The sequence below is a fragment of the Bubalus kerabau genome, chromosome 13 (assembly GCF_029407905.1).
Source record: "Bubalus kerabau isolate K-KA32 ecotype Philippines breed swamp buffalo chromosome 13, PCC_UOA_SB_1v2, whole genome shotgun sequence".
NCBI lineage: Eukaryota > Metazoa > Chordata > Mammalia > Artiodactyla > Bovidae > Bubalus > Bubalus kerabau.
Window position 1 is genome coordinate 74,224,097 of NC_073636.1, and position 71,365 is coordinate 74,295,461.

Consider the following 71,365-nt stretch of genomic DNA (forward strand, 5'->3'; position numbering starts at 1 on the left):
CCATTCCCAGTCCTTCAACAAGAGTCCCATGGAGTGACCATCTCAGGGGGTTCTCCCCCTTACCCATTTCTCCGGTGCCAAGGGCTCAAGGGCACCCAGGAGAAACTGGTAAGGAGATGAGGGAAAGAAGCTTAGCAGTGGTACCATCCAGAGGATGTCCCAGACACATCCTGATCCCAGAGGGATCTTTGAAGCCTTAAAAAGAGGGATTTGGGGGACTTCCCTGAAGGTCCAGTGGTTAAGACTCCACCCTTCCAAAGCAGGGGGCGTGAGTTTGATCCTTGATTGGGGAACTAAGATTCCACATGCTGTGTGGCACAGCCAAAAAAAAATTTTTTTTTAATTTAATAAAAGCACCAAAAGAGGAGTTTTGTACTCTCATAGAGGTCAAACATTGCCTAGGAGCTGAAGGGAGATCAGAGGAAGTCCCAGGCATTTCTGGTTCTTCCTCTGGACAAAGGGACTGCAATAGCTCAAAGATGTGCCTCAGACTAAGATGTTAGCATGAAACACTAATTGGGGTCCTGGCCATACAGAGACAATCAAAGGTATTGAAGGCACCTGGGCATGGAAGCAACAGTGTTCGATGTAACCAGTACCCACAGCAATGCTCCCATCACAGACATCTTTGGTATGAACCCTGGAAGAGAGAGTAGCTTTGATGGGCCAGGAAGGAGTGCCCAGTGCCCTGCTCTGTCCAGTTGGAAAGGTTGGAAGGCGTCTGGTGGTACAAAGCCACAGCAGAAGGTCCTCCTACAGTGATAAATGTCAACAACAGCCAGTGCAGAAGTGTGTCTAAACATCGTGAGGTCCTGTATAGGAAAGCAATGCATTTACCTCGCAGAAGGGAAAGAGGAAGTCCAAACTCAGATCAAACTTCTTTGATCCAGTTGGCCTCAGTACCCCAGACCCACGGGGAGGGGCTGCCTCCTTTGTGATTTCTGGCAGAGCTTGTGCAAGGCCTCCCTGACATTAACACCACTCTTGCCCCAGGCAAGGATTCCCAACCAGTTACCTGGGACTGCTTTCTCCCAGACGCCTCCAAAGGCCCTGGGCTCATTGTGGGGATGTTTGCGAGGACAATCGAGCCTTACATAAATTTCAAAAGATCCATATGGAAAGAGCTGGAGCGGGAAAACCCCTGCAGAAAGGACTCAACTGTGAAGCGCGTTCATGATGGGAGGAGATCTGACGGATGCTTGGAGTGACCTTCCCTTGTTTTTACCAGATTTCCCAATATCTATTTTTTGGTCAAATTCAGCAGGTTTCTACCCTGCCGCCCACCACCAACTTGTTGGCACAAGACCACGATCTTAGGCAGCCAGCCTCATGGTGAAGGGGCCTTCCGATCCCCTTAGAGAATATTGGAATTTTTCAGAGAAAGTTTTCCAAATGTGACAATAATACTGTAGATACCAGGACATGGATGAGTGTCTCCCAGGACTAGGGAGGGAGAGATTGGAGTGTGGCTGGGAGCTCTTCCTGGCTTCCTTCACTGGTTCCCTCAAGGAATCATTCATTCAACACATACTATGTGTCACTGTGCCAAACCACACAGATGCCATCCTTCTGACGACAATCGGAGTCTACACGTGTCAGTCGCTGACCTTGATGCTGGGATGTACTTTTGGTTGAGTTCCCCTGGAAGCAGACACTAAGGCTGTAATATGAGGACAAATAATTTACGTGGGAAGTGATCCAGGAAGCATTTTTCAGAGAATGGGCTTGTGAGGCGGGGAGTGGAAGGAAGCCATAAAGGGCACAGGGCTGAGGAGTTTACTGTTGTGGGCACCGGGGGCGCGTCCTGTTGGAAAACTCTGGGAGATTTCATAGAGCCTGCCTTGGAATTTCTCACTCTGGATGAGAAAGAGGAAGTATTTATCCTCCAACTCATATCTGTCATTGGCTAAGGGCTGCTCCCTGAAACCCCTCAGGCAGAGAATCACAGGCTTATAGTAGATGCCACTGGCATGCAATGGAGTGGGGAGTGCCCTGGGAATATGGACAGGGCACAGAAGGGGCCGCTGAAAATTTTGGCTGAAATGAACACTTATTATAAAACTACATGTCTTTTTAATTTTATTTTATCTATTTGGCCATGCCCACAGCATGTGGGATCTCAGTTCCCTAACCAGGTATCGAACACATGCCACCTGCACTGGGTCTTAACAAGTGGACCGCCAGGGAATCCCCTAAAGCCACATGTCTTAATCTACTCAGACTGCTATAGCAACGTGAACTGGGTGAATTAAACTACAGAAATTTATCTCTCACTGTTCTGAAGTCTGTGAAGTCCATATTCAAAGCTCTGGAAGATTTCATGTCTGGTGAGGTTCCCCTTCCTGGTTTGTAGATGGCCACCACGTTCTTGCTGTATCCCACCAGAGAGAGAAAGATCATTTCTCTCATTCCTCTTCTTAACTACGGAGAAGGCAATGGCAAGCCACTCCAGTACTCTTGCCTAGAAAATCCCATGGATGGAGGAGCCTGGTAGGCTGCAGTCCATGGGGTCACTACAAGTCGGACGTGACTGAGCGACTTCACTTTTACTTTTCACTTTCACACAATGGAGAAGGCAATGGCAACCCACTCCAGTCTCTTGCCTGGAGAATCCCAGGGACAGCAGAGCCTGGTGGGCTGTCGTCTATGGGGTCGCACAGAGTCGGACACGACTGAAGCGACTTAGCAGCTTAGCAGCCTCTTCTTATAAAGACATTAATCCCCATTATCGAAGGCTCCACCCTCATGACCTAATCACCTCCCAAAGGCCCCGGTTCCTGGTATCACCACATTGGGTGCTGGGGCTTCAACGCGGGGATTCTGAGGGAACACGAACATTCAGACCACAACACTACAGTCATAAGGGCACCGTGGTGTTGACAAAGGGGTACACACCCAGGTCAATGGACAGTGCGGAAGTGAGTTCACGTGCAAGTAGTCAATTGACGGCTGACAAAAGTGCAAAGGGAATTCATCAGACAAAGAATAGCCCTTTCAACAAATGATGCCGGAACAGCTGGACATCCGTAATCAAAAATACGAACCTTGAGCCATACTTCATATCGTTTGCAAGAACTCACTCAAAACGGATCATAGACATAAATGCAAAAATTAAATCTATGGAACCTTTCAGAAAACATAAGGAGAGAACCTCTGTGACCTTAGGTTATGCAGGGATTTCTCAGGTACAAAACCAAAAGCTCGATGAAGAAAATACTAATGGATGCGACATCATCAAAGTTAAAAACTTCTGCTCTTTGAAAAATCACTCTTAAGAAAATGAAGAGACAGGCCACCAAGGACTCCCAATCAGAAAGAACGTCTTACGTTTTAAAGAACCCTATCGTGGGACTTCTCTGGTGATGGAGTGGTTAAGAATCTGCCTTCCAATGGAGGGGACATGGGTTCAGTCCCTGGTTGGAGAACTAAGATCCCACATACCTCGGGGGCAACTAAGCTCCCTCACCATGCCTAGAGAGAGGACTGCGTGCCACACTAAGACCCAACACAGCTAAGTCAATATTTAAAAAAAAAAAAAGAGCCCTATCTTGAGAAGAAGAATGCTGGGTGATTGTACATGGGGATCTGTGTGAGAAAATAGGCTTTCTTTTTAAAATAATTTTCTTTATTTTTGTCAAAGTTATACATTTAGGTAAGAGCTTCCCTAATGGCTCTGATGGTAAAGAATCTGCCTGAAATGTGGGGGACCCAGGTTTGATCCCTGGGTTGGGAAGATCCCCTGGAGAAGGGAATGGCAATCCACTCCAGCATTCTTGCCTGGAAAATCCCATGGACGGAGGAGCCTGGAGGTTACAGGTCGCAGAGTCAGACAGGACTGAGCGACTATCACTCACTCATACATGAAGACAGACTAAGAAGTCACATGCTTTTACAAAGCATGTTGTGAAGAGTATCGGTTGCTTACCATCAGCCTTCCCCTAGAGGAAACCATTTCTAGTTTATCATCTTGGCATTTGTATCTTCATTTCTAAGTAATATTCATTATATTACACCTTGACAAAATAATGCTGCATCTGGACTATTCAGTTATAGATCTAGTCCATTGAATTCCCATGACTGAAAAGGAGATTTTCATCCACCTCCTTGCTCCCTACACCTCTGGCACCCAGGCTCACCCTCCCACCCTGCTCCCTCCCATCAACACTATATGCTTCTTGTGATTTGATCCGGGCTATTGTTTACATTATCATGATTACATAAACATGTTATAGCTGAACTCTGTTGTAAACCAAATGCCTTTTCCTTCTGACATGGCTTTTTTATTTTCTCTGAGGTGAAAAAAATGGTCTGATTTTGTGTTTGCTACATTTCCTATGTCCATTGGGCTTTCCAGGTGGCTCAGTGGTAAAGAATCTGCCTACCAAGCAGGAGACACAGGAGATGAGGGTTCGATTCTGGGATCGGGAAGATCCTCTGCAGGAGGAAATGGCAACCCACTTCAGTAATCCTGCCTGGAAAATTCCATGGACAGAGGAGCCTGGTGGGCTACAGTCCATGAAGCCACAAGAGTTGAACACAATTGAGCACGTATGAGTTGCTGCTGCTGCTGCTAAGTTACTTCAGTCATGTCCGACTCTGTGCGACCTCATAGACGGCAGCCCACCAGGCTCCCCCATCCCTGGGATTCTCCAGGCATGAACACTGGAGTGGGTTGCCATTTCCTTCTCCAATGCATGAAAGTGAAAAGTGAAAGTGAAGTCGCTCAGTCGTGTCTGACTCTTAGCGACCCCATGGACTGCAGCCCACTAGGCTCCTCCGTCCATGGGATTTTTCCAGGCAAGAGTACTGGAGTGGGGTGCCATTGCCTTCTCCGCGTGTGAGTTGAGAGATCATCTGTTCAACCACATTCTCTTCACCAGTCGCGCAATCTCCTCTCCATGTATTCATCAGTGCCAGATGTTCTCTATTAATTTCACCTTTCAGAAGATGAATTTCCTGGAGCCCTCTACCCTCTTCAATCTGGTCTGGTAGTTTCGTTTTTTTCTTTTTTTTTTTTCGTTTTGAAGTAGCAAATGTGCAATGGTTTTATGTTTTCTCCTTATATTTCTTAAAATTTTTGTGTTGAAGTAGAGCTGATATACAATATTATATGTTACAGGCATATTACATAGTGACTGACATTTTAAGGGTTATACTCCATTTATAGTTATAGGACAATATTGGCTCTATCCCCCAGGTTGGGCAATATATCCTTGTAGCTTATTTTATACATAATAGTTTGTACCTTTTAGTTCCCCTGGGTTTCCCAGTGGTGCCAATGGCAAGAATCTGCCTGTCCTTGCAGGAGACGAAAGAGACACAGATTTGATTCCTGGGTGGGGAAGATCCTTTGAACAAGGGCACGGCAACCTGCCGGGGTCCAGCCCCAGCTGATCCAGGGTTCCGGCGTGAGGCACTCCGCCCATGGCAAAGGTCATGAGGAAGGAGGCTCGACATACGCAAAGGCGGGATCGAGCCTCAGGAGTCCCCCTGGAAATCCTCGAGCATCTACCCCCATAACCTGCCTACTTTACTACTTTGTGCTCTCACCTACACCTCTGGCTTTACGGGGGGCTGTCCCCCACCACCTCTTTCGGAGAAGGAGTTAACTTAGAGCTCCAGTTAATAATAATTCCTGGGCGTGATAGGAGTGTTTTAACCTACAAACTCCTCTGAAGGTTCTCTAGCCTGCCTGACAGGCTTGTCCGGCTACATGTGATTGCTCACAGCCTCCCAACTGTGACAGGCACGAGATGCTTTAAACCTTCTAAAAACAGGTTCCTTAGAGAAGTTAGAAAATTATTAGTATAAGTATAATGGGCTGATTAGAAATTGTATTGGTGAAGGGTTTTTTCATTTGTTGCGCCAATGTTTGTTGCTAAGTCTCCATATCCCCTGCCCTTACACACATTAATGAATATATAAAAGAAATAAGTATTAACCTTTGATATCAATCACGTTAGACCTTAGGCTAAGTAAATTCTTTCCTTAACTAAAACCCACTACACCCTCACCCTATAGGAATGTAACTTTATTTGGGTGGCGTCTGTTTTAAGAATAATCACCCCTGGAGAAATAAGTGTCCTGGTTGACTGACCGCTGTCACAAGGAGAGGGTCGTAAATTGTCAGCAGGCCCCCCGGCCAGAAGATGATGTAACACCCCTAAGACCTCTGTATACTTTTGTATGAAGCACCGGACTTTGATAAAAGTCAGGACTGCTGACCCCACGTGACTTTTGCATAACATCTCAGTGTATAAAAGTAGACCATGGAAAATAAAGAATTGGGATCAGTTCCTCGAAAGACTGGTCTCCCCATGTCTCTCTCTCTCTCACTCTGGTTGAGTCTCCATCTGGAGCGCGGAACCCACCATGCTTACTAATTATGCCTGGGCTTCTAAGATCCGACCGGGGAGGCCTCAGTGTCTCCTCTCCTTCGGGAGAACGGAAGGACGCCTGCGGCCTACGTAAGTGGTGCAAACTTCTTGTCTTGAAGTTTTATTGGTCTCCCGCGTAAACCAAGCTACTCAGCCTCTTTTCTCCACTGAATTTTCCTACTGAGCTATCCTCATTCTATTACTCTTTGTATCCTTAATTAAAGTGTAATTAAGCAGTTGTTCCCTGACCCTCGCCTATGCCGTCTCTCCTTCGAATACCCTGGATCAGCTGGGGCTGGACCCCGGCAGGTGGCGCCCGAGACAGGCTATTCCAAGGTAAGCTCCCTGCAATTAGGGTCATCAGCCCTATTGCCTCCCCTTCTCGGAACAACTGGGTCATCAGCCCTCTTGTTCCCCCACGGAGCAGTTTGGGTCATCAGCCCTACTGCTTCTCCCTCGGAACAGTTTTGGGTCATCAGCCTGCTGTTCCCCCCCCACCCTGGAACAATCTGGGTCATCAGCCCTATTGTTCTTCCAATGTTCGGGACGGCTAGGACCCCACTCAAGGGTGCCGCGGACCCCCCTGTAGGATAGACAGGGCGGAGGAGTGGGAAGTGTTGAAAGTGTTGAAGAGTTAGAGAGAAAAAAAGGTTTCTAAAAAGGCTGACAAGAAAGGCCTGATCTTTTGATAGCTGAAAGCAAAATCTTCTATTATACTTAATTTCCTGACATGGGTAACACTGAAACTAAGAATGGCAACTCTTTATACAAGTAATCTTGAAACTGTTAAAGAGGCTACTGTTAATTTAGATACTTGGGTGAAGGTATAAAACAACTAAAAACTTATCCTATAAATATGATTAAAAATGTTTGGACCCCATGAGGCTGTGAGATAACCTATGGGAGAGGCTATCGCGGTGGATGGTAGTGGGTCTCCACCTTCTGCACAGATCATATTTTCTGCCATTGATGAGGAAAAGGAGGGAGACTGTGCTCTACCTCCCGAGGAGTGAGAGGGCTTACAGGACGCTGCGGCCGGGCGCCCTGGTGAGCCCCCTCTCCCTCTACACAAACCTTTAAAAATTTATCCAACAATTTCTGATTTAAGGCGACTACTCCACCTCCGCTTGCACCTCCCAGGGCCTAAGAATTCCCCAGTTTACATCCAAAGCCTCCCAGAGCATTGCCTAGGGTTGAAAAAGATTAAAAGTTTTCTTTTAAACAAAGGAGCTTTTAAAGAATACACAATATACAGAGGCTGCTCCTTGCAAAAAACCCCCTCAGGGGGGCCTCACCCAAGCAAAAAAAAAAAGAGAGAGAGAAAAATAAAAAGAAAAAAGTGAAAAAGAAAAAAGGAAAGAAAATAGAAAAAGATCTAAAGATTAAAAAAAAAAGAACTAAAGAGTGAAAAGGAGAGAGGAACGGAGAAAGAAGGAATCAGGGAACGCAGCAAGATAGAAAAAGGAAAAAAGGAAGTTAGAAAAAGAGATACAGAGAGAAAGAGAGGGGGAGAGAGAGAGAAAGTAAGAAGGAAGAATGGAGAATGAAAGAGGGAAACAAGAAGGAAATGATAGAAAGTAAAAGAGAAGAGAAGAGGAAGGAAAAAAGATAGAGTGAGGGAAGAAAACTTGAGAAAGATTTAGAGAAGAAGGAAAAAAAAATCAGCAGAGGAGAGAGGAGAGGACTTACAGGACACTGTGGCCAGACGCCCTGGCGAGCTACCTCCCCCTCTGCGCAAACTTTAAAAAACTTATCCACCACTTTCTGATTTGGGGCGATAGCCGCCGCCTCCGTTTGCGCCTTCCAGGGCCCAAGAGTTCCCCACTTTGCCCCCAAAGCCTCTCAAAGTGTTGCCTAAGCCTGAAAAAGATAAAAAGCTTTTTAAACAGTGGAGCTTTTAAAACAGACTGCATGCACAATATGCAAAGGTGCTCCTTGGAGAAAACCCCCTCAGGGGGGTCTCACCCAGGCTAAGAGAAAAACGGTAAGGGGATTTAGCAACAATATTAACCCCTGACAAGCCGGTTACTCCAATTCCAATGGGAGTGGCCGGCCCCCTACCTGAGGGCATTGTAGGACTTGTGCTAGGGCGTAGCTCGCTTTCTTTTCAAAAAATTTCGGTGGTGCATGGTGTAGTAGATTCTAATTATATTGAGAAATTAAAGTTTTGACCTCACCACCTACTAAAACTGTGCAAATTAATAAAGGTCAAAGAGTAACACAGTTTTTGCTTTTTACCTTAGTATCAGACAGGAAAAAAACTTGACTTCTCAGGCTAGGAGCCACAGAGTATTTGGATTTAGTGATCTAGCTTTTTGGGTGCAGGAAATTACAGCTCCAAGGCCTTTAAAAGATCTTTTAATTCAAGAAAATAAAATCTCAGGGCTATTAGACACAAGAACAGACATCTCTTAACATTGCTGGAAAAAACTGGCCCAGTTCCTGGCCCACGCATACTACTGAAAATGAGTTGGTGAGATTAGAGAAAATGGTATGCAGGGTGGGAATGCTGTAGAAAAAAAGGTGAGGGAGAGTTTAAAACCTTGAAGAGTAGTGAGTTCCCCATTGCTGGAAGTATTCAAGCAAAGATTAGATGGTTGCTTGTCATCTGAAAAGCTATAGACCAGATTTAGGTTACAAAATGATAAGTGGAAAAGCTTATAAAGATGTTGTACAACACCTCTTTACCTGCTTCTCATATTTAAGTCTGCCAAACTTTTAAAAACTGCCCCTTTGAAGCGGAGAGATTGTTTACTAACTTTAAATGATTTCCAAAAATTATTAGGAGACATTAATTGGATACGCCCACATTTAAAACTGACTACTGCAGATTTAAAGCCTTTGTTTGATTGCTTAAAAAGCGATCCTAATTCCAGTTCTAAGCGAAAGTTGACTAAGACGACAGACGGCTCTTGTTAAAGTAGATGAGACTTTAAATGATCAGTTAATTAGGATTAATATTACCAAAATATGAGATTAAATTATTCTTGCCACAAAACATACACCTACAGGGTGCTTGTGACAAAAAGGCCCGTTGGTTCCATCTATCAGTGACCCCAAGAAAAATAGTTTTATCTTATCCCAGCTGATCCAGGGTATTCGAAGGAGAGACGGCATAGGCGAGGGTCAGGGAACAACTGCTTAATTACACTTTAATTAAGGATACAAAGAGTAATAGAATGAGGATAGCTCAGTAGGAAAATTCAGTGGAGAAAAGAGGCTGAGTAGCTTGGTTTACGCGGGAGACCAATAAAACTTCAAGACAAGAAGTTTGCACCACTTACGTAGGCCGCAGGCGTCCTTCCGTTCTCCCGAAGGAGAGGAGACACTGAGGCCTCCCCGGTCGGATCTTAGAAGCCCAGGCATAATTAGTAAGCATGGTGGGTTCCGCGCTCCAGATGGAGACTCAACCAGAGTGAGAGAGAGAGAGACATGGGGAGACCAGTCTTTCGAGGAACTGATCCCAATTCTTTATTTTCCATGGTCTACTTTTATACACTGAGATGTTATGCAAAAGTCACGTGGGGTCAGCAGTCCTGACTTTTATCAAAGTCCGGTGCTTCATACAAAAGTATACAGAGGTCTTAGGGGTGTTACATCATCTTCTGGCCGGGGGGCCTGCTGACAATTTACGACCCTCTCCTTGTGACAGCGGTCAGTCAACCAGGACACTTATTTCTCCAGGGGTGATTATTCTTAAAACAGACGCCACCCAAATAAAGTTACATTCCTATAGGGTGAGGGTGTAGTGGGTTTTAGTTAAGGAAAGAATTTACTTAGCCTAAGGTCTAACGTGATTGATATCAAAGGTTAATACTTATTTCTTTTATATATTCATTAATGTGTGTAAGGGCAGGGGATATGGAGACTTAGCAACAAACATTGGCGCAACAAATGAAAAAACCCTTCACCAATACAATTTCTAATCAGCCCATTATACTTATACTAATAATTTTCTAACTTCTCTAAGGAACCTGTTTTTAGAAGGTTTAAAGCATCTCGTGCCTGTCACAGTTGGGAGGCTGTGAGCAATCACATGTAGCCGGACAAGCCTGTCAGGCAGGCTAGAGAACCTTCAGAGGAGTTTGTAGGTTAAAACACTCCTATCACGCCCAGGAATTATTATTAACTGGAGCTCTAAGTTAACTCCTTCTCCGAAAGAGGTGGTGGGGGACAGCCCCCCGTAAAGCCAGAGGTGTAGGTGAGAGCACAAAGTAGTAAAGTAGGCAGGCTCTGGTTATGGGGGTAGATGCTCGAGGATTTCCAGGGGGACTCCTGAGGCTCGATCCCGCCTTTGCGTATGTCGAGCCTCCTTCCTCATGACCTTTGCCATGGGCGGAGTGCCTCACGCCGGCCCCCAACAGCAACCCACTCCCATATTCTTGCCTGGAGAATCCTATAGACAGAGGGAGCCTAGCGGGCTACAGAATATAGGGTTGCAAAGAGTCAGACACAACTGAAATGACTTAGCACGCACACTTAGTCCCATACACCTATGTTGTCCCTCCCAGCTTCCTTCACCCCACATAACCTCTACTTTGTTCTATCTGCATTTCTGGCACTCAGCTCTCACTCTGGGATCTTCTGTCACCATCATGAGGAGTACCTTCTTTTCCTCTCCTACATTCTACTTTCTGTATTTCATGCATTTTTTTTTCTTGGTTTCACCTTAACAGGCTTACTTTTGCTCTATCAGTTCAGTTCAGTTCAGTCGTGTCCGACTCTGCGACCCCATGAATCGCAGCACGCCAGGCCTCCCTGTCCATCACCAACTCCTGGAGTTCACTCACACTCACGTCCATTGAGTCAGTGATGCCATCCAGCCATCTCATCTTCTGTCGTTCCCTTCTCCTCCTGCCCCCAATCCCTCCCAGCATCAGAGTCTTTTCCAATGAGTCAACTCTTCGTATGAGGTGGCCAAAGTACTGGAGTTTCAGCTTTAGCATCATTCCCTCCAAAGAAATCCCAGGGCTGATCTCCTTCAGAATGGACTGGTTGGATCTCCTTGCAGTCCAAGGGACTCTCAAGAGTCTTCTCCAACACCATAGTTCAGAAGCATCAATTCTTTGGTGCTCAGCCTTCTTCACAGTCCCACTCTCACCTCCATACATGACCACTGGAAAAACCATAGCCTTGACTAGACAGACCTTTCTTGGCAAAAGAATGTCTCTGCTTTTCAATATGCTATCTAGGTTGGTCATAACTTTTCTTCCAAGGAGTAAGTGTCTTTTAATTTCATGGCTGCAGTCACCATCTGCAGTGATTTTGGAGCCCCTAAAAATAAAGTCTGACACTGTTTCCACTGTTTCCCCATCTATTTCCCATGAAGTGATGGGACCAGATGCCATGATCTTCGTTTTCTGAATGTTGAGCTTTAAGCCAACTTTTTCACTCTCCACTTTCACTTTCATCAAGAGGCTTTTGAGTTCCTCTTCACTTTCTGCCGTAAGGGTGGTGTCATCTGCATATCTGAGGTTATTGATATTTCTGCCGGCAATTTTGCTATTTAGAATTGTTTAAACTTCTCATCATGTAGCCAGTGTACAATAAATGTCCATTATGATCATGCAAGAGCAGTGAGGATGACTCTGGGGTGTGAGAGGATTTTTGGAGCATATGAAATGACACACCTGTTTCAACTGGCTCTTCAACTGACTGCTAAGAAGAGCCCCATCGGTTTATGTCAGGAAACAGGGCTCCAATGTCACTGACTTTGCATCAGTCTCACTTCCATTCTGCTAACAGGTAGTGTGTTCATCCTTCAACTTCCTTCCACTCTTTTCAACTCAAGTTCCCCCTCTGTGATCTAGTCCGTTACTATTATCCCCACTTCACAGCTGGGAAAGCTGAAGCCCAGAGAGGTTTTGCTTGCTGTCCCCTCTCCACTGTCATTCAGCCAAGATTCCCTGTGTGCCGGGCACTGCAAGTACTACATGGTAATATGTCAGGAGAGAACGAGAGAAAATGTCACCTGCCCTTTAGGGAAGGGAGTGACCCTGGGTAATGTGGTAACAAATGTGGCAATCCTCCAGCGTCCTTGTAGGAAAGTCATGGCACTTTGAGAGGCCATGGTTCCGAATTTCTAACAAGTTCCTTTGTAATGTCCTGTTTGGCCCTCTTTGCCCCTCCCCCACTGCTCCCCAATGGAGGGTGATTCAGGGTCCCCTAACGTGTTCCCAAGTGGCTTTCTGACACCACCTGCTCCAAGTCCTTCAATCCCCTTCCTAGTCCTCACGCTCTTGCATAAGGGCAGGAAAGAGCCAGCAACACTCTGGATGGTGTGGTCACTGTCCTCACCTGAATTTCCTGCTGAGGAAACAGCAGCTGAGAGAACTCAGGGCAGTTCCTGTGGGACACACCCATCGGAGTGGGTATAAAGGGTGAGGCTGACACCGGTCACCACCGTCCCACCTGCCCTCAAGATGAAGTCCAGCGGCCTTATCGTCTTCCTGGTGATATTTGCCTTTGGATTCCTGATGCCCTGGGCTGTGGAAGGTGCTCCCAAAGGTGAGTTGAACTCTCTCAGGCCATACCCAGGTACCAAAGTCAGTGACGGCTCAGCGTGGGAATAACCTCTTCTTTTTAGCCCCGGGGGCTGGCCTTGAAGCCCTCTTTCCAATGGCCTATGGCCCTTAATTTCAAGCATGTCTCTGAGGACTTCAACTAAGACAGTTTCTGTGCATCCAGAAATAAGCCCCTGTATTTCTTATTTTTATTTCTCCATAGCTCCTTCTTTACTGTTTTTTTTTTTTCCTCTGTCACATTATTTTGGTCACTATCAGTTTTAATTTTCCAGATTGTTCTCTGTTTCTCTTCATGTGTTTTTGTTGCTGTTGTTAATGGTCACTCTCTTTCTATTTGCTGAGAAGCAAATAGCACTTTCTATTTGCTTCTCAGTTGATCTGTTCTCCTTTGTTTAATCTCGAATGAGTGGCCTCTCTTGCTGTCACTGTCTCTTTCTGCCTCCCAGCCAGCCCTGGGCCAGGAATACGTGACCATGAACTCTGTTCAGCACTCCCCGGAGCTGACTTATACAGACATGCAATAGCTGATTGTGAAATCTTCAAGACTTCTGTGAGGTGGTTGATGTCACATTGGTAGCTTGAAATAAGGAATAGTGGGAATATTTATACCAGGGAAACTGGCAAACTCCACAAAGTCTCCCTCTTGAAAGATCTAGTGGCACACCACCATCTATACCTTCTTTCCCATTGACTCCCTCTTGGTTGAGGGTTTGGCTGCGCTTGGCACTGTCCCACACTGGCCTTGAAACTGGAATCCTAATGGCTCCCTTCATTCCTCTGGGGTCAGCTACTTGGGTTAGGTTTCTGTCCTCCCCTGGTTCCTTCTGCAGGATTGTGATCATGACTCAGCACCAGTTTCTTCTTCCTCCTTTGTTCTTACCCTTCAGAAAAAGGTAAACGTGGAGCCTGTCCTTTCATACGCCCTGCAATGTGCTTAGTATATGAACCCCCTGAATGCCACAGTGACTGGCAGTGTCCGAAGAGGAAGAAATGCTGCCAGGATGTTTGTGGCATCAAATGCATGGATCCTGTAGACACGTCAAAGCCAGGTGAGGAAGTCCAGTCCTGGAAAGGGGGATCAGGGAGGTCTGAGCTTGAGGACATGCTTCTTGGGCAAGTGGAGGGGGCTCGTCTGAACTGAGGTGGAGGATGGGATAGAGTCAGGGTTTCTCCACCCCCTCTACCAGCTCTGTTTTCTCAGGTAGACAGTAGGCCAGTTAGTGAGCCCGTCAGCCAGCAGGTCAGTCAGCTCATGAATCAGTCTGTCCATTAGACACACGTATGTCAGACACTGGTCGGGGTCCCATTGGCGGGAGAGAGTCTTCTTTAGGACATGCACCAGCCTCAGATTGGATCCTGAAGTTGGGGAAGAACCAATTTCCATGTATGAGGTGAAGATGGAGTTGGGAATTTGGGTGATGTCCCACAGGGTGAAGCCTCTGAATTGTGACTTTGTTTTCATCAGTTAAAGTCACTCCTGGGAGGTGTCCAGTGGTCACCGGCCGCTGTGAGAGGCGCAACCCTGTAGACGACTGCCAGAACGACAGCCACTGCCTGAATGGTTTCAAGTGCTGCAGGGGTCCGTGTGGGAATTCATGTGTCCTGCCGGTGAAAGGTGAGAAGATCTAATAAGCTCCACATCCCCCTGGACCTTAATATGCTCTCAACCTAATGGTACCTTTATATGTGAAAGAGGTTGCTTGACATCTTCCAGTACTTCCCCATTCCCCAAGCAGATCCTCTGCCCTTCAATGACCTTCACCCCTTAGAGTTTTCTAGACAAGTCCCAGGAGGCACCTATGACAGGCCGTGCTGGGTCCTAGGAAGGAAAGCTTCTTGGAATAAGGCACGAGGAAGGAGCATGATACAAGAGGCAAAAGTTCTATCTTTGAATATCATCTCTGCCTGTGACTGACTGTGTGACTAGGAGCAACTGACTATTTCATCCTTGACCTCAGTTTCCCCATCTGTAAAATGGACGCAATTATATCCATGGCGATACTAAATGTAAAAGTGATTTTTAAGACTTGAAGTACTGTTTGCATTCAGAGAATGTTGCTGTGGTTATGGCCCCGATTGGCTAAGTTATCTGGAACCACAGGGAACTCTAGTAAGATGCATAGATGTCAATCTAGCCCAATATTCTGATTTTATCAGAGGGCAGCAGAGACAAGCCTGTGAAAAGCCTGGATTTTGTCTTGATTCCTACATCAAAGGCCAGCAGTGTTTCAACTATTCCAGCACAAGGCTCTCTACTTATCCCAGGGGACCTAGGACTTGGTGGTGGAAGGACCATCTTAGTGGGAAGGATATAGGGGTCACTTAAATAATTCCTGTGCTGAGGCTCCACTTTATTTTCTTTCTACAGATTCAACCTTTCCAGGTCAAAAACATTAGGACTTCCTGGTCTGTGTGCTCTGGGGAGTCCCCCTACTCCCCATCCTGCAAGCCTGGAAAACAATGGAAGCACTTCGGTCAAGATGTGGTTTTGAGACCAATACTCCTTTGGGGACAAGATCTGGCCTGTTTTATCTCTGTATCCCCAGCACCCAATGTGTAGCTTGGCACACGACAGGAAATGCCTATTGATCAGTGAATAAATAAATGTACTAGGTTTTCTCCGCATTTCCATCTTCCTTGACTCTTTTGAGCGTGGACTAGGGTATGAGGAGTGAGATGAAGAATAAAATGTCTGAATGTGTGGGGTTTCTCCAAAAACCCATAAAATAGCAATCGGAAGAAGAGAGTGTTTTGGTTCCCAGCAGATACAGGTTTAAATCTTACATTCATAGAGGACAGGTTCTGTAGATTTGGGCAATGACTTTGTCCCACTGACCCTTAGTCTTGTCGTCTGTAACATGGAAACGATAACAGCGGTGACAATTTCATAAAGTGATCAGGATTCGAGGTGATAACATGTGGACGGAAAGCTCACTGCCCATCACATAGTAGATGATCAACAGACCTTAGACTTACCTCAGGGAAGCAAGGTGCAAAGGGTTTAAAAAATGATTACATTTGATGACATCAGGAGCAAAATTGACAAACACAAAAAGTTGAACGATAAATGAGAGCTTAGGAGTAAATACTTGGAATGATTATCACAAACAAAGAAATAGAAAAATATGTGAAGAATTTCTACAGAGCAGTAAGAAAAACAGCCAACCTCTTAGAAAAAAATGAACTATGAATAGCATGGACAATCAAATAAGAGATTATTATAACTGATTGTATACAGATATATAGGAGCTTCAATGTCACCAGTTACAAGAAAAAACCAATTAAAACAACCAGACACCATTTTTTATTGATCAGAATGGCAAGAATGAAAAGTCTACAATATAGGTCTTCCCTGGTGATCCACTGGTTATGTGTCCACCTGCCAACGCAGGGTTTGATCTTTGGTGCAGGAATATCCCATGTGCTGTGGAGCTTAAGTACACTGAAGCCTGTGTACTTAGAGCCTGTGCTCTGCAGCAAGAGAAGCCGCTGCATGAGAACGCGCGCACCACCGAGAGAAGACTGCACCCGCTGCAGCTGGAGAAAGTCCACACACAGCAGTGAAGACCCAGTACAGCCAAAAAAGTAAGATCAACAAATAAATAATCTTTAAGAAAAGGCTACAATATAAACACTCAAAAGACTCTTAATAGTTTGCGGATGGAAATGTGAATTGGTACAACCACTTGGAAGAGTGATCTGGTTATGCCTAATAAAACTAAAAAGTTACATATATCATTTAGCAATTTTCCTTTCAGAAACACAGGAAAGACAAAATATTTGCCAATGGGAATCTAATACATGTATTAGAAAGTTTAGTATAAGATTGTTCTAAAGAGTCAGAAACTGATACCAGTCAAGATGGCCTGCATTTGTGAAATAGTTAAATTTCATACTTTGATATGCTTGCTATGATATAGAAAAATAAAAATAAATTTATCTGAATCACTATTTTGTTGAAGTATTAAATCTTGAAGCTAAATAACCAGTTTCCATAGTCAGCACTATCTGTCTCATTATTAATTCCTCTTCTATGAAAGAAGGCATCATCCTGCATTTGGTGTACATTTTTTGGTATATAATCATAACCAGCTTGATATTTTATGTGCGACTTTTAAAAAACATATTTATTTGTTTATTTGGTTATGGCAGGTCTTAGTTGCAGTCCTGAGATCTTTAATTGAGACATGCAAACTCTTAGCTCTGGCGTGTGGGATCTAGTTCCCTGACCAGGGATCAAACCCAGCCCCATGCATTGGGAGCATGGAGGCAACCACTGGACCACAGGATTGCCACAAACTTCAGTCTGTTAAAATTGCAACATCTGTGAAGCACAATAAAACAAAGTACAACAAAACGAGATACGGTCGTATGAAGAATGAACTGCGATCAGCTACACAACTCGACTCAGTAGTGCCATTTTTACTGAGTTGCCAAACGTCATCCTTGAATACAGATTTCACCAAAATTGTGATATACTTGTATTTCAAGAGTAAAGAGGTTGTAACAGAAACCGCAATTAGAGTTTGCAGGCCAGAAGGGGGCGCTCTCACACCCTCTGACCATAGCCGAGCCCAGCAGGAAGACTTTTCCTCCCTAGCAAAGATTCAGGCAATGAAAAGCCACAGATCTTTTTTCCTGGAGTCCTCCTGACTTCCTTGCTTGTGTGAGTGCATGCTAAGTTGTTCAGTTGTGTCCAACTCTGTGAGTCTATCCTCTGTCCGTGGGATTCTCCAGGCAAGAATACTGGAGTGGGTTGCTGTTTCCTTCTCCTGGAGATCTTCCCGACCCAGGGATGAAACCTGTGTCTCTTACATCTCTTGCATTGGCAGGTGGGTTCTTTACCACTAGCGCCACTTGGGAAGCCCCACTACCACTTCCTTTTCCTCTCTGTAAAAGCATTCTCTTTCCCTTGCTGGCTGGGCAGGGACTTTCACTTGGCCCACCATGGTTGCAAACCCCAAATTGCAATTCTTTGCTGATCCTTAATGTTTTTGCTGGAGAAATAACTGCCTGTTTTTTGTTTTGTTTTGTTTTTTAAGGTCAACACGATCTTCTCCTTTGCTGAAATATCTCTGTCTCTTTCTCTTATTTTCATTCTGTTTCTTATTCTCTATACCTCCTCACTGTCTTTCTCTTTATGCCTCTATTTCTGTCTCTGTCTGGATTCCTTTTAATCTGATTTACCTTCTTTGTCTCTTACTCTTTGTGTGTGTTCCTTACTCTCTCCTCTGTCTGCCTGTCTCTGCCTCTATCTCTCAAGTCTCCATCAAGATGCCTCCATCTGTCTGTCTTTAATCTCCACCCCACCCCCATTTCTGGCATTCTTTGTCTCTGGATGTCTTTGTCTTTCCCTGAAACAGGGGTACATGATCATGAGCTCTACAACTTTCCTCCTGAGCCAGTGACCTTTTCTTGATGGGATAACCCAGCTACTACCCCCTCAACTCCCATTCCCATCACAACTGCCCCCCACAGGTTGGAATCTTTCACCTCCTTATCACATTGGGGAACCCATCCCCTTCTCATGGCATGTGGGAAGGAAGAGAAAGCTGGGTTCTTCCCCTCAAAACCACTCTTTCATGCTAGGGGGCTCAGCCCCCATAATGCCAACGATGGCAGTGCCCAGGCAGAAAAGACACACCCTAGCCTCTGTTGCATCACATATTGGAATTCCACAGGCATCTCAGACTCCAAAGCGAAGGTCTTGCCCAGAAAGAGTAGTTCCCACTGTATGTAGGTGTCCGTTTCCATTGGGGGTTAGTCCGCCGGTGGCCCATCAGTTAGCCTCTCTGTCAGTGCTACATGCCACGAGCTTCGGGCACTGCTAGAGGGCTCCCTGGGGAATCAGTCGCTCTTTCAGGAGGTGCTTGGACCTCAGATATGGGAGATATGGTCCTGAAATATGGGAGAGGTTGATTTCTTTACTAACACTCAGACCTGGGCTGGGATTTTGCAGAGTGCAAGGGGCATCCAGAGGCATCCTATAACCTGCACCTCTGTCTTGTCCAGTTAAGGTGAAGCTTGGGAGATGCCAAGGAGATTCTGGCAAGGATGGGAGACTCTACCTGCTGCACCAATGTGAGCAGGATGGCTAGGGTAATAACCTCAAGGGCCACCAGGGCAGGTGTGGGCACATGTGTGCCCCTTCATGAAAGCTAAAGAGGAGGTCCAGGCTTATTTCAACATCCCAATCCATCTTCCACTTGGTCTAGACCCACAGAAAGGGGCTCTCTGCCTTGATCCCTCTGCCAGGCTTCCTGGCCTTCAGTATCATCCCCATTCCCAGTCCTTCAACAAGAGTCCCACGGAGTGACCATCTCAGGGGGTTCTCCCCCTTACGCATTTCTCCAGTGCCAAGGGCTCAAGGGCACCCAGGAGAAACTGGTAAGGAGATGAGGGAAAGAAGCCTAGCAGTGGTACCATTCAGAGGATGTCCCAGACACAGCCTGACCCCAGAGGGATCTTTGAAGCCTTAAAAAGAGGGATTTGGGGGACTTCCCTGAAGGTCCAGTGGTTAAGACTCCACCCTTCCAAAGCAGGGGGCGTGAGTTTGATCCTTGATTAGGGAACTAAGATTCCATATGCTGCGCAGCACAGCCAAGAAAACAATTTTTTTTAATTTAATAAAAGCACACCAAAAGAGGGGTTTTGTACTCCCATAGAGGTCAAACATTGCCTAGGAGCTGAAGGGAGATCAGTGGAAGTCCTAGGCATTTCTGGTTCTTCCTCTGGACAATAGCTCAAAGATGTGCCTCAGAGTAAGATGTTAGCATGAAACACTAATTGGGGTCCTGGCCATACAGAGACAATCAAAAGTATTGAAGGCACCTGGGCATGGAAGCAACAGTGTTCAATGTAACCACTACCCACGGCAGTGCTCCCATTACAGACATCTTTGGTATGAGCCTTGGAAGAGAGAGTAGCTTAAATGGGTCAGGAGGGAGTGCCCAGTGCCCTGCTCTGTCCAGTTGGGAAGGTTGGAAGGCATCTGGTGGTACAAAGCCACAGCAGAAGGTCCTCCTACAGTGATAAATGTCAACAACAGCCAGTGCAGAAGTGTGTCTAAACATCGTGAGGTCCTGTATAGGAAAGCAATGCATTTACCTCGCAGAAGTGAAGAGGAAGTCCAAACTCAGATCAAACTTCTTCGATCCAGTTGGCCTCAGTACCCCAGACCCACGGGGAGGGGCTGCCTCCTTAGTGATTTCTGGCAGAGCTTGTGCAAGGCCTCCCTGACATTAACACCACTCTTGCCCCAGGCAAGGATTCCCAACCAATTACCTGGGACTGCTTTCTCCCAGATGCCTCCAAAGGCCCTGGGCTCATTGTAGGGATGTTTGCGAGGACAACTGAACCTTACATAAATTTCAAAAGCTCCATGTGGAAAGAGCTGGAGCGGGAAAACCCCTGCAGAAAGGACTCAACTGTGAAGCACGTTCATGATGGGAGGAGATCTGACGGATGCTTGGAGTGACCTTCCCTTGTTTTTACCAGATTTCCCAATATCTATTTTTCGGTCAAATTTTCTACCCTGCCGCCCACCACCAACTTGTTTGCACAAGACCACAATCTCAGGCAGCCAGCCTCATGGTGAAGGGCCCTTCCGATCCCCTTAGAGAATATTGGAATTTTTCAGAGAAAGTTTTCCAAATGTGACAATAATACTGTAGATACCAGGACATGGATGAGTGTCTCCCAGGACTAGGGAGGGAGAGATTGGAGTGTGGCTGGGAGCTCTTCCTGGCTTCCTTCACTGGTTCCCTCAAGGAATCATTCATTCAACACATACTATGTGTCACTGTGCCAAACCACACAGATGCCATCCTTTTGACGACAATCGGAGTTTACACGTGTCAGTCGCTGAGCTCTATGCTGGGATGTACTTTTGGTTTGAGTTCTCCTGGAAGCAGACACTAAGGCAGTAATGTGAGGACAAATAATTTACGTGGGAAGTGATCCAGGAAGCATTTTTCAGAGAATGGGCTTGTGAGGCGGGGAGTGGAAGGAAGCCATAAAGGGCACAGGGCTGAGGAGTTTACTGTTGTGGGCACCGGGGGCGCGTCCTGTTGGAAAACTCTGGGAGATTTCATAGAGCCTGCCTTGGAATTTCTCACTCTGGATGAGAAAGAGGAGGTATTTATCCTCCAACTGGTATCTGTCATTGGCTAAGGGCTGCTCCCTGAAACCCCTCAGGCAGAGAATCACAGGCTTATAGTAGATGCCACTGGCATGCAATGGAGTGGGGAGTGCCCTGGGAATATGGACAGGGCACAGAAGGGGCCGCTGAAAATTTTGGCTGAAATGAACACTTATTATAAAACTACATGTCTTTTTAATTTTATTTTATCTGTTTGGCCATGCCCACAGCATGTGGGATCTCAGTTCCCTAACCAGGTATCGAACACATGCCACCTGCACTGGGTCTTAACAAGTGGACCGCCAGGGAATCCCCTAAAGCCACATGTCTTAATCTACTCAGACTGCTATAGCAACGTGAACTGGGTGAATTAAACTACAGAAATTTATCTCTCACTGTTCTGAAGTCTGTGAAGTCCAAATTCAAAGCTCTGGAAGATTTCGTATCTGGTGAGGTTCCCCTTCCTGGTTTGTAGATGGCCACCACTTTCTTGCTGAATCCTGCCAGAGAGAGAAAGATCATTTCTCTCATTCCTCTTCTTATAAAGACACTAATCCCCATTATTGAAGGCTCCACCCTCATGACCTAATCACCTCCCAAAGGCCCCGGTTCCTGGTATCACCACATTGGGTGCTGGGGCTTCAACGCGGGGATTCTGAGGGAACACGAACATTCAGACCACAACACTACAGTCATAAGGGCACCGTGGTGTTGACAAAGGGGTACACACCCAGGTCAATGGACAGTGCGGAAGTGAGTTCACGTGCAAGTAGTCAATTGACGGCTGACAAAAGTGCAAAGGGAATTCATCAGACAAAGAATAGCCCTTTCAACAAATGATGCCGGAACAGCTGGACATCCGTAATCAAAAATACGAACCTTGAGCCATACTTCATATCGTTGCAAGAACTCACTCAAAACAGATCATAGACATAAATGCAAAAATTAAATCTATGGAACCTTTCAGAAAACATAAGGAGAAAACCTCTGTGACCTTAGGTTATGCAGGGATTTCTCAGGTACAAAACCAAAAGCATAATGAAGAAACCACTAATGGATGCGAAGTCATCAAAGTTAAAACTTCTGCTCCTTGAAAAATCACTCTTAAGAAAATGAAGAGACAGGCCACCAAGGACTCCCAATTCAGAAAGAACGTCTTACGTTTTAAAGAACCCTTCTTGGAGAAGGAAATGGCAACCCACTACAGTATGCTTGCCTGGAGAATCCCTATGGACAGAGGAGCCTGCAGGCTATAGTCCACGGGGTTACAAAGCGTCGGCCCCAATGAGCGACTTAGCACATAGCGCACATCGTGGGACTTCTCTGGTGATGGAGTGGTTAAGAATCTGCCTTCCAATGGAGGGGACATGGGTTCAGTCCCTGGTTGGAGAACTAAGATCCCACATACCTCGGGGGCAACTAAGCTCCCTCACCATGCCTAGAGAGAGGACTGTGTGCCATACTAAGACCCAACACAGCTAAGTCAATATTAAAAAAAAAAAAAAGAGCCCTATCTTGAGAAGAAGAATGCTGGGTGATTGTACATAGGGATCTGTGTGAGAAAATAGGCTTTCTTTTTAAAATAATTTTCTTTATTTTTGTCAAAGTTATACATTTAGGTAAGAGCTTCCCTAATGGCTCAGATGGTAAAGAATCTGCCTGAAATGTGGGATACCCAGGTTTGATCCCTGCGTTGGGAAGATCCCCTGGAGAAGGGAATGCCAATCCACTCCAGCATTCTTGCCTGGAAAATCCCATGGACGGAGGAGCCTGGAGGTTACAGGTCGCAAAGAGTCAGACAGGACTGAGCGACTATCACTCACTCATACATGAAGACAGACTAAGAAGTCACATGCTTTTTACAAAGCATGTTGTGAAGAGTATCGGTTGCTTACCATCAGCCTTCCCCTAGAGGAAACCGTTTCTAGTTTATCATCTTGGCATTTGTATCTTCATTTCTAAGTAATATTCATTATATTACACCTTGACAAAATAATGCTGCATCTGGACTATTCAGTTATAGATCTAGTCCATTGAATTCCCATGACTGAAAAGGAGATTTTCATCCACCTCCTTGCTCCCTACACCTCTGGCACCCAGGCTCACCCTCCCACCCCGCTCCCTCCCATCAACACTATATGCTTCTTGTGATTTGATCCGGGCTATTGTTTACATTATCATGATTACATAAACATGTTATAGCTGAACTCTGTTGTAAACCAAATGCCTTTTCCTTCTGACATGGCTTTTTTATTTTCTCTGAGGTGAAAAAAATGGTCTGATTTTGTGTTTGCTACATTTCCTATGTCCATTGGGCTTTCCAGGTGGCTCAGTGGTAAAGAATCTGCCTACCAAGCAGGAGACACAGGAGATGAGGGTTCGATTCTGGGATCGGGAAGATCCTCTGCAGGAGGAAATGGCAACCCACTTCAGTAATCCTGCCTGGAAAATTCCATGGACAGAGGAGCCTGGTGGGCTACAGTCCATGAAGCCACAAGAGTTGAACACAATTGAGCATGTATGAGTTGCTGCTGCTGCTGCTAAGTTACTTCAGTCATGTCCGACTCTGTGCGACCTCATAGACGGCAGCCCATCAGGCTCCCCCATCCCTGGGATTCTCCAGGCATGAACACTGGAGTGGGTTGCCATTTCCTTCTCCAATGCATGAAAGTGAAAAGTGAAAGTGAAGTCGCTCAGTCGTGTCTGACTCTTAGCGACCCCATGGACTGCAGCCCACTAGGCTCCTCCGTCCATGGGATTTTCCAGGCAAGAGTACTGGAGTGGGGTGCCATTGCCTTCTCCGCGTGTGAGTTGAGAGATCATCTGTTCAACCACATCCTCTTCACCAGTCGCGCAATCTCCTCTCCATGTATTCATCAGTGCCAGATGTTCTCTATTAATTTCACCTTTCAGAAGATGAATTTCCTGGGGCCCTCTGACCCTCTTCAATCTGGTCTGGTAGTTTCGTTTTTTTCTTTTTTTTTTTTTTCGTTTTGAAGTAGCAAATGTGCAATGGTTTTATGTTTTCTCCTTATATTTCTTAAAATTTTTGTGTTGAAGTAGAGTTGATATACAATATTATATGTTACAGGCATATTACATAGTGACTGACATTTTAAGGGTTATACTCCATTTATAGTTATAGGACAATATTGGCTCTATCCCCCAGGTTGGGCAATATATCCTTGTAGCTTATTTTATACATAATAGTTTGTACCTTTTAGTTCCCCTGGGTTTCCCAGTGGTGCTAATGGCAATGAATCTGCCTGCCCTTGCAGGAGACGAAAGAGACACAGATTTGATTCCTGGGTGGGGAAGATCCTTTGAACAAGGGCATGGCAACCCACTCCCATATTCTTGCCTGGAGAATCCTATAGACAGATGGAGCCTAGCGGGCTACAGAATATAGGGTTGCAAAGAGTCAGACACAACTGAAATGACCTAGCACGCACACTTAGTCCCCTACCCCTATATTGTCCCTCCCAGCTTCCTTCTCCCCACATAACCTCTACTTTGTTCTATCTGTATTTCTGGCACTCAGCTCTCACTCTGGGATTTTCTGTCACCATCATCATGAGGACTCTCTTCTTTTCCTCTCCTACATTCTACGTTCTGTATTTCATGCATTTTTTTTCTTGGTTTCATCTTAAGAGGCTTTCTTTTGCTATTTAGAATTGTTTAAACTTCTCATCATGTAGCCAGTGTACAATAAATGTCCATTATGATCATGCAAGAGCAGTGAGGATGACTCTGGGGTGTGAGAGGATTTTTTGAGCATATGAAATGACACACCTGTTTCAACTGGCTCTTCAACTGACTGCTAAGAAAAGCCCCATCGGTTTATCTCAGGAAACAGGGCTCCAACGTGACTGACTTTGCATCAGTCTCACTTCCATTCTGCTAACAGGTAGTGTGTTCATCCTTCAACTTCCTTCCACTCTTTTCAACTCAAGTTCCCCCTCTGTGATCTAGTCTGTTCCTATTATCCCCACTTCACAGCTGGGAAAGCCGAAGCCCAGAGAGGTTTTGCTTGCTGTGCCCTCTCCACTGTCATTCAGCCAAGATTCCCTGTGTGCCGGGCACTGCAAGTACTACATGGTAATACGTCAGGAGAGAACGAGAGAAAATGTCACCTGCCCTTTAGGGAAGGGAGTGACCCTGGGTAATGTGGTAACAAATGTGGCAATCCTCCAGCGTCCCTGTGGGAAAGTCATGGCACTCTGAGAGGCCATGGTTCCGGATTTCTAACAAGTTCCTTTGTAATGTCCTGTTTGGCCCTCTTTGCCCCTCCCCCACTCCTGCCCAAAGGAGGGTGATTCAGGGTCCCCTAACAGGCGGCTGCAACCGGCGCACTAAGCGTGGCCGAGAGGAGCTACCCCACGTCCGATGTCAGGGGCAGAAGCCGGGAGGACCCCTTGCCCGAAGGGCAGCGGCCAAGAGGAGTTACCCCACGTCCGAGGTCAGGGGCAGTGGTCGAAAGTGCCAGAGTGCGGCGGCGCGGGAGCGGCCGAGAGGAGCTACTCTGCGTCGGAGGTCAGGGGCAGCGGCCGGAGGAGCAACCCACGCGCAAGGCCAGGGGCAGCGGCCGGGAGGACCGGCCCCATGTCCAGGAAGCCGTGGCTGCGCGGGCACGGGAGGGCCTAGAGGAGTTATCCCACGTTGAAGGTCAGGAAGGGAGGCGGTGAGGAGATACCCCTCGTCAAAGTTAGGAGCAGCAGCTGCACTTTGCTGGAACAGCCATGAAGAGATACCCACACCCAAGGTAAGAGAAATCCAAGTAAGACGGTAGGTGTTGCAAGAGGGCATCAGAGGGCAGACACACTGAAACCATACTCACAGAAAACTAGTCAATCTAATCACACTAGGACCACAGCCTTGTCTAACTCAATGAAACTAAGCCATGCCCGTGGGGCAACCCAAGATGGGCGGGTCATGGTGGAGAGATCTGACAGAATATGGTCCACTGGAGAAGGGAATGGCAAACCACTTCAGTATTCTTGCCTTGAGAACCCCATGAACAGTATGAAAAGGCAAAATGATAGGATACTGAAAGAGGAACTCCCCAGGTCAGTAGGTGCCCAATATGCTACTGGAGATCAGTGGAGAAATAACTCCAGAAAGAATGAAGGGATGGAGCCAAAGCAAAAACAATACACAGCTGTGGATGTGACTGGTGATAGAAGCAAGGTCCGATGCTGTAAAGAGCAATATTGCATAGGAACGTGGAATGTCAGGTCCATGAATCAAGGCAAATTAGAAGTGGTCAAACAAGAGATGGCAAGAGTGAATGTTGACATTCTAGGAATCAGCGAACTCAAATGGACTGGAATGGGTGAATTTAACTCAGATGACCATTATATATACTATTGCAGGCAGAAATCCCTCAGAAGAAACGGAGTGGCCATCATGGTCAACAGTAGAGTCCGAAATGCAGTACTTGGATGCCATCTCAAAAACGACAGAATGATCTCTGTCCGTTTCCAAGGCAAACCATTCAATATCACAGTAATCCAAGTCTACGCCCCAACCAGTACTGCTGAAGAAGCTGAAGTTGAACAGTTCTAGGAAGACCTACAACACCTTTTAGAACTAACACCCCAAAAAGATGTCCTTTTCATTGTAGGGGACTAGAATGCAAAAGTAGGAAGTCAAGAAACACCTGGAGTAACAGGCAAATTTGGCCTTGGAATACGGAATGAAGCAGGGCAAAGACTAATAGAGTTTTGCCAAGAAAATGCACTGATCATAACAAACACTCTCTTCCAACAACACAAGAGAAGACTCTACACATGGACATCACCAGATGGTCAACACCAAAATCAAATTGATTATATTCTTTGCAGCCAAAGGTGGAGAAGCTCTATACAGTCAGCAAAAACAAGACCAGGAGCTGACTCTGGCTCAGATCATGAACTTCTTATTGCCAAATTCAGACTTAAATTGAAGAAAGTAGAAAAACCACTAGACCATTCAGGTATGACCTAAATCAAATCCCTTATGATTATACAGTGGGAGTGAGAAATAGATTTCAGGGCCTAGATCTGATAGATAGAGTGCCTGATGAACTATGGAATGAGGTTCGTGACATTGTACAGGAGACAGGGATCAAGACCATCCCCATGGAAAAGAAATGCAAAAAAGCAAAATGGCTGTCTGGGGAGGCCTTACAAATAGCTGTGAAAAAAGAGAAGCAAAAAGCAAAGGAGAAAAGGAAAGATATAAACATCTGAATGCAGAGTTCCAAAGAATAGCAAGAAGAGATAAGAAAGCCTTCCTCAGAGATCAAGGCAAAGAAACAGAGGAAAACAACAGAATGGGAAAGACTAGAGATCTCTTCAAGAAAATTAGAGATACCAAGGGAATATTTCATGCAAAGATGGGCTCAATAAAGGACAGAAATGGACCTAACAGAAGCAGAAGATATTAAGAAGAGGTGGCAAGAATACACAGAAGAACTGTACAAAAAAATCCTCACGACCCAGATAATCACGATGGTGTGATCACTGACCTAGAGCCAGACATCCTGGAATATGAAGTCAAGTGGGCCTTAGAAAGCATCACTACGAACAAAGCTAGTGGAGGTGATGGAATTCCAGTTGAGCTCTTTCAAATCCTGAAAGATGATGCTGTGAAAGTGCTGCACTCAATATGCCAGCAAATTTGGAAAACTCAGCAGTGGCCGCAGGACTGGAAAAGGGCAGTTTTCATTCCAATCCCAAAGAAAGGCAATGCCAAAGAATGCTCAAACTACTGCACAATTGCACTCATCTCACACGCTAGTAAAGTAATGCTCAAAATTCTCCAAGCCAGGCTTCAGCAATATGTGAACCATGAACTTCCTGATGTTCAAGCTGGTTTTAGAAAAGGCAGAGGAACCAGCGATCAAATTGCCAACATCCGCTGGATCATGGAAAGAGCAAGAGAGTTCCAGAAAAACATCTATTTCTGCTTTATTGACTATGCCAAAGCCTTTGACTGTGTGGATCACAATAAACTGTGGAAAATTCTGAAAGAGATGGGAATACCAGACCACCTGACCTGCCTCTTGAGAAATTTGTATGCAGGTCAGGAAGCAACAGTTAGAACTGGACATGGAACAACAGACTGGTTCCAAATAGGAAAAGGAGTACGTCAAGGCAGTATATTGTCACCCTGCTTATTTAACTTCTTAGCAGAGTACATCATGAGAAACGCTGGACTGGATAAACACAAGCTGGAATCAAGATTGCCGGGAGAAATACCAATAACCTCAGATATGCAGATGACACCACCCTTATAGCAGAAAGTGAAGAAAACTAAAAAGCCTCTTGATGAAAGTGAAAGTGGAGAGTGAAAACGTTGGCTTAAAGCTCAACATTCAGAAAACGAAGATCATGGCATCCGGTCCCACCACTTCATGGTAAATAGATGGGGAAACAGTGGAAACAGTGTCAGACTTTATTTTTTGGGGCTCCAAAATCACTGCAGATGGTGACTGCAGCCATGAAATTGAAAGACGCTTACTCCTTGGAAGGAAAGTTATGACCAACCTAGATAGCATATTGAAAAGCAGAGACATTACTTTGCCAACAAAGGTTCGTCTAGTCAAGGCTATGGTTTTTCCTGTGGTCATGTATGGATGTGAGAGTTGGACTGTGAAGAAGGCTGAGCCCCGAAGAATTGATGCTTTTGAACTGTGGTGTTGGAGAAGACTCTTGAGAGTCCCTTGGACTGCAAGGAGATCCAACCAGTCCATTCTGAAGGAGATCAGCCCTGGGATTTCTTTGGAAGGAATGATGCTGAAGCTGAAACTCCAGTACTTTGGCCACCTCATGCAAAGAGTTGACTCATTGGAAAAGACTCTGATGCTGGGAGGGATTGGGGGCAGGAGGAGAAGGGGACGACAGAGGATGAGATGGCTGGATGGCATCACTGACTCGATGGACATGAGTCTGGGTGAACTCCGGGAGTTGGTGATGGACAGGGAGGCCTGGCGTGCTGCGATTAATGGGGTCGTGAGGAGTCGGACACGACTGAGCGACTGAACTGAACTGAACTGAACTGAACGTGTTCCCAAGTGGCTTTCTGACACCACCCCCTCTAAGTCCTTCAATCCCCTTCCTAGTCCTCACGCTCTTGCCTAAGGGCAGGAAATAGACAGCAACACTCTGGATGGCGTGGTCACTGTCCTCACCTGAATTTCCTGCTGAGGAAACAGCAGCTGAGAGAACTCAGGGCAGTTTCTGTGGGACACACCCATCGGAGTGGGTATAAAGGGTGAGGCTGACACCGGTCACCACCATCCCACCTGCCCTCAAGATGAAGTCCAGCGGCCTTATCGTCTTCCTGGTGATATTTGCCTTTGGATTCCTGATGCCCTGGGCTGTGGAAGGTACTCCCAAAGGTGAGTTGAACTCTCTCAGGCCATACCCAGGTACCAAAGTCAGTGACGGCTCAGCGTGGGAATAACCTCTTCTTTTTAGCCCCGGGGGCTGGCCTTGAAGCCCTCTTTCCAATGGCCTATGGCCCTTAATTTCAAGCATGTCTCTGAGGACTTCAACTAAGAGAGTTTTTGTGCATCCAGAAATAAGCCCCTGTATTTCTTATTTTTATTTCTCCATAGCTCCTTCTTTACTGTTTTTTTTTCCTCTGTCATATTATTTTGGTCACTATCTGTTTTAATTTTCCAAATTGTTCTCTGTTTCTCTTCATGTGTTTTTGTTGCTGTTGTTAATGGTCACTCTATTTCTTTCTATTTGCTGAGAAGCAAATAGCACTTTCTATTTGCTTCTCAGTTGATCTGTTCTCCTTTGTTTAATCTCGAATGAGTGGCCTCTCTTGCTGTCACTGTCTCTTTCTGCCTCCCAGCCAGCCCTGGGCCAGGAATACGTGACCATGAACTCTGTTCAGCACTCCCCGGAGCTGACTTATACAGACATGCAATAGCTGATTGTGAAATCTTCAAGACTTCTGTGAGGTGGTTGATGTCACATTGGTAGCTTGAAATAAGGAATAGTGGGAATATTTATACCAGGGAAACTGGCAAACTCCACAAAGTCTCCCTCTTGAAAGATCTAGTGGCACACCACCATCTATACCTTCTTTCCCATTGACTCCCTCTTGGCTGAGGGTTTGGCTGTGCTTGGCACTGTCCCACACCGGCCTTGAAACTGGAATCCTAATGGCTCCCTTCATTCCTCTGGGGTCAGCTACTTGGGTTAGGTTTCTGTCCTCCCCTGGTTCCTTCTGCAGGATTGTGATCATGACTCAGCGCCAGCTTCTTCTTCCTCCTTTGTTCTTACCCTTCAGGAAAAGGTAAACCTGGAGTCTGTCCTTTCGTACGCCCTGCAATGTGCTTAGTATATGAACCCCCTGAATGCCAGAGTGACTGGCAGTGTCCGAAGAGGAAGAAATGCTGCCAGGGTCTTTGTGGCATCAAATGCATGGATCCTGTAGACACGTCAAAGCCAGGTGAGGAAGTCCAGTCGTGGAAAGGGGAATCAGGGAGGTCTGAGCTTGAGGACATGCTTCTTGGGCAAGTGGAGGGGGCTCGTCTGAACTGAGGTGGAGGATGGGATAGAGTCAGGGTTTCTCCACCCCCTCTACCAGCTCTGTTTTCTCAGGTAGACAGTAGGTCAGTTGCTGAGCCCGTCAGCCAGCGGGTCAGTCAGCTCATGAATCAGTCTGTCCATTAGACACACGTATGTCAGACACTGGTTGGGGTCCCGTTGGCGGGAGAGAGTCTTCTTTAGGACATGCACCAGCCTCAGATTGGATCCTGAAGTTGGGGAAGAACAAATTTCCATGTATGGGGTGAAGATGGAGTTGGGAATTTGGGTGATGTCCCACAGGGTGAAGGCTCTGAGTTGTGACTTTGTTTTCATCAGTTAAAGTCACTCCTGGGAAGTGTCCAGTGGTCAGCGGCCACTGTGAGATGCACAAGCCTGTAGACGACTGCCAGAACGACAGCCACTGCCTGAATGGTTTCAAGTGCTGCAGGGGTCCGTGTGGGAATTCATGTGTCCTGCCGGTGAAAGGTGAGAAGATCTAACAAGCTCCACATCCCCCTGGACCTTAATATGCTCTCAACCTAATGGTACCTTTGTATGTGAAAGAGGTTGCTTGACATCTTCCAGTACTTCCCCATTCCCCAAGCAGATCCTCTGCCCTTCAATGACCTTCACCCCTTAGAGTTTTCTAGACAAGTCCCAGGAGGCACCTATGACAGGCCGTGCTGGATCCTAGGAAGGAAAGCTTCTTGGAATAAGGCAGGAGGAAGGAGCATGATACAAGAGGCAAAAGTTCTTTTTGAATATCATCTTTGCTCTGACTGATGTGTGACTACGAGCAACTATTTCATCGTCGACCTCAGTTTCCCTATCTGTAAAATGGACGCAATTATATCCATGGCGATACTAAATGTAAAAGTGATTTTTAAGACTTGAAGTACTGTTTGCATTCAGAGAATGTTGCTGTGGTTATGGCCCCGGTTGGCTAAGTTATCTGGAACCACAGGGAACTCTAGTAAGATGCATAGATGTCAATCTAGCCCAATATTCTGATTTTATCAGAGGGCAGCAGAGACAAGCCTGTGAAAAGCCTGGATTTTGTCTTGATTTCTACATCAAAGGCCAGCAGTGTTTCAACTATTCCAGCACAAGGCTCTCTACTTATCCCAGGGGACCTAGGACTTGGTGGTGGAAGGACCATCTTAGTGGGAAGGATATAGGGGTCACTTAAATAATTCCTGTGCTGAGGCTCCACTTTATTTTCTTTCTACAGATTCAACCTTTCCAGGTCAAAAACATTAGGACTTCCTGGTCTGTGTGCTCTGGGGAGTCCCCCTACTCCCCATCCTGCAAGCCTGGAAAACAATGGAAGCACTTCGGTCAAGATGTGGTTTTGAGACCAATACTCCTTTGGGGACAAGATCTGGCCTGTTTTATCTCTGTATCCCCAGCACCCAATGTGTAGCTTGGCACACGACAGGAAATGCCTATTGATCAGTGAATAAATAAATGTACTAGGTTTTCTCCGCATTTCCATCTTCCTTGACTCTTTTGAGTGCGGACTAGGGTATGAGGAGTGAGATGAAGAATAAAATGTCTGAATGTGTGGGGTTTCTCCAAAAACCCATAAAATAGCAATCGGAAGAAGAGAGTGTTTTGGTTCCCAGCAGATACAGGTTTAAATCTTACATTCACAGAGGACAGGTTCTGTAGATTTGGGCAATGACTTTGTCCCACTGACCTTCAGTCTTGTCGTCTGTAACATGGAAACGATAACAGCAATGACAATTTCATAAAGTGATCAGGATTCGAGGTGATAACTTGTGGAAGGAAAGCTCACTGCCCATCACATAGTAGATGATCAACAAACCTTAGACTTACCTCAGGGCAAGCAAGGTGCAAAGGGTTTAAAAAATGATTACGTTTGATGACATCAGGAGCAGAATTGACAAACACAAAAAGTTGAAAGATAAATGAGAGCTTAGAAGTAAATACTTGGAATGATTATCACAAACAAAGAAATAGAAAAATATGTAAAGAGTTTCTACAGAGCAGTAAGAAAAACAGCTAACCTCTTAGAAAAAAATGAACTATGAATAGCATGGACAATCAAATAAGAGATTATTATAACTGATTGTATACAGATATATAGGAGCTTCAATGTCACCAGTTTCAAGAAAAAACCAATTAAAACAACCAGACACCATTTTTTATTGATCAGAATGGCAAGAATGAAAAGTCTACATTATAGGTCTTCCCTGGTGATCCACTGGTTATGCGTCCACCTGCCAACGCAGGGTTTGATCTTTGATGCAGGAATATCCCACGTGCTGTGGAGCTTAAGTACACTGAAGCCTGTGTACTTAGAGCTTGTGCTCTGCAGCAAGAGAAGCCGCTGCATGAGAACGCGCGCACCACCGAGAGAAGACTGCACCCGCTGCAGCTGGAGAAAGTCCACACACAGCAGTGAAGACCCAGTACTGCCAGAAAAGTAAGATCAACAAATAAATACTCTTTAAGAAAATATAAACACTCAGAGACTCTTAATAGTTTGCGGATGGAAATGTGAACTGGTACAACCACTTGGAAGAGTGATTTGGTTATGGCTAATAAAACTAAAAAGTTACATATATCATTTAGCAATTTTCCTTTCAGAAACACAGGAAAGACAAAATATTTGCCAATGGGAATCTAATACACGTATTAGAATGTTTAGTATAAGATTGTTCCAAAAAAAAAAAAAAAGATTGTTCCAAACAGTCAGAAACTGATACCAGTCAAGATGGCCTGCATTTGTGAAATAGTTAAATTTCATACTTTGATATGCTTGCTATGCTATAGAAAAATAAAAATAAATTTATATGAATCAGTATGGAGACGTATCACAGAAAACTTATTAGGAAAATAAGATTGGTGATACAATGTATAGAATGAAATATTCATATATATTTTAAAATTACACATAAAGGGACTTCCCTGGTGGTCCAGTGGTTGCCTCCATGCTCCCAATGCATGGGGCTGGGTTTGATCCCTGGTCAGGGAACTAGATCCCGCACACCACAGCTAAGAGTTTGCATGTCTCAATTAAAGATCTCAGGACTGCAACTAAGACCTGCCATAACCAAATAAACAAATAAATATGTTTTTTAAAAGTTGCACATAAAATATCAAGCTGGTTATGATTATATACCAAAGAATGTACACCAAATGCAGGATGATGCCTTCTTTCGTAGAAGAGGAATTAAAAATGAGACAGATAGTGCTGACTATGGAAACTGGTTTTTTATCTTCAAGATTTAATACTTCAACAAAATTTTGCCATTTTTAGCAACATGGATGGACCTTTGCCAACCAAAGGTCAGTCTAGTCAAGGCAATGGTTTTTCCAGTAGTCATGTATGAATGTGAGAGTTTTAGTGTAAAGAAAGCTGAGCATGGAAAAATTGATGCTTTTGAAGTGTGGTGTTGGAGAAGACTCTTGAGAGTCCCTTGGACTGCAAGGAGATCCAGCCACTCCATTCTGAAGGAGATCAGCCCTGGGTGTTCATTGGAAGGTCTGATGTTGAAGCTGAAACTCCAATACTTTGGCCACCTGATGCGAAGAGCTGTCTCACTGCAAAAGCCCCTGATGCTGGGAAAGATTGGGGGCAGGAGGAGAAGGGGACAACAGAGGATGAGATGGCTGGATGGCATCACCGACTCAATGGACATGAGTTTGGGTAGGCTCCGGGAGTTGGTGTTGGACAGGAAGGCCTGGCATGCTGTGATTCATGGGGTGGCAAATAGTCGTACACGACTGAGCGACTGAACTGAACTGAACTGGATGGACCTAGAGACTGTGATACTGAGTGACATAAGTCAGATAGAGTAATACAAATACATATGATATCACTTATATTTGGAATCTAAAAAAAATAGTGCAAATGAGCCCATGTACAAAACAGAAATTGGATCACAGATGTAGAAAACAAGCTTGTGGTTACCAAGGGAGAAAGCAGGGGAGGGATAAACTGGGAGACTGAGATTGACATATACACACTACTGTATATAAAATAGGTAGGAAATAAGAAACTACTGTATGGCACAAAGTACTCTGTTCAATCCTCCAATCACCTATATGGAAATAGAAGCTAAAAGGAGTGGATATCTGTGTATGCGTAACTGACTCACTTTGCTGTACGGCAGAAACGAACACAACATTGTAGATCACCCATTCTCCAATTAAAAAATTAATTAAAAAGATTTACTACTTGAAAATAAAATGAATATATGTTGCCACCACTCTAGGCACTTCAAGTATCCAATGTTAGGACAAAACAAATCTTTCTCAAAAAAAAAAAAAAAAGCTTTTTTGTTTCCCTTCCAAAAGTCACACCTAACACCTAACATGGAGAGTAAGAAACAGAAACTCAAAAACCATCTTGTGTGAAACTAGAAATCATTTGTATCCAGTGGCTACAAAATGGGACTTGAAATAAAACTTTCAAATTGGAGAAAGGTGAAAGCTAAGGGTTTGCAGCAGGAGATATTTATGAGAAGCCCTGTAGAATGCTTCAAAGGCTCTAAAATTAAGAGTAGGAAAGAGAGGGAGATTTTTTCAATAGTGGAGAGGGTGCTATTTTAATACCTGTACAAATTGTAAAGTAATTATCCTTGAGTTAAATAAATTTTAAAATGAAACTATAAAATTCTTAGGATAAAACATAGAGGTAAATTTTGGCAAATAATTCTTAGGACATCCAAAGCGTAAACACTGAAAGAAAAAAGAGATAAATTTAACTTCATTAAAATTTAAAACTTTGGTGCTTCAAAAGATAGCATCAATAAAGTGAAATATACTCCACACAGAATGGGAGAAAATGTGTACAAATTATGTATCTGATAATAATTCTTATAACTTAATAATTTAAAAAAACTTACAAGAAAAAAAAGTCTGTAAAAAGAACAATTAGATTCCCAGGTCTAGGTCTATGTATGCCTGGAACTCAGGCGTCTCCTAAAGAAGTTGGAGGCTTTGGTTTCTGCAGAAATTGAAAGGTAGGAACCCTGTGGTCAGCCATTCCTGGCATGGGGAAGGACGTGAGACACTGCTCTGAAAAGGGGAGGAAGCAAAAAACTTCTGTGAATAGTGAGATCTCCCAGCGGTCTTCCACTCTGGCTAGAACTTACTGTCAACAAGCTTATCTAAAATCAAATATTTGGACCACAGGGCTAATTTTTTCTGCCTTACTGTTTTAAAAGAATGTCTGCCCTTCCAATCCTCCTGGTCAGTTTTCAATCTGCCCTTCACTGACTGACAGAATTTTGTGCTCAAATCACTAGTCCCTTGGTTTCTTCCTATTTTAAGAAGGCTGGAGGGTGGGCAGATTTTCTTTCATTCCAACTCTTTTCACATAGCTCTCCTTTCAGGGAAGTTAGCTCGAGGGGTATCTCTTTCTTTGAACCAAAACAAGTTTTGACTCAGTTTCTCAAGGAAAAGGCAATGTGGATGTTGAGAAAACAGTGAATGAATAAATGTACCAATAAATGTACTAGGTTTCGGGAACAGAGGTTGATTCCCAGCTTGCTGCTGACTCAGTCTGTGACACTGGTCATGTTCCTTGACTCCTTGTATAAAAAAGGGATGAGCCCCTTGAACTTTAAGGCTCCTCTTTGTTCTGCTATTTTATGATTTAATGATTCATAGACGCACCTTGGAGGGAAAGTCCCAGTGGGATGGGCCCCCTCATCAAGTTTGATGAACTCCCTGTGACGACAAGTTCCCTTCTTCACCTCTCAGCCTCATCTCAGGCCCATCTTCTCTGGCTCCTGTGGTCAGCTTCCAGGGCATCTGCTTACCTGGTGCTTGTGACTTAGGAACGTCCCAGTGAGTCCAATAACCCTGCCTCGGTGTAGAGATGGGAAAACCTAGACCCCAAGAAAAGATATGCCTAAGATTATAGAGTAAGTCGCTGGTGGATCTCAGTATCTTTATCTCCAAGCCTCCTATTCTTTTTCTTTATTTCAAGGTTTTTGATTTTTTTTCCCCAGATTATTTAGTGGATACTATAGTGGGCTGTCAGATCCCCTTGGGATGAAGACACTCATTCTCTCTGTTGCTGGGGTGTTGCTGACGCTCACAGATGAGTCCCTCCCTGGGAATTTCCCTGGGCCATAATGAGCTGTTTCATCCAAAGTTACACCCCATTCCCAGGGATAATCTGTATCCACTGACTGGTTGATATTGGGGTACAAAGGCCTAGCTCCACAGTTTGATTCGGGGCACCTCTGAAGGACCCTCCCCCCAAACCCACTCAGAGCTCTCCAGGAGATTGGCCGAGCCTTTGTTGCCATGCATCACAATTCCACTTCTCCCTGGCCCTGCTTCTCTCTTACTTCTCACAGAGTCTGCTTCTCGGTATACTCCCAGGAAACCTCTTGCACATAAGCATCTGCCCCTGAGACCATTTACCAGGAAACCTGACCTAAGGAAGATTAGGCAAAATGATCATTGTGACATTCTGGAAAAGGCAAAACTATGGAGACAGTAAAAAGATCAGTGGTTGCCAGAGATTGGGAAAGGGGAGATAAATAGGTGACCACAGAGGATTTTTAGGGCATGGAGAATCCTCTGTATGATATTATAATAACTGATATATGTCCTTATGCTGCTGCTGCTGCTAAGTCACTTCAGTCTTGTCTGACTCTGTGCAACCCCATAGACGGCAGCCCACCAGGCTCCCCCGTCCCTGGGATTCTCCAGGCAAGAACACTGGAGTGGGTTGCCATTTCCTTCTCCAATGCATGAAAGTGAAAAATGAAAGTGAAGTCACTCAGTTGTGTCCGACCCCCAGCGACCCCATGGACTGCAGCCTACCAAGCTCCTCTGTCCATGGGATTTTCCAGGCAAGAGTACTGGAGTGGGGTGCCATCGCCTTCTCATTTGTGCAAACCCATAGACTGTGTAACACCAAGAGAGAGGCTTACTGTAAATGATGGACTTTGGGTGATTGTGACGTGTTGATGTAGGTTCACTGATCGTAACCACTCTGATGAGGGATGTTGATAATAAGGGAGGCTATACATGTGTATAGGGGCATGGAGTATATGGGAAATCTCTGTATATTCTTTTTAATATTTACTTGTTTATTTTTGACTGCACTGGGTCTTTGTTGCTGCCCACGGGCTTTCTCTAGTTGCAGCGAGCGGGTGCTACTCTCCAACTGTGGCTTCTCTTGTTGTAGATCAGGAGCTCTGGGCACTCAGACTGCAGTAGCCGTGGTGCTTGGCCTTAGTAGCCACACAGCATGTGAGATCGTCCCAGACCAGGGATCAAAGCAGTGTCCCCTGAATTACAAGGTTGACTCCTAACCACTGGATCACCAGGGGAACCTGGTACCTTCTTAATTTTGCTATGAACCTGAAAGTACTCTAAAAATGTTAAGTCTTTAAAAAAAAAAAAGAATTAGGGAAGCAAAAGGAATTTCTAGACACAAATATTTTTAAATTCATTGATGAGAGTTTCATTTTTAAAAAGTGATCATTGTCAAAAAACTGGAGAAGTACCACTGCTTCTTCAGCATGTGTGTAACCCAGGAGTTTATTTCCTTTCAGGGCTTGGCTTCTTCTCCCTGCTGCAAGATGATACATGGGCTGGACTGTATTTCCCTGAGCCTGAGGTCCTCAGTCTGGAATAACCCACGCTGGAGTTAAGGGAAGGATACAGCGGGATGATCTGGTGAGGTCTTTAGCATTCCATGTTTCCCAAAATTATCCAGAGTGGGCACTGACCCGACACAGTTTACCTGCTGTCAGTTACAGATGAGCTTTATTTGTGCGCATGTCCAGTGGATACTGGGTGGATGAGAGGAGGGGCTGAAGGATAAACACTTGTCAGTTGTGTAGTCTAAATCTACACAAAGAGAAACATTTTCCTAAAGCTGCCTGTAATTTGCAAAGCCATCCTCCCCACCAAGCATTGACCTTATTTCACAAAGCAGCCCTTTTGTTCCTTTGGAACTGAGACTCTTCGCAATCTATGGGGAATAAGAAACAGTTTATAGAGAAGACAAGCCAAGGCTTTCACAGGACCACGTGCCCAGGCTTCTTGTCTGAGGTCTCAGGCAGGTCTCTTGCCTCCTCCCCACCCTTCATCTGGAAGGAAGGTGTGACTTGCTTTGTTTCCAGCGCATTTTTTCCCTTGACTGTGATTCCACTGTGTATTTCATGTCCTCTTTTCTGGTCTATGTTACAAAACAATTTCCCAATGTCGTACAACTTCATCAATATCTTGACCTTCATCAGAGTGGAGCCACATCTGTCAGCTCTTGGGTACACCGTGCACTTGGCTTGGAAAGTCCACTCAGGAAATAATTATAGAGCTGACCTCAGTTAATGACCACATTGTTGTCCTCTTCAGGGCTTTGTGATCATTTCTGTAACTCCACTGGAAAAACCAGTTGTGTCCAGTTCTTGGTTTCTATTAAAGATTATGTGTATGTGTAAATCCTTCTGCATGAGTCATGTTTTCTTTAATTCTGATTTCTCTGAGGTCAGATACCTAGAGGTGGAATATACCAAGTCAAAGTGTTTGGATATTTTTTAAGGCTTTCAACACCAATCATCCCTACTCTCTGTTTTCCCTAAGGCCCTCAAGAAACTCAAATGAGGCAGAGGATACAAGTGAGGGTGTTAAGAATTTTACAGTGTGGGCACTTCCCCGGTGGTCCAGTGATTGAGACTCCATGTTTCCACTGCAGGGAGTGCTGGTTTGATACTTGGTCAGGGAACTAAGATTCCACATGCCTTGCAGTGTGGCCAAAATAAATAATAATTTAAAGACCTGGGAACCTATATACGGGTACTCTCCAGTTAAAAAAAAAAAGAATTTACAGGGTACCTGGCCTATAATCAGCCCTCAGGAAGTGCTCTTCTCTTTTGAAAAAGAATCACAACACACATATAGAAAGACACACAAGTGTGCCCATAAACATAAAGATGTAATCCAATGCATCCAGCCTCTGAGTACTGACGCTTTCTCCTAAATAAAACATAAGCTCTCCTGGGCAGCTGCAAACAGGTATGCCAGGCTTATCAAACTTGACTGTGTGTAAGAACCATAAAACACATATTTTGATTTAATAAATCTAGGATGGGGCCAGAGATGCTATACTTCTCGAGCTCCCGAATAAGTGCACTGCTGGTCTGTGGACCACACTTTGAGTCACAAGCAGGTATGTCACAAAGACACAACAGGCTTGTAGAGACACACATGCAGGCATAACTGAAAACCTTCATGAATTTCATGGGCACATGAACTTGTGATTTCTCAAAAAGCACTAGGTAATAGGAGATGGATCTCTAGGGGCATGGACCTATGCTTCATGGGAAAATTTGATCTGTTAGCATCTGCCCAGAACCTAAGAAAAGCTATGATCTGGGAGTGTGAGGGTAGGGCAGCCTGGACATTCTCTCTCTGAAATGAGTGCTGCTCCCATGAAATGGGGCTTGGGGTCCTCAACTGTCCAATCTAGACCTTTCGGGTACCTGGAAGCCTTCACTTCCCCAGGACCATGCCTCTAAATAGCAGCAACCTCCGTCATCTGCCCCCAGCTTCCTAGAGGCCCCAGGGTCATAAAAGCAGGGAGCAATCGGTGAACCTGTGGTTCCCCTTTTCCTTTTCCTAAAAGTATCTTTTGTTAAACAGAATTTTAAATGTTATTGTAGTCAAACTTACCAATCTCTTTATGATTAGTATTTTTGTGTCCTCTTTAAAGAATCTTTCTCTATACTGAGGTCATGAAAATATTATCCTGTATCACATTCTAAAAGTTTTACAGTTTTGCCTGTTATATTGTCTACTTGGAACTGTTTGCATGCTATGAAAGGTTGTGATCAAATTTCTTTTCTTTTTCCTTCTTTTCTGAAAATATGCATAGAGAGGTGGCCATTTGCCCAGTGCCATTTATTGAAAACACTCTCTTTTCCCTACTGGTTTGCCAGTCAACCTGAGACATAAATCAAGTTCCTGCATGTGAAGGGGACTGTTTGGGGGCTCTTTATTCTAATTGGTTTGTGTGAGCTTCGAATTTATTGCTTCTCAGCTCCATATCTATCCTTGATTGCTGGCTTGTAATATGGGAACATTCTCCCTTGTTAGCCAACATGAGGGCTTCCCTGGTAACTCAGCTGGTTACCAGAATCCGCCTGCAATGCAGGAGACCCTGGTTTGATTCCTGGGCCAGGAAGATCCCCTGGAGAAGGGATAGGCTACCCACTCCAGTATTCTTGGGCTTCCCTGGTGGCTCAGCAGTAAAGAAACTGCCTGCAATTAGGGGAACTTGGATTCGATCCCTGGGTTGGGAAGATCCCCTGGAGGAGGGCATGGCAACCAACTCCAGTATTCTGGCCTGGAAAATCCCCATGGACAGAAGAGCCTGGTGGGCTACAGTCCATGGGGTCGCAGAGAGTTGGATACGACTGAGCAACTAAGCACAGCACAGCTGACGTGATGTTAATCTTTATCAGTAGTGGGCGCAGGACAGACACAGGAGGGAGGAGAAAGGGGCTCCTTTTCCTGATTCTGATGTGCATTCCTTTTTCTTGCTCTGGTACCACTACCCTGGTGTGTGATGCCCACCAGTGGAGCTCACCCAGCAGGTATGTTCAGTGGAACCCCGCCTAGCCAGCTCCCAGAAGAGTTCCCAGGACAATCCAGCAGGCTGCTGCTTCCTGGTCGAGGTTTCCCAGTTAGTTCAATAGCACCCCCAGCAGGCAGCTGCCGGGAGCATCCCTCCCGCTCCCCCAGCCGGCCTCTGCCCTCGGACTGTGGACCAGCTCTGGTTTGGGAAAACTCAGCCAACCAACTTCTCTGCCAACCAATGGACTGCCACCACATCCTCTCTGATAAGTCTGAATCTTAACCTTGGAGAGGATTCACTCTCCAGCAAGTTTGTTCTTTCCTTGACTACTTACTCTCCCTCAGTCCTAGAGATTTCTTTTTTCCCTTTTTAGTTGTAAGTTTCATATTAAACCTGCCTGGCTCACATTGCTGAGTTTTTGTCTGTTGTATACTGTTGGTCTGTGAGTCTATCCTTTGCCAATATCACAATATTTTATTTACTTCAATTTATGCTAAATTGTAATAATTTGTAGAATAAGTTTTACTGCTTTCTTCCTTTTTTTAATGGCCACACTGCATGGCATGTGGGATCTTTGTTCCCTGAACAGAGATCAAACTGAAGTCCCCTGCTTTGGAAGGCAAATTCTTAACCACTGGACCACCAGAGATGTCCCGGTCTTGTTCTTATATTCTTCATTTAGGTTTTTGTTATTCTTGTCTCTTTGCTTTTCCAAATACATTTCTTCAATAGCTTCTGCAAGATACACACACATGTAAACAAACAAAGCAACAATAACCTATGGGAATTTTTATTCATGATGGTACTGAATCTATAAATATATCAGGGGAAAGTACATCTTTATGATATTCAGTTCAGTTCAGTTCAGTCGCTCAGTCGTGTCCGACTATTTGTGACCCCATGAATTGCAGCACACCAGGCCTCCCTGTCCATCACCAACTCCCAGAGTTTACTCAAACTCATGTCCATCGAGTCGGTGATACCATCCAGCCATCTCATCCTCTGTTGTCCCCTTCTCCTCCTGCCCCCAATCCCTCCCAGCATCAGGGTCTTTTCCAGTGAGTCAACTCTTTGCATGAGATGGCCAAAGTACTGGAGTTTCAGCTTCAGCATCATTCCTTCCAAAAAACACCCAGGGATGATCTCCTTTAGAATGGACTGGTTGGATCTCCTTGCAGTCCAAGGGACTCTCAAGAGTCTTCTCAAACACCACAGTTCAAAAGCACCAATTCTTTGGTGCTCAGCCTTCTTCACAGTCCAACTCTCACATCCATACATGACCACAGGAAAAACCATAGCCTTGACTAGACGGACCTTTGTTGGCAAAGTAATGTCTCTGCTTTTGAATATGCTATCTAGGTTGGTCATAACTTTCCTTCCAAGGAGTAAGCGTCTTTCAATTTCATGGCTGCAATCACCATCTGCAGTGATTTTGGAGCCCCCCAAAAATAAAGTCTGACACTGTTTCCACTGTTTCCCCATCTATTTCCCATGAAGTGATGGGACCAGATGCCATAATCTTTGTTTCCTGAATGTTGAGCTTTAGGCCAACTTTTTCACTCTCCTCTTTCACTTTCATCAAGAGGCTCTTTAGTTCCTCTTCACTTTCTACCATAAGGGTGGTGTCATCTGCATATCTGAGGTTATTGGTATTTCTCCCAGCAATCTTGATTCCAGCTTGTGCTTCCTCCAGCCCAGCGTTTCTCATGATGTACTCTGCATATAAGTTAAATAAGCAGGGTGACAATATACAGCTTTGACATACTCCTTTTCCTATTTGGGACCAGTCTGTTGTTCCATGTCCAGTTCTAACTGTTGCTTCCTGACCTGCATATAGGTTTCTCAAGAGGCAGGTCAGGTGGTCTGGTATTCCCATCTCTTTCAGAATTTTCCAGTTTATTGTGATCCACACAGTCAAAGGCTTTGGCATAATCCTTAAGGTTTACAATTTATGAATATGGTATCTCTTTCTTTCTTTTTAGGTATTCTTTAATTACTCTTGAAAAATGTAATCGTTTTCTCCATAAAGATTTTGCACATCTTTTCTTAATCTTTGTTGATTTTTTATGTGACTGTAAAAAGTTCATCTTTAATTGTTTCTGGGATATAGAAATATAATTAGTTGTTTACTGCTGAGTGCTGATCTGCCAGAATCAGAGACCAACATCCATGCCCAGTACAGAACCATTCCCTGGGGTGATGGGCCAGCTACCTGGTGGCAGGTTGATTACATTGGGTCACTTGCATCATGGAAGGGACATCAGGGAATAGACACTCTGGATATGAATTTGCCTGCCCTGTATGCAATGTTCCCCTGTATGCAAAACTACCAGACATGTACTTACAGAATGCCTAATCCACCTTGCCTCACAATAACGCTCTGATCAAAGAACTCACTTCACAGCAAAAGAAGTATGGCAATGGGCCCATGCTCATGGAATTCAGCATCATTCTAAAACAACTGACTTTTTAGAACACTGAAACAGCCTTTTGAAGACTCAGCTGGAGTGCCAGCCAGATGACAATACCTTGCAGGGCTGGGGCAAGGTTCTCTCGAAGTCTGTCCATGCTCTCAATCAGTGTCCGATATATCTTGCTGTTTCTTCCATAATTAGGATTCATGGGTTCAGAAATCAAGAGGTAGAGATGGAGGGGCACCTCCCACTATGACCACTAGGGAGCCACTAGCAAACCTTACCTTTTCGACCCCTTGACTTTGTGTACTGTTGGCCTGGAGGTGTTGGTTCTGGAGGGAGGAACATTTCCACTAGGTGACACAGCAGTGATCCCATTGAACTGAAAAAAGCAAAAATAAACATGGGACCTAATTAAAATTAAAAGCTTCTGCACAACAAAGGAAACTGTAAGCAAGGTGAAAAAACAGCCTTCAGAATGGGAGAAAATAATAGCAAATGAAGCAACTGACAAAGAACTAATCTCAAAAATATACAAGCAACTCCTACAGCTCAATTCCAGAAAAATAAACAACCCAATCAAAAAATGGGCCAAAGAACTAAACAGACATTTCTCCAAAGAAGACATACAGATGGCTAACAAACACATGAAAAGATGCTCAACATCACTCATTATCAGAGAAATGCAAATCAAAACCACAATGAGGTACCATTTCACGCCAGTCAGAATGGCTGCTATCCAAAAATCTACAAGCAATAAATGCTGGAGAGGATGTGGAAAAAAGGGAACCCTCTTACACTGTTGGTGGGAATGCAAACTAGTACAGCCACTATGGAGAATAGTGTGGAGATTCCTTAAAAAACTGAAAATAGAACTGCCTTATGACCCAGCAATCCCACTACTGGGCATACACACCGAGGAAACCAGAATTGAGAGAGACACGTGTACCTGTGTTCATCACAGCACTGTTTATAATAGCCAGGACATGGAAGCAACCTAGATGTCCATCAGCAGATGAATGGATAAGAAAGCTGTGGTACATATACACAATGGAGTATTCAGTTCAGTTTAGTTCAGTCACTCAGTCGTGTCCGACTCTTTGCGACCCCATGAATTGCAGCACACCAGGCCTCCCTGTCCATCACCAACTCCCAGGTTCACTCAGACCCACGTCCATCGAGTCAGTGATGCCATCCAGCCATCTCATCCTCTGTCGTCCCCTTCTCCTCCTGCCCCCAATCCCTCCCAGCAACAGAGTCTTTTCCAGTGAGTCAACTCTTCGCATGAGGTGGCCAAAGTACTGGAGTTTCAGCTTTAGCATCGTTCCTTCCAAAGAAATCCCAGGGCTGATCTCCTTCAAAATGGACTGGTTGGATCTCCTCAGCCATTAAAAAGAATACATTTGAATCAGTTCTAATGAGGTGGATGAAACTGGAGCCTATTATACAGAGTGAAGTAAGCCAGAAAGAAAAACACCAATACAGTACACTAACGCATATATATGGAATTTAGAAAGATGGTAACGATAACCCTGTATGTGAGACAGCAAAAGAGACACAAATGTATAGAACAGTCTTTTGGACTCGGTAGGAGAGGGAGAGGATGGGATGATTTGGGAGAATGGGAGTGAAACATGTATAATATCATATGTGAAACGAATCGCCAGTCCAGGTTCAATGCATGATACAGGAAGCTTGGGGCTGGTGCACTGGGATGACCCAGAGGGATGGTATGGGGAGGGAGGTGGGAGGGGGGTTCAGGATGGGGAACATGTGTACACCTGTGGCGGATTCATGTTGATGTATGGCAAAACCAATACAATATTGTAAAGTAATTAGCCTCTAATTAAAATAAATAAATTTATATTAAAAAATAAAGTTTCATTTTATACTGGAAAAAAAATAAAATAAAACTACCATCCGGGTGCAGCCAAATTAAATAAATAAAATAGGACTTCCCTGGTGGTGCAGTGGTTAAGAATCCCCCTGCCGGTGTAGGGGATATGGGTTTGATTCCCGGGCTGGGAGGATTCCACATACTGCAGAGCAACTAAGCCCATGTACTGCAACTACTGAGTCCACACTCCAGAGCATGTGAGATGCAGCTACTGGAGCCCCTGGCCCAGAGCCTGTGCTCCGCAACAAGAGAAGCCAGCGCAATGAGAAGCCCATGTACCGCAATGAAGAGTAGCCCCAGCTCGCTGCAACCAGGGAAAGGCCTGACAGCAATGAAGACCCAGTGCAACCAAAAATTTAAAAAATAATAATAAATAAAATAAAACTACCATCTGACTACTTTGGGTTTCTCATGTCTCTAAAACAACAGGTAAAGAAGAGGGTTATGGTGTTGGCTGGAGTGGCTGGTCATGACTATCAGGGAAAATTGGACTACTGCTCCACATTGAAGGTGTGGAAGCATATGTCTGGAATACAGGAGATCCCATAGAGACTTGGTAGTAGTATATATTTCACTCTGCAATTAAGTCATTGATTTATGAAGACAAAGGGCTACAGAAGGACAGTGGAAGAAAGTACCTGTAAATACCGGCTCCAACGATGTGAACAGTTACAGGTGTGAGGCCTGTCATAGTCTTGACATTTCCTCCTTATTTCGCTATGAACCCATGTGTGCGTATTTTCTTTCTTTTTTTTGTCTCGTTACCTTATCATGTAACATAAGATGACTTGATGGTAGTATTTATGTATTGTTAATTTTAACATCAGAGTGTTTAAGTTACTGGATATGAAGGAGGAAAGTAAATATCACTCAAGGGCTTTACTTCCTCTTTTGGGAATGGAGTTAATGTGTTTTGGGTTCTATACAGGATAATTGTATCCTCTCTGGCAGGATTATGACCCTGTCATTATTTTACTTGAAGATTAAGTATGGTTTAAGGAGATCTGTTTGGATGCTCAGTCGACTTGTAATGGTTAATTTTATGTGTCGACTTGACTGGCCATGAATGCACAGGTTAAGTATTATTTCTAGGTGTGTCTGCGGGGTTGTATCCAGATGAGATTGGCATTTGCATCTGTGCACTCAGTAAAGTGAATTGCTCTCCTCAGTGTGTGGGGCCTCATCCAAACTTTTGAGGGCCCAGTAGGACAAAAGGTGAAGGGAGGAGGAATTTATACCTTTTTCCTGCCTCTCTGCATGAGATGGGAGAAGGCAATGGCACCCCACTCCAGTACTCTTGCCTGGAAAATCCCATGGATGGAGGAGCCTGGTGGGCTGCAGCCCATGGGGTCGCTAAGAGTTGGACACGACTGAGTAACTTCACTTTCACTTTTCACTTTCATGCATTGGAGAAGGAAATGCATGGGGAGCATGGACAGGGGAGCCTGGTGGGCTGCCGTCTATGGGGTCGCACAGAGTCGGACATGACTGAGGTGACTTAGCAGCAGCAGCAGCTGCATGAGATGGGACATCTCACCTCTTTGTCTCCTGCCCTTGGAGTAAAATTTACACCATCAGCTCTTAGGTCTTCAGACCTAAACTGCATTATACCACTGATTTTCTTGGGTCTTCATTTTACAGATGGCAGATTATGGGACTTAGCCTCCATAACTGCATGAGCTAACTTGTCATAACAATAAATAAATACACACACACATATTGCTATAAAAAAAAAAAAAATATATATATATATATTTATCTCCTATTGGTCCTACCTGTTCTATTTCTCTTAGGGTAGAATCCTAATGTTGTTTAGTTGTGCAGTCATGTCCAACTCTTTTGTGACCCCGTGAACTGTAACCTTCCAGGCTCCTTTCTCCAGGTGGATTCTTTACCACTGAGCCACCTGGGAAGCTAGAAGCCTAATACTCTATGTTAAAAATTACTATTAAACCCCGTGAAAGTTGTCAGTGTGAACTTAAAAACAAAAATTGGTACTGATGAATCTATTTGCAGGACAGCAATGGAGACACAGGCATAAACAACAGACTTGCGGACACAGAGAGGAAAAGAGGAGGGAGGAATTGAGAGAGTAACGTTGAAACCTATACATTCAGTTCAGTTCAGTCGCTCTGACTCTTTGCGACCCCATGAACCGCAGCATGCCAGGCCTCCCTGTCCATCACCAACTACCGGAGTCCACCCAAACTCATGTCCATTGAGTCGGTGATGCCATCCAACCATTTCATCCTCTGTTGTCCCCTTCTCCTCCTGCCCTCAATCTTTCCCAGCATCAGGGTCTTTTCCAATGAGTTGGTTCTTTGCATCAGGTGGCCAAAGTATTGGAGTTTCAGCTTCAGTATCAGTCCTTGCAGTGAACACCCAGGACTGATCTCGTTAAGAATGGACTGGTTGGATCTCCTTGCAGTCCAAGGGACTCTCAAGAGTCTTCTCCAACACCACAGTTCAGAAGCATCAGTTCTTCAGCACTCAGCTTTCTTCACAGTCCAACTCTCGCATCCATACATGACTACTGGAAAAACCATAGCCTTGACTAGACAAACGTTTGTTGACAAAGTAATGTCTCTGCTTTTTAATATGCTGTCTAGGTTGTTCATAACTTTCCTTCCAAGGAGTAAGTGTCTTTTACTTTCATGGTTGCAGCATCTTTTAATTTCACCATCTGCAGTGATTTTGGAGCCCCCCAAAATAAAGTTAGTCACTGTTTCCCCATCTATTTGCCATGAAGTGATGGGATCGAATGCCTATACATTACGAACTATGCCTATACATAACTAATACGTACAATTACTAGCTATGCCTATACATAACTAACCTGTACATTACTGTGTGTAAAATAGATAGCCAGTGGGAATTTGCTGTATGAGGCAGGGAACTCAAACATGGTGGTCTGTGACAACCTAGAGGGGTGGGATGTGGTGGGAGGTTCACGAGGGAGGGGTAATAATATTTTGATATGTGGTATGGCTATCCTCCATTCTTGTACTTTTTAAAAATGTTCTTGGCTCTTCTGCAACCTTTATACTAATATGTGAACTGTAGGATAACTTTGCCAAGTTGTTTTTAAAGATCATATTGGGGTTTTTATTGCAGTTTTATTGAATTTGTAAATGCATTTTTAAAAAGGTGCAATCTTTACCTGATTGAGTCTTTCCAAACACAAACATTAATTCTCCATTTATTCAGTTCTTATTTTAGACCTTCAAATAAAATTCTTTTGTTTTCTTTTTAATCCATGATATTCTGACATAATTTGTAGATTTGTTCCTAGGATTATTGTAGAGTTTGCTTCTTGGGATTATTTATGTCTACTTTTATTATTTCTGACTGCTTTTGGGTAATGTGGAGAAATGCCATAGAATTTTGTATAAACTTTATACCCCACAATTCCAGTGAAATTAAACTTCATCCATTATATTGAAAGTCTTAAATTGTTATGTAGGAAATGATACTGTCTGCCAATAATAACAATAAGCTTCTCTCATCCTTACCCATTTTATTCCTTTATCTCATTGCATATTTTTGTATATCTCATACACTGTTGAAAAATAGTGGTGACTCATTCTATTTATGACTTTAATGACAATACCTCTGAAAATTCAACTTAATGTAGGTTTTGTTTCAAAGTTTTGTTTTTTCCTTTTTTTGGATTAATTTCTATCCTTTCCTTTTTTTTTTTTTTTAAATATTTTGACTGTGCCATGCAGCATGTGGGATATTAGTTACTCGACCAGGGATTGAGCCTATGCCCCTTACACTGGAAGCTCAGTCTTAACCACTGGACCGCCAAGGGGAATCCCCATTTCCATTCTTAATTTTATTGAAGAATTCACATTTCAGTTTTAGGAGAGCTGTTTAAAACTTACTGAATTTTGTTAAGCATTTTGTTTAAGATGTTTCCATCTTTGTTCAGAGCAGACAAAATTGGCATATAATTATTTTTTCTTCTACAGGTCAGAGTATTTGGTTGTAGTATCAAATTTTTACTAACCTCAGCAAATTTGTCATTTATAACTACATAACAAATTGTCCCAAAACAGCATCTTAAAACCATTAACATCATCTCACAGTCTGAGAATTAAGGTTTATTGAAATCCTCATGTGTTTTCTTGAAAGCAATAGATAGAAGTCATGAATATATGCTGACATGGTTGAAATTAAGAAATCTTCATAGATAGCCAAGGAAAGTATGTGTAACCCTTCCCTAAAAGGTCATATAATTAAGGTACATCCATCCATTTTGTAAACCATAAATAATTAGTCTGTTTTGTAAACTATAAAAATCACATTTCTCAGATCATATTATCAAAAGAACAAGAAAGTCTGAATTCTTGTAATTCATATTTTGATCAAGGATTATACAGTGGATTTTTGGAAGGCTTTATTTAGACTTTGTGTGTTTTAATAAATTAATGTTTTAATAAAACCGACTGGTTATGTGTAAGTGATGAAGTGTTATCCCACCACCAACATTAACATAAACCAGCACTGTCGTCTCCCACCTTGTTTAATGTTGTGGATAACCGATGCTAACAATAAAACATTTGGTAACAGAAAAAAAAATCCAGGAACAGCTTGGCCGGATGGTTCTGATCTGGGGTCTCTCACAGGTTATAATCAAGATGTTTGCTGGGACAAGACTAGACGGAGACTGAAAAATCCACTTCCAAGTCGCTCACATGGTGGTGGACCTTGGTTCCACAGAGGCTGTTGACCAGAGACATTAGTTCTACTGGGGCCACTCCACAGATGGCTGAATGTCCTCACGGCGTGCCAGCTGAGTTCTGCCTGAGTAGATGACTGAGGAGAGCACAGCCTCCCAAAATGGAAACTAATCTCTTTTAATGATCTAATCTCATAAGGACAAAATGATCTATCACTCTGCAATGCTTTATTGGTCACACAGACCAACTGTGCAAAAATGTGGGAGGGGACCACATTAGGGTGTGAATACCAAGAGGTGAGGATCATTGGAAGTCAACTTGGAGGGTGGCTAAAATGAATAAAATGAAATATATGAAATTAACATGAAATGAATGACTCATAAAATATGAATTCAGTGCCTCTTCTCCTTTCCCCTCATCTCTGAAATGGTGAATTTAATACATGCAATTGTTGCTCTTAGCATATTGGTTCAAGTTGTATGGACTATTTTCTTCGACCTGTGACATTTTTCAGGAGAGGATTGAATTACAATTTTGTTTTGTCTTTTTAAAAAAATCATTATCTAACTAAGTTCTCTGTTTACTTTAGAATTCATAGAGCACAGAAAAATATGGAGCAAATTTCCTTACTTGGCCCTAGCTCTAGGAATTTCAGCTCTTATTACTTTCCGCTCCACTGAGTGGAGAACAATATCACCCTCCTGTGTTTCTGGCCAAGAACATATCCTCCACGTGACCTACCGTGACAATATTCCTATTATTGGGAAAGGCAGTCTCAAGCATGCATCCCCCACTGCAGAAGAAGGGGTCTTCGACCTGAAATATGATACTTGCTTACCAAGAGATAGAGAGTCCACACAGCCTGTGCCAGACTTACTGCATGTGTAGAAATACCTTCCCCTGTTTCAACCTCAACACATGCTCCTTCATTTTGTGTGTGTGTGCCCTTGGGCATCTGGTCAACGCCACAGCTGCATCTGTCCTCAGCAAGTAAAGAACGGGGTGGAGTCCCTTTACCATTACATGAGAGGAGTGCATGTAGGTAAATTGCCCAGCGTCAGCTGCCAGGAAAGACTCCCTGGCCATGGGAGATCAAAGCCCACTGTGGATGTATCTTATGGGGTTGAAGCATTGTTTCACCCAATGCTTGATTATGTTTTTGCTTTCCTTGGAGATTCTGATATCAATATATTGGGTTGGCAAAAAAATTTGGGTTTTGTCTTGCAGGATGTTATGGAAAGATGCGAACAAAATGTTTTGGTCAACCCAATACAATGGACAGACAGAAGTGTTTGGAGTCCTCCCGCAGGACTGATAATCAGTTCATGTTGTTCTGCTCAACACTTACTTTAAGACAGAAGCAGCCGTGTCTTGGGAGAGAGAAGAAATGAAAGAGGCTCAAGATCACCGCAGAAGGCAAGTATCCACCATTTTTTGAGAGCCTGCAGTGGCCCCTTAACATTGCTATTCATTTTGCATTGCATATACCAGTGCTCCATACACAGTGAGAAACTGATTTTTATCACCACTTTGCAAGTTAAGAGATTAAGATGTTAGAGATAAAGTTGTTTGTCCCAAATCACAGAGCTGAGTCTTTTCAGAACTATGATGTGAACTATGATGTGACTAGCTCCTAAGCCTCTTTTGTCCGCTCCATATCTGTAGGAGGGAAGCCTCTTATCCAGATATTTCCTTATCACTACCCACCCACCTTATCCTCCCCAATGTATCACAGAAGCAGTATGTACAGAGAGAAACATGCTCGTTTTTTTATTGATAAGTCAACAGGCATTTGTTGGCTTCTTCTGCAAAGAAGATATTGGTGTTAGAACCAAGTCTTGCCAAGGAGTGATCCAAGACTGGGCGTAGAAATGGAATTCCCACACCACACAGAGTAGGAATCCAGAGACTCTCCCAAATGGCAGCAATCAGGCTGGGAGAGAAAATGAGATCAGGGCTTCAATATTGGAACCACCCGAGTCATCTTCACATTCTCCCCTCCAAGAAATCCCTTGAGACAGAGAAAATAGCAAGATGCTGATAGATTGGAATGAGTCTTGGTGTCAGGAGGCTGAGTACAAGCCTCTATTTTACTAGAAAACTCTATAAATCAGAGCCTTGAGCTGGATTATCCTCAAAATCCACTGATCCCTTGGGCTTTGACCCTAAACAACATCCTGGAAATAACCTTAATAACACATACTGAACAGTACTTTTGACAATGCACTTTCAAGTTCATTATATCCATTTTACATATAAGGAAGCTGAGACTGAGAGTTACTTGCCCAGGACCCTTACTCAGAAGGGCTGGGATAGAATCAAAGCCATGAGCCATCCTATGGAAATTCTTGCCCTGAAGCCTGGGAGAGAGGGCTCTTGAAGACCACGGAGTCTGGCAGAAACTCTGCTTGGGGTTGGGATCAGGAGTCCCCTGTTCATATGCTGGGAACTTCAGAGGGGTGAGACAGAGAGAGTTGGAGGGAGGGAGGTCAGTCTGCCCCAGCCCCTCCTTACCTTTCACAGGGGAAATGCAGACTTTCCCACACAAAGCCTTGCAGCACTTTAATGTACCTACGCACTGGTTGTCTGTCTCACAGTGATTGAGGGGTTTAAGCATCAGACATTGGCCATGGACCAATGGACACGTCCCAGGCTTCTTCTTAACTGGAGAGAGTAGAGTCATGGGTTAGAAGGCTTAGGCCTTCCACATCACCCCCCCTACTTCTGGGCCGCAGCCCCTGCCCTAGCCTGAGCAGAGAGAATCCCCCTGTGTCCATGACCTCCACGTCCGTCCTGAGGCCAGGAAGTACCCCCTGAACACAGGATCTGTTTCTCCTCTGACATCAAACCCTCAGTCAACGCAGGAGGCCAGTTGTCCAGTGCTGAGTGGTGGGGTGGCTGCCTACTGCCTGGCTATCTGAATGACCAGATGACCATTACCTGCAAAACTGACCTTTTGGCAGACTAGCTGCTTTACCAGCCAAGTGGGTAACTTCCTGTCTGGGGCTGGATGACTTCCTGACAAACTTGGCTGAACAATTCTTGGCAAGGAGGAGGCCTGGCAGGACCCACCCCCGTCTCCCCAAGGCTGTGTCCTTCGTTCCACTCCTCCCCACCAGCTCTTCAACCTTCTCACCTGGGTTTGTGACATTGACAGGGTCCAGGCATTCGGTTCCGCAAGTGTTGAGGCAACATTTCTTCTTGTGTGGACACTGCCAGTCACTACTGCACTTGGGTTTCTCATCTCCAAAGCACTGGGTAGTTTTTCTAGGAGGGCAGGCCCCAGCTTTCAAAGCTTTTGAAGAGAAGTTCAAGAGTTTGGAGGGGGCTGGGTGTTGAGTAGGCCATCACAGCTCCTGGACAAAGCACCGCTCTCCAGCAGTGATCCTCGCCCAGGTGACTGTCCACAAAGTCCGAAGGGAAGCCCCGTCTGGACAAGCTTGATGAAATCACACACATGGTCAGGAGAAAGGCACAGGGCTCCCAGCCAAGGTTTCTGGCCTCAGACAAAAGCAAAGGCTACACATAGGGAGTAAGCAAGGCTGAGGATAATGGAGATGGAGGGAACTAAACAGAGATAAATGGAACTGACTGGGCAGGAGGAGAGCTAGAGCCTGAGGCAGGAAAACAGATTAATGGAAAGAATCAGCAAGAGTCAGACTGATGCCTGGAGTACCAGAGACTAGGAAATAAGGCAGGGAGAGAGAGGAATAAGAACAGCAATGGAGTGAGACCTGGGCTGACAAATGGCAGAGTAAAAGAAGAATTTTCAGATGCTCAGAAGCCCTCACAGAGACCCTGGAGCCCAGGTGGACATGAATACACTCCCAGGGACATCTCCTGAAGCTAAGCTCAGAGTTCACAGTCTAGAGAAGGGTACCTTCCCACACCACCTCTGACGTTGCAGCCAAGATGGTACCAAGGTATCTCCAACTCACCATTTTCAGCACCTTCCACAGCCCAAAGTGCCAGAGTTCCCAGGGCAAGAAGCATAAAGGGGAAGAGGCCACTGAGCTTCATGGTGAGGGCAGGGGTGATGCTGATGGCCAGACCTCCCAATTTATACCTTCACTAGTGGGTGTGGCCTCACCAGCATTTCTTTGGCCCCTCCCAGCTTCCATGGCATAAACAGGAAGTCAGAGACCAGGAAGCTTGATACTAGAGAGACAGTGGCTCATTCCTATCCCGGGCAAGATGGCAAGGTCACTGAAATAACTGCCAGGGAAAAAACAGAGGAGAGGCTGGCCTGGGATATGTCGGCAGGCTTATGAGAAAACTATCTCAGGTGTCCATCTGAACCCTGAACATTGTGGGGGCGCCACGTCCCTTAGCCTTGTTAGTGGAGATGGGGTTAAAAGGTCAACTGCAAGGATGCTATTTAGTCCTGGATTCTTAGGTAAGATGTTGGGAAATGCACCGCTAGTTCTCCCACTCTTGGACTCCCAGGGAATTGTGAAACTCTCTACTGATTGCCTTCTCAAATTTCAGATAACAATGAGACAAGCTGGGATCTGGGAACTGGGACCCGTTTCTCAGTGCTTGCACCTGGACTAACGGCTCCTAGAGCAACAGAATACAAAGTATCCATAAGGGACTAAAAATAACTGTCCACATGAGCAGTTGGGGCAAATTATGAACAATAAGATACAAAAAGCCCAAAAACCCAACTGCCACTTCTGAGATGTGAAGTGGAGCAAAAACAGGGTACTACACATGCACTCTGCACACAGCAGGGCCAAGGAGGTGGGCAGATCACTCAAGCCACCCCTCCAGCCCCCTGGACTCATCCCCAACCTCACTCCACACAAAGGACCAGCTCACCAGTCCCCCAAGCAAGTGAGCAAGAAAAACCGTTACTTGTTTTCGCTCTCTGATGTCCCAATAAAGACTTGCCTGAATTAAGAAATCTTACCGGACCTCTTCTCGATTTCCATCAATTAAAAGATTCCAAGAAGCCAGGTGGGTCACAACAAATCCTTCAGCTAACAGATATTGATCTCTGCGCCCCTCCCCCTGCCCCAGTATTTATACCCTTATGTCTCCAGTGCCTATTCCATGTCTGGACATGGAAGGTGCTCATAAATAGTGGTCACATAAAAGATACAGAAGAAAGAGCTCTGCCTTCAACAAATCTCTTTGGAGCTCAGTTTTCCTGACTGAAATGGGACAATTCTAACCAATCAGGCTTCTCAGAGAGCTGTGAGGTTATGGGTGTGGAAGGACTCTGAAAAGAATAAATGAATTGTTTCCCTTATGACTGAACAGAACTGAATCTGAGCTAAAGGGGCAAAGCAGCTCACCAGTCACTATAATCAACATTTATAGTGTGTAATTTGAGATGTTAGAGGAATGCTTCCTACCCCTACAAATTTCATGCCATAACAAAAAATGGGCTTTTCTCTAGTTGCAGCAAGTGCGTGCTACTGTCTGTGGTGGATGGGCTTCTCATTGCAGTGACTTCTCTTGCTGTGGAGCACCAGCTCTGGGGTGCACGGCCTTCGATAGCTGAGGTACGTGGGCTCAGGAGTTTTGGCTGCTGGGCTCTAGAGCACAGGCTCAGTAGCTGCGGTGCATGGGCTTAGTTGCTCTATTGCATGTGGGAAAATCCCTGATCTGGGAAAATCCCTGATCATTGACATCATCGAACCCATCAGACATCAGACATCATTGAACCCATGTCTCCTGCATTGGTAGGTAGATTCTTTAGCACTGAGCCACCAAGGAAGCCCTGAATAGATGACTTCTAATTATCAAAGGAGTGATCATTCTCTCTAGAACCCAAGCCAAATTTGTCTCACTGCAAAATCCAAACTCTCGCCCCATTATCATGCAACTTCTTGATGCTTGGAAGTTCCCCATTCACTCTTCAAAGTAGAGGTTTATGGAAATTCAGAGACACAAGAGTCTTGCATTGCCAAGCTCCACATGAACTAATTTGTAAAATATCCTCCAGCTAGACAGGCAGTTGATCCCTGTATGCAGAAGTCACTCAATGATTTAAATTTTGGGGGACTTCCCTGGTAGTCCAGTGGTTAAGAATCCATCTTCCAATGCAGGGGATGAAGACCCAGTGCAGTTTAAAGAAAAATGGTGGGAAAAGAAAAAAGAAAATAAAAATGCCCCAGAGAACTACTATGTGGGGGCTTTCACTCCTAGCTGGCGCACTCAGTAGGGCAAGTGAGAGATAGAATGTCTGACTTCCATCAGTGGGTGATACCACAGTCGGGTCAAACAGCCTGGCTTAGGTTCTGGACTCTGGTTCTCACTTACACCACCCTGGGGACGATTTGATTCTTCTTACTCCGGGATAAGAATGACAGAATTGGCCAGACTTCCCACTCTCTGTTTCTTCCTATTTTCCTCAATGTCACACTCAAGAGAGTATCTGCCGTTTTCTAAATATTTGCCTCATAAAGAGTGAAAGAGAGGAACTTCCCTGGTGGTCCAGGGGTTAAGAAAATGAGCTGCTACTGCAACGGGCGAGGGTTCGATTCCTTATGAATTAAGACTCATAAGATGCACAGCATGGCCAAAAAGAAAGAGTGAAAGAGGAAATGCTCCAGCTCGAGTTCTCTATCTGTGATTGATTATAAAAAGCCAACTCCATTCTCATCAGAAGAGCTCTGTGATCAATTAGCAACGTCTGCATGGACACTATATGAGGATTACGGCATTGTCTGATCATTTCTGTCCTTTGTACGTGTGGTTCTAAGTTTTTAAATCATAGAGTGTTGGGAATTCCCTGGTGGTTTGGTGGTTATGACTCTGTGCTCTTGCTGCAGGGACTGAGGGTTTGATTACGGTTTGCAGAAATAAGATTCTGGAAACCATACAGAATGGCATATATATATATATATATATATATGACTGTTAAGATTAAAAGGGATTCAAAGGTCAGGTCAGCAAGCTGTAGCCTAGAGACTCAATCCAGACAACTGCTTATTTTTCTCAATGAATTTTTGTTGGAACACAGACACACATTCATCTATGCATTGACTGAGGATACTTTCTCACTACAGTGGGAGGGTTGTATAGTTGTGGCAGAGACTCAAATTCGTCTTTAGACAAAGCCAATATTTACTCTCAGTCCTTCACAGAAGATGTTTGCTGCCTCCTGATCCGGACCCAACCTCCCACTGGGAGCAGGAGACTGAGGCCCTCAAGAGAAGGTACAAGCCTGGAGCTGCATAATGAGTGAATTACATGACACCAGATTGAGCATTTCTAAAACTGGTTACTCCCATACTAGTCCCCAGAACCTATTTGGTAATGATAATGGGTGGACACTCGTCCTTCCAAGCCTGATCTCAACCCAAGATTGATTCACTGAGCCTACCTCTCACACCCTCTATAGTCTTCTATAAATACTGTAGACTCATTCATTCATTCAGTTCATTCACACAAAAATCATTTAATGAATTCTTACTGTGTGCCAGGCTCTCAGGCTGCAATCAAGAAGATACACACAGTCGATACCATGTGGTTGCTAAGAACTTAAACTTCACGACATTATAAATCAATTATACTTCAAGAAAATAAATATTTAAAAGTATAAATCAACTATACTTCAATAGAATAAATAAATTAAAAAATTATAAATCAACTATACTTCAATAAAATATAAATTTTTAAAAAAAGAACCTTGGGACTTCCTTGGTGGTCTAGTGGTAAAGATGCCACTCTTCCAGTGCAGGGGGCACAGGTTCAATCCTTGGTTGGGGAACTAAGATCTGACATGCCACAGATTAAAAAAAAAATTAAGTTAAAAAAAAAAGAGCCTAAGCTTAAGGTCTGAGATATCTAGTTAGGAAGAAAATCATTGACCCTCTCTGAGGCTGTTTCCTCTGCTCTGAGATGGGAGTGTTTGTTTCTCCTGTCGTGTAATTGTGGTAAGGAATATTTGACAAGCACTCAGCACAGAGTCCAGTCCACTCAGCGTGGTGGACATTTTTCTTATGACATTCAGGTACACTGGATGTGAGGTCCTTGGGTCCTTCGGTCTTGGGTGCTTCTTGCTCAGCCCCATTAAATGCCTGACTGAGCCTTTGAAACAGAGTTGTTCTTAGGATGTGTGTGCAGGCGGGGGGTGCCCTCTATCTTTGTAAACAATTTGCTTTTTAAATATATTACAAAATTCACAGGCCCATGTGAGGTATCATGGTTTATCCACGAAGGTTTGAAATAATTGTAAAGAGGGAATTCCTTGGTGGCCAGTTGTTAAGACTCCATGCTTCCAATGTAAGGGGTGCAGGTTCAATCCCTGGTCAGGGAACTAAGATCCCACAAGCCATACAGTATGGCCTAAATAAATAAATAAAAATACTTAACAAAACAAAACAGAGGTTTCTTGAAGGAGAAGGATGAAATTTAGAAACGTAAGCCTGAAATTTAGAAACTCTGCCTGACTTTTCAACCTGCTGTCCTGCAGAATTCAAGCGCAAGAATGCAACATTCTTACCCAAAATTTCAGCCTGCCCTATGAATTTCATACTTAACAAAAGCCAGGAATGCAAGAGCCAATATTAAAAACAAAGATACTGTCTTGTTTTCTCTCACTCTTTAATCCTCTCACTGTTTATCCATCTATCTATGTATCTATCATATAGGTATCATGTATATATATGTGTATGAAAGTGAAAGTGTCAGTCGCTCAGTCGTGTCGGACCCTGTGACCCCATGGACTGTAGCCCCCCAGGCTCCTCTGTCCATGAAATTCTCCAGGCAAGAATACTGGAATGGGTAGCCATTTCCTTTTCCAGAGGATCTTCCTGATCCAGGGATAGAACCCAGGTCTCCTGTATTACAGGTGGACTTTTTACTGCCTGAGCCACCAGGGAAGCCCATATATATATATATATATATATAGATATATATATATGGAAGCCCATATATAAATATAGATACCTGGTGGCTCAGATGGTAAAGAATCTACCTGCTATGTGGGAGACCTGGGTTCGATCCCTGAGTTTGGAAGATCGCCGGCAGGAGGGCATGACAACCCACCCCAGTATTCTTGCCTGGAGAATCCCCATGGACAGAGGAGCCTGGCAGGCTACAGTGCAAGGGGTCCCAAAGAGTCGGGCACGACTGAGCGACTAAGCACATCTCAGCACATGGGCATAGATACAGATATATAGATATATAGGTATCATATAGAAAGGTTCTCTTTCTCTCGAGAACCTTAATCAATATACCTTTCCATCCTCTGCAGTTCCCAATACTATTTATTTACTTATTGCCCATGAGGCTGTATCATCCACTACGCCAGCCCTCAATACGAGTGTCCAATGACTGTCTCAAAGGTGGTTCCTTTTTGATCACAAATGCAGCTGGCAGGAAGGTGGTCTGGCAGCTGGTGGCTACTGTCCATGCTGAATAGTGGGACGGGACCCAGAGCACCCATGGGACTCTGCACTCTCCCTGTGAGTATCCTCATGCCTATGGGAAGCAAAATCAAATGACAAGTTAAAAATATCAACGGAATTCCCTGGTGGTCCAGTGGTTAGGATTCCGTGCTTTCCCTGCTGGGACCCAGGGTTCAAACCCTGATTGGAGAACTACTATCCTGTAGAGCGCATAGTGTGGCCAAAAAAAAAAAAAACCCAAAAACCCAAACCTTGACAGATTGCAAAAGAAGGGGAAGAAGTTTGCTTGGGTTTTTGTTTTTTAGTATCTTTAACAGCACTTTTTTCCTGACTTTTCTTTCTTTTTTTTTTTTTTTTTGCCACATGGCACGTGGGATCTTAGTTCCTTGACCAGGGATCGAACATCACCCCTCAGTACTGGAAGCTCAGAGTCTTAACTCCTGAACCACCAGGGAAGTTTTACTTTTTTCCTGGTTTTGAAGAGAGGCCCCCACACTTCCACTTTGCCTGGAGCCCTCTAACACTGCGTGCCCTTGGGGTCAGGACACTGCAGCTCTGTGAGCCTCAGTCTCCCCAGCTGTATAATGAGAAGGTTGAACTAGGAGGTGAAGGACTTGTCTAGAATTGATGTTGCCATGACCCTACATCCTGGCACAGACTGAGGACACAGCTGGTGGGCTCTCCTGTTTTCAGAGGCACTCTTGGCCATGCTCACAGGCTGGCCTCTTAAGACCTAGGGTAGGAAGAGGGGCCAGGAGGGACCAGTGACTGTTCCTTCTTAAGACTGTGAGACTCACGGCCATACCTGTCTGACTGTCTCTCCCTCTTTCTCTCTCAAACACCATCTGCCCTGCCATTCACTGGTGTTGGGGGAGAGGAGAGCAGCGGGTCTCTGACATCCTTTATGTTAGATGCTCTTCTCTGTGCCTCAGTTTACCTACCTCTTTGCCAATTGATTTGTTTGTCTCCACACTACACTATGTCTTCCCTGGTGGCTCAGCTGGTAAAGAATCTGCCTGCAATTTGGGAGTCCTGGGTTCAATCCCTGGGTTGGGAAGATCCCCTGGAGAAGGGAATGGCTACTCACTCCAGTATTCTTGCCTGGAGAATTCCATGGATAGAGCCTGGCAGGCTATAGTCCTTGGGGTCGCAAAGAGTCAGACATGACTGAGCGACTAACACACACTACACTATGGTTTCTTTGAGAGAGAAAAACGTGTCATTGAAAGATCACAGACTTTGGAATTACATGGACCTGGTTTCAAATCCTGACTCTCCCACTTAATAAATGCCCCTTTGCATAATTATAGTTAATCAGGACTGAGCATTTGCCATGTTCCAGACTCAGTGCTGAGCCCACTGCATGATTTATCACTTTTAAATATCATGACAATATGTGAAGTAGGTGTAACAATCATCCAATTTTCTAAATAGGCTCAGAGTCCGCCTTGAATACAAGGTACAGAAAGAGGGAGTACTCCAGGTGCAGCTGATCGGGGAATGCCTGACCCGATGCTACTTGCCCAGATCTGAAAGCACCCAAGTGGCACCCTGAGTCCAAAGCTGAGGTCAGAGGAGAGAACCCCTGTGAGGATCACCTCTATAGCTTGTGCAATTCGTGTGCCCAATGTACAGACGGTAAATGAGCCCCAGAGAGAAATATCAATTAGCACGAGCTCTGTTTGATGTCATCTTTTAAAAAGCATAGGGAAATCCCTGGCAGTCCAGTGGTTAGTACTCAGTGCTTTTTACAGCTGTGGCCCAGGTTCAATTCAGAACTAAAGTGCTAAGACCCTGCAATCCATGAATGCGGCCAAAAAAAAAAAAAAAATAAGGAAATAATATATATATTTTAATTTTGATGGAGTCAGTTTTACCCATCTCTGCCTCTATGGATTGTACCGTTTATGTCAAATTCTCCTTACACAATCCCTTCCATTTTCTTTAAATCTTTTTATGAATTTTATCTTCCACATTTAAGTCATTAATTCATTTGGAATTTATTTTTCATGGAAAGTTTGAAGTAGGGATCTTGTTTCCGTTTTTTCCTAATATGGAATGCATATCATTGATCCCCTATTAATTTATAAACTACATCTATTTTGTCCCAAGTTTTCATATATAGATAGATATATTTCTGGGCTCTAGTTTTACTCAATTTGTCTATTATCAAATCCGTCTTCCTTAATGCTCTTTTAAAATATATACATATATATTTTTGGCTGTGCCAAGTCTTACTTGCGGCATGCAGCATCTTTGATCTTCCTTGAGGGATGTAGGTTCTTTTTAGTTGCAGCACATGTGATCTAGTTCCCAGACCAGAGACCCAAGCCAGGGCCCCTGCATTGGGAGTGCGAGTTTTAGCCACTGGACCACCAGGGAAGTCCCTGGTGCTCTGTTAATGAACATCTATGTTTTAAAAATCTTGGTGCTTTGTTTCCCACAGAAACACCAGTGTTTTCTGTTTTACTTACTCAGAATTGTTTTGGCTATTATTGCCTTTTTACTCTACCACGTACATTTTAGGGTCAATTTCTCAAGATCTTAAAAAAATGGCATCACAGCTATATATTACTGAGAGGAGCCAAAATATTTACCATGTTATGTCTTTATATATATATATATATATATATATATATATATATATATATATAATGAGCATCACTCTATTCAAGTCCTCTTCAAATCAATAAAGATTGTTTTTCATAAAACTCTTACAAACTTTTCCTTGATTTATTTTTAGTAATAAATTTCATGACTACTGTGAATAGGATTTTCCCTCTTTTTAATTCATTTGATAGTTTTTGGTATGTAAGCATGCAATTAGTCTTTTGTATATTGACTTTCGTCATTGCAAACTCAATATGTTTTCTCATGAATTTTAATAGTTTACCCATGACTCTCTAGGATTTCATCTGAAGACATTCATATCATCTGTAAGCACTGATCATTCTATCTTTTCCTTTCCCACTCCTGTACCTCTTTATTTTTATGTCCAATTCTACTGCATTGGCCTACAGTCAGTAGTTTGATATTGAATCAGAGTAGTGGTTGAGGGAAAGTGAGTGAAGGTGGCTTAGTCGTGCTTCACTCTGGCAACTCCAGGCCAGGATACTGGAGTGGGCAGCCTTTCCCTTCTCCAGGAGATCTTCCCAACCCAGGGGTTGAACCCAGGTCCAGATAGATAGAGGGAACCAGGGTTCGATCCCTGGGTTGGGAAGATTTTCTGAGAAGGGAATAGCAATCCACTCCAGTATTCTTGCCTGGAGAATCCCATGGACAGAGAAGCCTGGTGGGCTACAGTTCATGGGGTCGCAAAGAGTCGGACACGACTGAGCGACTAATACACACAGTGATAGAGGGAATCCTGGCCTTTACCGTCTTTAAGGGTGCTGCTTTTAGAGTTTCATCATTGAGTAAAATACTTGCTGTAAGTATTTGTAAATAATCTTTATCAGGTGAAGAATGTTCACTTTGGTTGCTAGTATACTGTGTGTCTTTTTTTATCATTAATGATCATAGAAAAATATGGAATAATTTTAATGAATCAATTTAAAGATTCATTTGGACTTTTTTCTGTAAACTTTTAATTTATTTAATCACATTGATAATTTCCTGTTCTTGAACTGACCTTAAACTCCTGGGATGTACCCTAATTATTTACAGTTTTAGCATACTGAGAAATTCTATACCCTAACATGTATTATACTTGTCACTTTGAAATAATGTCAGGTGTATAGAAAAAAATTGGAAGAATAATACAAAGAGCTGTCATTTTTCTTTCACCCAGATCCACTAAATGTTCACCTTTTGCCACATTTACCATTCTCTTTCTTCCATGTGTGAGAGAGATAATGCTTTATTCTGACCATTGAGAGTACGTTGTACACATCACGCTCCTTTATACACGAGTACTTCATTTATATTTCCTATAAATAGCTTGATTACATTTTTAGAGCAGCCTAATGGAACATTTAAATACTGGGGTACATACTATTCTGCTATAGATTTTACTTTACATAACATTTCTATAACTTTTCTATAACATTTCTGTAACTATAGTTAGATGTGATGTTTTTGATTTCATATGTGTAGCAAAGTTATATTAGATATTAATTTCATTTCAGATTAGTAAAGGGGTTATAACAAAAGATTTGTTACAAAAAAAAACAAACAAACCGGACACCAGAATCTATAGGATTGAAAACCACTTATCCATATAATCGCCACAGGGCCTCTGACTGGGATGCAAGTTTGGACTTGACTTTAGGCAACAGTACATCCATTTCCAGCCCTCCCAGAGGTCCAGCAAACTGGGAGAATCCCAGCAAACCGTGTCAGAGATGGAGAGCAGAGGCTAGAGCAGAATCTATGGATTGACTCCCTCAACATCCATTTCACCCTTGTTCCTGTATCTCTCTTATTGCCACGAGGCCAGAAGTTTAAAAGGTATATTTCTTTTTTTTTAAGATTTTTTTGACATGGACCATTTTAAAAGTTTTTATTGAATTTGTTACAATGTTGCTTCTGCTTTTTCCTGTTCTTGGTTTTATGTCCACTTGGCATGTGGGATCTTAATTCCCCAACAAGGGATCAAACCCACAATCTCTGAATTGGAAGGTGAAGTCAACCACTGGACCACCAGGGAAGTCCCAAAAGTTACACTTCTGAGCCCAACCCTCCACCCTCAAAGCTGGGGTTCTGGGTGTAATTTGAGTTTCACAATCTGATGCGCTCTCTAAAGTTTCCAACCAGAGCTTCGGAGGGAAGCAGGACACACGGCACAGATCATGGCAGAACTGCGGCCAAGGCAACGTGACTTGAGGGAGAAAATTCATCCAGAAACTCAGTGTATAGCCTCCTTCTCCAGACTGTCAATGGCTTCCCTGGCGGCTCAGATGGCGAAGAGTCTGCTTGCAATGCGGGAGACATGGGTTCGATCCCTGGGTGAGGAAGATCCCCTGGAGAAGGAAATGGGTACCCATTCCAGTATTCTTGCCTGGCGAATTCCATGAACAGCGGACCCTGGTGGGCTACAGTCCACGGGGTCACAAAGAGCTGGATGTGACTGAGCGACTAACATTTTCATTTTCACTTTTCTTTAACTAGAAGACCTTATCAGTGGGAGCAGAGTGGAGAGGGGACCCTGAGGTTAGGACATTGCTGGTCTCCTCCTATCTTACCATATATCAATGCACCATATTGGCTTAATTTGAAATGTTGCGGCACAGTTTCCTTGCACAAAATTGTTAAAATGATGGAAGAAAGTGTTGAAGTTGGAAATGCCAGGTAGATGTTCCCCCTAAGGGGTGAATGGGCAGGTGATCTCTTACCCATGGCCCAGGGCACCAGAGGTTGTGTTCACAGTGGGTTTTGCATAAGTTCAGCCTCCTCTGATCGTCTGCAATGGGGTTATATGGGAAATGCACACCGTTGCAATTGTGTGGGAGTCTGAGCATCTCATACTGGCCTCCAGATACATCTAAGCTTTCATCAGAACAGGGAAGCACAGGCCATAGGTCATCTTCATCATTATGCTTCTCCCCAGCTACTCCTGGAGGTGCAGTTGAGCCCGAGGATTGCCTTCAGGGATGAGCAATCCAGCTGTTGGCCAGTATTGGATTTCCCCTGTCAATACAGCCTGTAACTTAGCTTCTGGTCTGTTGCTGTTGTTCAGTCGCTCAGTTGTGTCTGACTCTTTGCGACCCCATGGACTGCAGCACACCAGGCTTCCCTGTCCATCATCTCCCAGAGCTTGCTCAAAGTCACATCCATTGAGTCAGGATGCCATCCAGTCATCTCATCCTCTGTCATCCCCTTCTCCTCCTGCCTTCAATCTTTCCCAAAATCAGGGTCTTTTCTAACATTTCCAGTAAATGTGGTGCACTTGTAACCTTCTGGAAGGCAGCTGAATTGCCAGTGAAAGGGCTCCCCAGCACTCTTCCCAACCCTTCACCAATCCCTCTTTCCTCCAAGACCTCTGCCTTTGGGCAGCTGGTACTAGGTCAAGGGATAGCCTCCCACTTTCACCCCAAACTTTCTCCCCATTACTGATAGAGTGGAAAGAGCCCCCGACATAGACATGCTCCTGGAATGGTTTTGGGAACATCTCTTCCCATCTCTGGCCTCAGTTGCCTTATTTGTGAAATGGAACTGGTGATACCAGCCTCAGAGTGTTGCCACAGGAATTACATGGGGTTGTATAGGATAAAGAACCCATCATCATCCCTGGAACACATGACAGTCTCTGTACAGATGTGTGACCTTGGCTGTCTGAAATCCCACCATGAATGGCATTCCCTTTGGGTCAACCTTGCTCCCTTCCTTCCGGGCTTCTTTTGAAGTGCGGGTGGCTCTGGGAGGGGGACATAAAAGGCACTGGTCCCTCAAAGCATCAGAGGCTGTGCAGGTATTTCCTCCCTCACAGAACTCCAGTCCAACACTGGGAAAGGAGGGGTCTGGGCATGAGGGGTCCTGGCTGGCTGCCCAAACGCACCCACCTTCCCAAAATCATCTGCCATTTCCTCCCTAGCCCACTGAGCTCTTTCTCTGTTATCCTCGATGTTTGGCCAATCCTCCCTGGATCAAGGTGGCTCCGTGGTAAAGAATCCGCCAGCCAATGCAAGACACTTAAGAGATGGGGGTTCAATCCCTGGGCTGGGAAGGACTCCTGGAGAAAGAAATGGCAACCCACTCCATTATTCTTGCCTAGAGAACCCCATGGACAGAGGAGCCTGGTGGGTTACAGTCCACGGGGTCACAAAGAGTCGAACACAGCTGAGCGACTGAGCACGCATGCACGCACGTCCTTGATCAAGCAGGCAAAGGATCACACCTGCCGCAGTGTGGGACTGTGGATAAGGCCACTCTCTACCCAAACTATGTGCCTATGGGGGTGGGGAGAGTTGGAGATGAGGTTATAAGGACTGGAAAATAGGTTCTAAGAAGCACGCTATTGTGTCTGTCTATGGAATATAAAATAGCTGTAAATTGCCCAGATAACATCCACTAAAGGGTGCGGAAATGAAACATGAGACATACATAGAGTGGAGCACAATGCAGCCCTTACAAAGAACGGACCAATACAGTATACTAACGCATATATATGGAATTTAGAAAGGTGGTAACAATAACCCTGTGTACGAGACAGCAAAAGAGACACTGATGTATAGAACAGTCTTATGGACTCTGTGAGAGAGGGAGAGGGTGGGAAGATTTGGGAGAATGGCATTGAAACATGTAAAATATCATGTATGAAACGAGTTGCCAGTCCAGGTTCGATGCACGATACTGGATGCTTGGGGCTGGTGCACTGGGACGACCCAGAGGGATGGAATGGGGAGGGAGGAGGGAGGAGGGTTCAGGATGGGGAACACGTGTATACCTGTGGCGGATTCATTTTGATATTTGGCCAAACTAATACAATTATGTAAAGTTTAAAAATAAAATAAAATTAAAAAAAAATAAAATTAAACAAAACAAAACAAAACAAAAACGGACCAGGGCATGCACAAAGGTCTTGGATGCAAGCAACAGATACACCGAGTCTGGATCACTAAGCAGGAAGGGCTTTATTGGAAGGATTTGGGGAAGACCTTTTCACAACGCTAGTGGGGGCACTATTTGCACTATGATCCCTGTATATGCCTCCCTCCCACCAAGACTTGAAATTGTGCAACTTGGAGGCCTTGCCAGGATATCAGGTAGTTCACTGAAATGAAAATCAGAAATCAGGCTCCTCTGTCCCTGGAATTCTCCAGGCAAGGATACCGGAGAGGGTTGCCATTTCTTTCTCCAGGGGATCTTTCTGACCGGGTATCCAACCCTCGTCTCCTGCATTGGCAGGCAGGTTCTTTTCCACTGAGCCACCTGGAAGTCCAAGGGCTCTGGGACCCAACTCAGAATCAGAGCTCCAGGCACCATCTAGTGGCCACTGCAGAGACTGCATGAGAAATACAGGCGAGAAGGAAAAAACAACCCACAGAAGGCGGTCCTGGCCAGCGCCAAGGAGGGGGCTGAGGCTTTGCCTCATTGCCACCTCCATCCTTGACGTCTCCGTTCCAATCAGGACACACAACCCCGCCGCCTAGATTACTCCCTGGCTCAGCTGCGGTTCTCTCACTGTGATCTTGGGCAGACAGACAACTCGGCCTTCTAGGCCCAGATTCAGTTCAGTTCAGTCGCTCAGTCGTGTCCGACTCTATGCGACCCCATGGACTGTAGTAGGCCAGGCTTCCCTGTCCATCACCAACTCCCGGAGTTTACTCAAACTCATGTCTATTGCATCGGTGATGCCATCCAGCCATCTCATCCTCTGTTGTCCCCTTCTCCTCCCACCTTCAATCTTTCCCAGCATCAGGGTCTTTTCCAATGAGTCAGTTCTTCTCATCAGGTGGCCCAAGTATTGGAGTTTCAGCTTCAGCATCAGTCCTTCCAATGAACACTCGGGACTGATTTCCTTCAGGATGGACTGGTTGGATTTCCTTGCAGTCCAAGGGACTCTCAAGAGTCTTCTCCAACACCACAGTTCAAAAGCATCAATTCTTTGGTGCTTAGCTTTCTTTATAGTCCAGCTCTCACATGCATACATGACTACTGGAAAAACCACAGCTTTGACTAACGTACCTTTATTGGTAAAGTAATGTCTCTGCTTTTTAATATGCTTCTAGGTTGGTCATAGCTTTTCTTCCAAGGAGCAAGCGTCTTTTAATTTCATGGCTGCAGTCACCATCTGCAGTGATTTTGGAGTCCAAAAAAATAAAGTCTCACTGTTTCCACTGTTTCCCCACCTATTTGTTGAGAAGTGATGGGACCAGATGCCATGACTTAGTTTTCTGCATATTGAGCTTTAAGCCAACTTTTTCACTCTCCTCTTTCACTTTCCTCAAGAGGCTCTTTAGTTCCTTTTTGCTTTCTGCCATAAGGGTGGTGTCATTTGCGTATCTGAGGTTATTGATATTTCTCCCGGCATTCTTGATTGCAGCTTGTGCTTCATCCAGCCTGGCATTTCGCATGATGTATTCTGCCTGTAACTTAAATAAGCAGGGTGACAATATACAGCCTTGACATACTCCTTTCCTGATTTGGAACCAGTCTGTTGTACCATGTCCAGTTCTAACTGTTGCTTCTTGACCTGCATACAGATTTCTCAGGAGGCAGGTCAGGTGGTCTAGTATTCCCATCTCTTGAAGAATTTTCCACAGTTTGTTGTGATCCACACAGTCAAAGGCTTTGGGATAGTCAATAAAGCAGAAGTGGATGTTTTTCTGGAACTCTTGCTTTTTTGATGATCCAGTGGATGTTGGCGACTTGATCTCTGGTTCCTCTGCCTTTTTCTAAATCCAGCTTGAACATATGGAAGTTCACAGTTCATGTACTGTTGAAGCCTGGCTTGGAGAATTTTGAGCATTACTTTACTAGCATGTGAGATGAGTGCAATTGCGCGGTAGTTTGAGCATTCTTTGGCGTTGCCTTTCTTTGGGATTGGAATGAAAGCTGACCTTTTCCAGTCCTGTAGCCACTGCTGAGTCATCCAAATTTGCTGGCATATTGAGTGCAGCACTTTCACAGCATCATCTTTCAGGATTTGAAATAACTCAACTAGAATTCCATCACCTCCACTAGCTTTGTTTGTAGTAATGCTTCCTAAGGCCCACTTGACTTTGCACTCCAGGATGTCTGGCTCTAGGTGAGTGATCGATCATACCATTGTGGTTATCTGGGTCATGAAGATCTTTTTTGTATAGTTCTGTGTATTCTTGCCACCTCTTCTTAATATCTTCTGCTTCTGTTAGGTCCCTACCATTTCTGTCCCTTATTGTGCTAATCTTTGCATGAAATGTTCCCTTGGTATCTCTGATTTTCTTGAAGAGATCTCTAGTCTTTCCCAATCTATTGTTTCCCTCTAGTTCTTTGCACTGATTGCTGACGAAGGCTTTCTTATCTCCCCTTGCTATTCTTTGGAATTCTGCATTCAAATGGGTATATCTTTCCTTTTCTCCTTTGTCTTTAGCTTCTCTTCTTTTCTCAGCTATTTGTAAGGCCTCCTCAGACAGCCATTTTGCCTTTTTACATTTCTTTTTCTTGGGGATGGTCTTGATCACTGCCTCCTGTACAATGTCATGAACCTTCGTCCATAGTTCTTTAGGCACTCTGTCTATCAGATCTAATCCCTTGAATCTATTTGTCACTTCCACTGTATAATCATAAGGGATTTGATTTAGGTCATACCTGAATGGTCTAGTGGTTTTCCCTACTTTCTTTAATTTAAGTCTGAATTTGGCAATAAGGAGTTCATGATCTGAGCCACAGTCAGCTCCCAGTCTTGTTTTTGCTGACTGTATAGAGCTTCTCCATCTTTTGCTGCAAAGAATATAATCAATCTGATTTCAGTATTGACCACCTGGTGATGTCTATGTGTAGAGTCTTCTCTTGTGTTGTTGGAAGAGGGTGTTTGCTATGACCAGTGCTTTCTCTTGTCAAAACTCTGTTAGCCTTTGACCTGCTTTGTTTTGTACTCCAAGGCCAAATTTGCCTGTTACTCCAGGTGTTTCTTGACTTCCTAGTTTTGCATGCCAGTCCCCTATAATGAAGAAGACATCTTTTTTTGGATATTAGTTCTAGAAGGTATTGTAGGTCTTCATAGAACCGTTCAACTTCAGCTTCTTCAGCATTACTGGTTGGGGCATAGACTTGGATTACTGTGATATTGAATGGTTTGCCTTGGAAACGAACAGAGATCATTGTGTTGTTTTTGAGATTGCATCCAAGTACTGCATTTCGGACTCTTTTGTTGACTGTGATGGCTACTCCATTTCTTCTAAGGGATTCTTGTCCATAGTAGTAGATATAATGGCCATCTGAATTAAATTCACCCATTCCAGTCCATTTTAGTTCACTGATTCCTAAAATGTCAATGTTCACTCTTGCCATCTCCTGTTTGACCACTTCTCCTGCCATAAAACAAAGAGGTTGGGCAGGGCACAGGCTAGGCACTGTATTTAGCACTTTTGCTCATTTGACCCTTATGACCAAGTAAGATCTCAATCATCTTGTCGCCCCTCACTCAGTTACTGCTGACCACCCCTATCTGTGGCTTCGTTCACCTGTGAGATCCCCATGGACACCTGTAGAAATTTCAGCTGTAGGTCAGGGCTTAGCTGAAAGACACCTCCTGCAGGATTTCTCCCTGCTTACCTGCCCTTTGCTGCATCCCTCACCTGAAGGGTCCTCTTTCTGCCACAGGTATAGTCAGGTGGACCTCACCCACTCCAGCCTGAGGCTCCCCCAACCCAGGGGCTTTTCTCAGTCATCTTTCTCCTCCTCACCAGGCCTAGTGAGGGGCCAGGCATAGGTGTGATTCACAATGCCTGCTCTGAATTTGGTCCTCCTGACTTCAAACCTTGTGTGGTAGACAGAATAATGCCCCCCCACCCAAAGATATCCACATCCTAATCTCTGGAACCTGAGAATATGTTACCTTACATGGAAAAGAGAGTTTGCAGGGACTTCCCTGGGGGTCCAGTGGCTAAGACTCCGTGCTTCCAATGCAGGGGACCCGGGTTCGATTCTGGTCAGGGAACTAGATCCCACATACTGCAACTAAAACTGGGAGCAGCCAAATGAATAATTTTTAAAAAAATTTTTAGGAAGAGAGTTTGCAGATGATAAAGAACTTCAGATGGGAGGTTATCACGGATTATCTGGGTCATCACAAGTGTCCTTATACAGTGGAAGCAGGAAGGTCAAAGTTAGAGAAGGGGGTATGATGCCAGAAGCAGAGATTGAGGTGATGAAGGAATTCAGGTAGCTTCTAGAAGCTGGAAAGGGCAAGGAACCAAGTCTCCAGCCCTGCCAG

General features: G+C 44.4%; 3 protein-coding genes across 3 annotated transcripts; 2 read left to right on the forward strand and 1 right to left on the reverse strand.

The window, feature by feature from the left end:
- Positions 1-12,746: 12,746 nt before the first annotated feature.
- LOC129625114 (antileukoproteinase-like) lies at positions 12,747-15,520 on the forward strand. Its single transcript, XM_055543260.1, has 4 exons — positions 12,747-12,884; positions 13,789-13,950; positions 14,367-14,516; positions 15,270-15,520. The coding sequence occupies exons 1-4, from the start codon at positions 12,800-12,802 to the stop codon at positions 15,296-15,298; spliced, it is 426 nt and encodes a 141-aa protein (XP_055399235.1). The 5' UTR covers positions 12,747-12,799; the 3' UTR covers positions 15,299-15,520.
- Positions 15,521-29,339: 13,819 nt separating this feature from the next.
- LOC129625115 (antileukoproteinase-like) lies at positions 29,340-32,053 on the forward strand. The gene is made up of 4 exons (XM_055543261.1): positions 29,340-29,424; positions 30,336-30,491; positions 30,908-31,057; positions 31,803-32,053. The coding sequence occupies exons 1-4, from the start codon at positions 29,340-29,342 to the stop codon at positions 31,829-31,831; spliced, it is 420 nt and encodes a 139-aa protein (XP_055399236.1). The 3' UTR covers positions 31,832-32,053.
- Positions 32,054-51,888: 19,835 nt separating this feature from the next.
- LOC129625116 (antileukoproteinase) lies at positions 51,889-54,235 on the reverse strand. Its single transcript, XM_055543262.1, has 4 exons — positions 54,082-54,235; positions 53,280-53,438; positions 52,658-52,807; positions 51,889-52,076 (listed from the first exon to the last, which is right to left on the reverse strand). The coding sequence occupies exons 1-4, from the start codon at positions 54,161-54,163 to the stop codon at positions 52,072-52,074; spliced, it is 396 nt and encodes a 131-aa protein (XP_055399237.1). The 5' UTR covers positions 54,164-54,235; the 3' UTR covers positions 51,889-52,071.
- Between the last annotated feature and the right edge of the window lie 17,130 nt (positions 54,236-71,365).

Excerpts from the sequence above, each read along its gene's own strand:
- LOC129625114 (XM_055543260.1), top strand. The coding sequence starts at position 12,800 with ATGAAGTCCAGCGGCCTTATCGTCTTCCTGGTGATATTTGCCTTTGGA. Across the intron at positions 13,951-14,366 it reads TGTAGACACGTCAAAGCCAG|TTAAAGTCACTCCTGGGAGG; the intron begins GTGAGGAAGTCC and ends TGTTTTCATCAG. Across the intron at positions 14,517-15,269 it reads ATGTGTCCTGCCGGTGAAAG|ATTCAACCTTTCCAGGTCAA; the intron begins GTGAGAAGATCT and ends TTCTTTCTACAG.
- LOC129625115 (XM_055543261.1), top strand. The coding sequence starts at position 29,340 with ATGAAGTCCAGCGGCCTTATCGTCTTCCTGGTGATATTTGCCTTTGGA. Across the intron at positions 30,492-30,907 it reads TGTAGACACGTCAAAGCCAG|TTAAAGTCACTCCTGGGAAG; the intron begins GTGAGGAAGTCC and ends TGTTTTCATCAG. Across the intron at positions 31,058-31,802 it reads ATGTGTCCTGCCGGTGAAAG|ATTCAACCTTTCCAGGTCAA; the intron begins GTGAGAAGATCT and ends TTCTTTCTACAG.
- LOC129625116 (XM_055543262.1), bottom strand. The coding sequence starts at position 54,163 with ATGAAGCTCAGTGGCCTCTTCCCCTTTATGCTTCTTGCCCTGGGAACT. Across the intron at positions 53,439-54,081 it reads TGTGGAAGGTGCTGAAAATG|CTTTGAAAGCTGGGGCCTGC; the intron begins GTGAGTTGGAGA and ends TCTCTTCAAAAG. Across the intron at positions 52,808-53,279 it reads TGTCAATGTCACAAACCCAG|TTAAGAAGAAGCCTGGGACG; the intron begins GTGAGAAGGTTG and ends TACTCTCTCCAG.